General features: G+C 41.1%; 1 protein-coding gene across 1 annotated transcript; it reads right to left on the bottom strand.

Annotated features, from left to right (window-relative positions):
• Window positions 1–33,356: 33,356 nt before the first annotated feature.
• Window positions 33,357–59,834, bottom strand: DPT (dermatopontin). The gene is made up of 4 exons (XM_051781082.1): window positions 59,494–59,834; window positions 49,113–49,238; window positions 39,436–39,543; window positions 33,357–34,509 (listed from the first exon to the last, which is right to left on the bottom strand). Exons 1-4 carry the CDS (start codon window positions 59,790–59,792, stop codon window positions 34,443–34,445), a joined length of 600 nt encoding a protein of 199 aa, XP_051637042.1. The 5' UTR covers window positions 59,793–59,834; the 3' UTR covers window positions 33,357–34,442.
• Between the last annotated feature and the right edge of the window lie 12,255 nt (window positions 59,835–72,089).

The following is a 72,089-nucleotide window of genomic DNA, read 5'->3' as shown; positions in this document are numbered from 1 at the left end:
TAGGAGCTGTATTTCACTTAATTTCTATCAGCAGAGTGACTGCAGGTAGCTTCCTATGGCCTGGCTGTGTGGCAGTTGCTAAGGTGATGTCTAAAAGGTCAGCTCCCAGAGCCTGTGTAGCCCTGTCAGTGCATTGACTTGCCTCAGCAGCAGGGCCCAGGCACAGCCTGGTGTGGAGCCCCTCTGCCTAGCATTGGGGCACCTTCGGAGCAGAGGTACCCAGGGAGATCTGGCTGGGCTGCACCCACCTAGACAGTAATGCAGCTCAGCTTTTGCCTGAACCTTAAACCTTTGTTGTTTCTCTGAATCACATGACACTAAAGCTGTGGTGAAAACCAGATTTGCACAGGTCTGTTGCCAAATTCCCAGTGAGACTAATAAGGCCAGGATTTCAGCCTGGCAAGCTATTCAGCAATGCTCTCCTCACAGCCAAGATTAGCCAAGATATGCAAAACCCTTTGTGATTTCCCCCTTCATGTTACTAGTTCACCTGCTAACTAGCTACAGAGTACCAGTTGCCCTTTTTCTGTCTCTCAGGTACTTGTTTCTGTTGCCAAAACATCTCCCTCCCTGGCAGGCAACATGAGGGAGGATGGCACCCCTCTCTCCTTCCCCAGATGGTCACTGCTGTCTCCTTCTCAGCCACCAACTGCTGAATGTGAAGAGATTCATGACACGAGTGTTGACATAGTGAGAGGCTGAGAAATTCCCTGGCTTGTAGTACTGTCCTCAGCCCGACCTTCCTCTTCATCTGTATTTTCATTTGCCACTCAGGGTGGAGGAGAGCAGCCGTGAGTCATCCTGGGGGCTGATGATTCATATTTTCAGTCAGAGCAGTCAGCATGCTGAGGGTTTCTCAAGGCTCTGCCCAATCTTTCATGCCCAGAAGCTCACACAGAGTTTGCATATGGGTTTTCCTCACTATGATTTCTAGCCCCCGTGGTTTTTCTCTCTATTTCATTGTTTCCTCCCTTGCCAGTAGCTTTTTCCTCCCCCCATGACCTACCTCTGAGCTTTCCAGTTCCAGACGGCATCTGTCTGGTCCATATGTGCTAGCATTTTCCTCTAGCATCTTGTGTGCTTTAGCTGCTTGGAGAGAGCCCACTAGTATTTACTGTCTGTGTGAGATGCTGCTTTGTCATGCCTTGGAAAGCCTGCGTCAGTGTTCTTTAGGTTATGCTAAGAAATACCACATTCTTTTAAATGCTCAGTTGCTAACCTGTATGTGTTGATGTATGTCATCTCTTGCAGCTGGTATCAGCATAGAATCGTAGAATGGTTTGGGTTGAAAGGGACCTTTAAAGATTATGTCGTTTTAACCTCTCTTCCATGGGCAAGGACACCTTGCAGTAGACCAGGTTGCTCAAAGCCCCATCCAGCCTGGCCTTGAACACTGCCAGGGATGGGCATCCACAACTTCTCTGGGCAACTTGTTCCAGTGTCTCACTACTTTCACAGTGAAGAATTTCTTCCTTATATCTAATCTATATGCTCTTGTAATACGTCCCTTTCTAGCTCTCTTGCTTCAGGTACAGAAAGGCCAGGCTGAACAACCTCAAGTCTCTCAGCCTGTTTTCATAGGAGAAGTGATTCAGCCTTCTGATGATCTTCCTGGTCCTCCTCTGGACCTGCTCCGGCAGGTTCTCATCCTTTTTATGTTAGGGGACCCAGAGCTGGGCACAGTACTCCATGTGGGGTCTCACCAGAGCAGAGGGGCAGAATTACCCCCCTTGACCTGCTGGCCATGCTGCTTTTGATGCATCCAAGGATACTTTTGGCTTTCTGGACTGTGAGTTCACGTTGATGGGTCATGTTGAGCTTCTCATCTGCCAAAACCCCCAGGTCTTTCTCCTCAGAGCTGCTATAGATTCGTTCTCCAACCAACCTGTATTTGTGTTTGGGATTGCCCTGAACCAGGTGTGGGACCTTGCACTTGACCTTGTTGAACTTCATGAGGTTTGTACAGGCCCAGCTCTCAAGCCTGTCAAGGTCCCTCTGGATGACATCCCTTCCCTCCAGCATGTTGAACACACCACACAGGTTGGTGTTGTTGGTAAACTTGCTGTGGGTGCACTCAGTCCCTCTGTCCATGTTGCCAACAAAGATGTTGAACAGCACCAACCCCAATATCAACCCCCGGAGGAACACCACTCATTACTGCTCTCCACGTGGACATGGAGCCATTGACCACAACTGTTTGAGTGTGACCATCCAGCCAAATCCTTAGCCACCACGTAGTCTGTGCCTCTCCAGTTTAGAGACAAGGATGTTGTGTGGGACAGTGTCCTGTGCTTTGTACAAGTCCAGGTAGATGACACAGTTCTCTTCCTTCATCCACCACTGCTGTAACCCTGCTGTAGAAGGCCACCAAATTTGTCAGGCACTATTTCCCCTCAGCGAAACTATGTTGGCTGTCACCAATCATCTCTGTATTTTCCATGTACCTTAGCACAGTTTCTGGGAGGATCTGCTCCATGATCTTAACCATGGGTTAAACGGGCTACTTTCCAACTGTGCATCTGTGGTTCTTAAAATACCCATCAGTCCCAAGTTGATGTTTGCATATCATCCATATCATCCATGGTGACTGGCTGAAGCAGCTGCCAGGCCCAAGCATTACTTGCCATCTCTTCTTCTTTGAGGTTCACCTTCACATCAGACTGCAGTATCTAGAAGCTGCACACGTGGGATCCTGGGGAACAAGGGCAAGCTAGGAGGTTGTCCACACGTGAGGGAAGTCTGCTCCAAAAGGGGATGATGAGACACAACCTTGAGATGGTTCGTGAGAAGCTGCAGGAAAAATTTGACTTGATGTGTAAGCCAGTGGGGATATTAGAAAGAGATCTGAATGAGAAGGGCATATGAGAGGTGAAATATGCTGGGAAAACTGGAGAAGAGGACAGCATTGAAGGCAAGCAAAAAAGTAATTGAAGTAACCCTTCCCAGCTCCTTTGAACTGAGTAATACTCTGACATTCAAAAGCACCAAAAGATAAACACACAAAAAAAGAATTTATTTTTATCATACAATGTCTGACTGATGTGTTGGCAATGTTTTGTTGTCGCTCTGCATGGCTTTTAATTAAGGTTACCTAGAAACAGTAAGGGACAAAAGTGTTTGACCATGATTGATTTCCAACTATGGGAGAGTTTGTAGAAAAAACAAAAAATATCATGGCAAAGAATGGAAAGCCAAATTATGTTGTCCTCAGTCTTTTTAGTTTCTCTTTACTTGTAGGCTTTTTAAGTAACAGAAAAATAGAAAGGGATTTTGCAAGCAAGTTACAGTTTAGTTCCATCATATGTTTTCTCTGATTTCTTTTCTCAACTTGAAAAGAAAAAGGGAGAAAGGAGAGAAATTAAAAATAATTTATTTAGGGCTCTTAATTAAGAACCCTAAACAAAAGTAAGTTAAACTTTTAATCTTACTACAAATTTTCTTCACAATACTAATTTTTTAAGAAAGCCAAAGTTTTTGTGTTTGTTGGAGAAGAAAACCTAACCAAAAATTGAAATTACAAACTACTCTGTACTTGACAGAATGGACAGTTGGCTCATGCTCTCTGGATATGTCTTTGCTTCAGTAGATTCAAAGATGCAGTATATGTAAAGAAAACTAGTAACTATACCATTTACCAAACTGTAGTGCATCTCACATTTTGTGTGCTAGGTTAAAAACCTTGTATTTCATCTGAACCAGGTCACGCATGGATAATAAATAGATGAGCTGCAAGAGGCTTTCAAGGACGTGAAGCTGCTCTCTCCCCTTTGTCTAATTATGAAGTCTAAAAGAGTATCAGTCTAGGAAGTGCATATACATAGAATTTCTCAGATCAAAGTCACCCCAGAACAAAAGATTTGCTGGAATAAACTAGCTTCCAAAAAACTCTGAGTAGTTGCAGTCTTAGTGGAGCCAAGGCCCCTGGAAGCTGCCAGCCGTGTTGTGTCTTTTGGCACCTCTGCAACATATATAAATAGCTGGGGACCTTTCTACAGCCAGGAACAAGTGAGATGAAAAAAGGCTCTGTTTCTAAATTTGAAAAGAAAGCTGTAAACAACAGGCATGCTGTTTTTAAGTATGCCAGGGGACTTCAGGAGTCTGGCCTTTGGTCCTCTCTCAAGGCAAGGTCAACTTCCCCTCTGTTTTGTTTTGTAAACGCAGACAGTGCATGACTACGGTTTGGGACTGCTCTTTCCTGAGGACCAAATTTCAAACAGGGAAGACAAAACTTATCCTGGTGTGATTGGAGGCCCCACACTCAAACCTTTGCTTTGATAAGGCTTTGCTTCTGGGTTGTCCAGAGTGGTTGCCTACAATACTGCTGTGCAGTTCCTGTACTTAGTCCAGCCTTTGAAGATGTCAGGCAGGGTTATTTTCAGGGGAAATCAGAGCAATAAAGACCTTGGGCCGTGAGACATAGTGCTAAATTAAGTAAATGACAATTCACTACAATTCAACTACAATTCAACTACAGTTCATATCCTACTCCTGTCCAGGACCACCCTGTATTTGGCATCTGGCCATGTGAATTTGTAACGTGGCTTAGACGTCTTTGCTGTTCCTTAGTCCTATTCAAATGCCAGCCATATTTCAAACATCTATTAACTCTGCACACTCCACACAGTGAGCTAGAGATTCTGTTGATGGTACAGTTTTAACCACTTCTGATCAGGCGAGAGCAACATGGTCTACTCAGAGAAGCAAAGTTGTATGTTAAGCTGTCATTTCCCAAGTTTCCATCATCTAAAGAGTCAGGGTCTCATTCTAAATGTTTTCATTTATTCTTCCCTGAAAATTCTGCTACATTATTTTGCAGAAGTGTTTGTGTAATTTCATAGAATCATAGAACAATTTAGGTTGAAAAAGACCCAAAGTTCCATATCTACATGTTTGTGTATCTGAAGAGAAACATAATACAACAACAACTGAGGACTTTTCCAACCACAGTGTTAGGTCAACGGCATTTTAGTTCTTTTAGAAAAAAGGATTGTATAGTACACTAGGAGCACAACTGAAGGCAGTGGCTACCTAGGTGGTATTGTGCATCAGTGAAAGCTGGAGCTGAGTCGGCAGCTGTACTTGCTGCATTTCACACCTCAGCAGCTCATAACTACTAGAATAACTTTTCAATTATTCCTCCCTGCAGATGAGGTTATGAACTCCAGAAAAAACATAAACCAATGCCTAATCTCCAAAATTGTTCAAGGTGCTTCAGTTTATTAAGTCTTTTGGCTGCTTCTTGCAGGCTTTTCTGGGTCACTGAAATGACCCTTCAAAGTTTTCAGCACTTTACAGGGGAGGCCTGGCTACAGGCATTTTTCTTAGCTTGTTTTCATAATATGTTTCAAATACTATTCTTTAGAGTAATTGTTTCACCAGTTTTCTTCTTCCATCTTTGTAAAGCTACAAGGAACAATTTTTATATACCATTTTACTTTTGTTTCTTTTGGGGTCTAGGCTTGACATAGGAGAGAAAGGTTAGTTCTGTGTATGAGCAAAACATTTGCTGTGACACCTTCTGTTGTGCTATTTGAAAGGATGCTCCTTCCCCTATTTGGCCAGTTACTTTTACCCAGCTGCTTTTTCCAGAATCTACAGCCCATTTATCTCAAATGGTCCAGGACTATTCAAACATTTGTGCAAAGCATGTTTTCCTCAGAGAACTTTTTGTGGTTTAACCACAGCTGGCAACTAAGGACCACAGAACCACTCACTCACTCCCCCCCAGTGGGATGAGGGAGAGGATCTGAAGACCAAAAGTGAGGAAATTCGCGGGTTGAGATAAAAACAGTTTAATAGGTAAAGTAAAAGCAACGTGTGCAAGGAAATCAAAATGTGGAATTCATTTGTTCTTTCATTCACCAATTCCCATGGGCAAACATGTGTTCATTCACCCCCAGGAAAGCAAGAGTGTAATGTGTAACGTGTGTCCCCTTGCTTCTTCTTTCCCCAGCTTTATGTCCTGAGCATGATGCCATATGGTCTGGAATATCCCTTTGATAAGTTGGGGTTGGCTGTCCTGACTGTGTCCCCTCCCAATTTCTTGTGAACCCCCAACCCACTTGCCAGTGGGGCAACATGAGGGGCAGAAAAGGCCTTGGTTTTGTGTAAGCGCTGCTCAAAACATCCCTGTGATATCAACATTTCCAGCACAAATCCAAACCCCAGCTTCGTACTAGCTGCTGTGAGGAAAATTAACTCTATCCCAGCCAAACCCAGCACAGATCTCCAGTCTGTTACAGGTCTTGCCTTTTCTTATTTTTCCACAGTGTTCTTGGGAGTGTCATGACACTGTTCGTTGATTGCATCTGTCACCACAATAAACTTAACTTTATAAGTAGAATGTAATAATGTTTAATAACATACAGCAGAGTCTGGACACTACAAATGAGATCAATTTCTCTGTCTCCCATGGGAGCACTGTTCTTCCTGTTTTGTAGGCAGAATAGGACCTTGAAGAATGTCCCAAGAAAACCATAGCAAAATCCGGTTTGTTTTCTGAATCCTTTTTTGTTATCCTAATCAGAGGACCATCCTGCCTTGCTGACATTCCTCTGGTGCCATGAATTACGATGTGCTTAATTACCAAGTAGTGGTGTTCTTCCATGCAAAAATGTTTTGTTCCTAAATCTTCATCACAGCTTCAAGACACATGAAATAACTGTGTGGATGAAAGAGCTGTTACTTTGGAACAGCTGTTCGAATGCGCATAAACACTGTGCTGAAATGGCTCAGGCTATTTTGCATATGATTTACATTCGTAAGAGGCCTTAATAACTGTTTCTAGTATGAAATGTCAGCTCATGCTTACAGCAAACACTGATAGAAGTTGCAGTAGTGCCAGAATGCTGTTCTGCTCGCTTAAATGCTGAGAGTGGAGATGACTGGGGGAAAGCTGGCTCAGGAATATGTAATGTGGGACACTTCTCACCTGTTTCCTAATGATATTTATCCATTTTATTCCCAAGGTTCCTACTTCTAATAGCTTTCTAATGTCCTTTGTGCTGGGCATTAGGATGGCTTCAATTGGATTCCTGGTGAAGAGTTTCTGCATAGATGATGCTATGGGTTTTTTTTTTTTATTATCATAACAAGGGAAGTATCAGGGCAGCGGGGAGACAAAGCTGTTCCCTGAGTGCAGAGCTAGGCTAAAAGCTCATTGTGGTGTGATGGAAGCATATTTGGGGTGTGGAAAAAGAGAGGGCTGCAGTCTCTATGACACTGCTGTTCCTCTTAAAGAAAAATACTTTATTTTTCATCTCGCATGATGAGTTCCTAAGTGGCTAGCAGGAAAATGCGGAGATACATCAAAATAGCTGCATTTTGGATATTCAATATAAATGCAGGCAACTGTATGTGATGATGAGAAAGGCAAATATGTGCCTCAGCACGCATCCAGGGGAAGGTTTTATCCATGATCTTAAGAGGTTATGTTCTGAGATAAAATGTCTAAAAGTGTAGAATGCTACTGGACTGTGTCTGGGGCTCCTTTTCCCACCTTAAAACTGGTGTTAGCATCTGAAATTGAAGGCTATTCCAGTTAAGAAACTGAGAGTTTGTAGGGCTGAAGAGTGGTAAAATGTAGGGGATAATGAGTGGGAAACAGTATTTTATGTGCTTGTCAGGTCATGACATGGCTGTGTACAGATTGATACACTAGTAACTTCACCTTCTCAGCAGCCTAATTACAGAACCTGCCTCTTTTAAGTGAAGGATGTCATTTTTCTAAACACAATTAGATCCTTTAGGATGCATGGAGACACCTCATGTTATTTGCAAAAGAGTCCACATATCCTACTTAAGGTCAATAAGTGAAATAATTTTCATTTCCTTATTTGCATTGTGGATTAATTTTTTTAAAAAAGCTAATGCTGAGAGGTAAGATATGTCACAATTTATGCTTATTTCCTAACTAATTTGTACCTGTGGTCACAATAATTACAAAACGTTTTCACCATTTTGGGACCCATCGCGTGCATGTCACAGGATTATTTTGAAATTGACTATATATTTTTTTAAGGAATTTATAAAGATTATTTTCTCCCTACTTTCCAGTTCTCACATAAAAGGCATAAGCAATTTTTTGTAATAGTGTAATTTTAATAGGTATTGTAATAGTGATATGTAAAGCATTAATCAGTCTGAATCTGGAATGACTTACCTCATGGGGCTTACTATGATTTCCTTTCTAAAGAATTATCCTTCTGTTCCAGAGAAATTTGTTTTCTCAGTGATTGCTTAATCATGCTTGTTACTGTAAGAGTTAGGTTAGACAAAGCACAGAAACGAAGTCTCAGCTTTAATAGAGGTGACCAACCAGACAAACCAAGTACATGCTGCAGAATGCTCAGATTGAAATACATATATATAACAAAATTGTTAACCAAACAGTTGGTTTTCTTTTCTTCTTGTTACTTATTTAGTTTTTTTTCCTCTTCTTCCTTCTCCTCCTCTATATTTCCTCTTCCTTCTTTTTGTCTTCTTCCTCCCTGCTTTCTTTTCCTCTCTGTAGGCCTGCTTGATCACAGGTGGAGAACTACATTTTTAGACCCCAATTCAGTGGAGAGTTTAAACACAAAACTTAAATCTTTTGCTAGGTCAGTGGTAGGTTTTAACCTCCCATTAGATATGCAATTTAGTGAAAGGATTTGCAAAGAATATGACTTGCATTGACACTGGAGGAAGAACCATCGCTTTTTGTAGGCAACCATTAGAATTTCAGGATGTCTTCTATGTAAGCACAGTATGAAATGCATTCTGTTACTGAAAGCAAAGAAGAAATCTGGTAAAAATCTCTGCTGACAATCTATAGCAGAGGATCAAAGAAGTAAGAACTAGCATTGATGTAAAAATTGTACAGATTAGTGGGCACTTAATGAAGGGGAAAATAAATTCCTTAGGGTACTGAAAATATACTCTTTTTAGTTGTTAATCTGGAGGCTAGTTTGGTTTGACTAACAAAGAGAACAAAATCTTTCTGAGTTTTATAGCTGTGGTCCCATTTTTTCAGCATAATTTAAAACAAAATATGGTATTGCCACACTTGTTTAAAGGCTGTTCTTGAATTCCACATTTTGTTCTGAGCTGATGATCTGAGGGCTTTTCATTTTCCTGCCTCCAGCCAAGGTTTCCTATATTGCCAACCTGATTTATACTGAGACACGTATATTTGAGTTCTAGTTCCAGTGTAAGGTTGAGTTGAAATGCTTATTGCTGTCCCTCTCTGGCAATGGTGAGGTGTCTAATTATGAATGCAAAACTATAAATCCTATTTGCTAGAAGGAATACAATTGTGAAGGTGTCCCTTAAATTTTCAGGTTAGGTTTAGATGCAAAGCCATCTCATATTGACCTATGCAACATCCACCGAGTCTCCATCCTGAGTGGATTTACTCATAGTAACAGTTAGGCCATAAGAGTCTTAAGGGAATGATATAAATGAAAAGCACAGAATAGGGATGTGAAAAGTTGTGGTGGTGTGCAGCACTTGATCACTGACAGCTGTGTACAGCTGTAACTCAAAAAGCAGCAAACAAGCTGCTGCCACAAGAAAATTCCAAGCTTACAAGTAGAATTTTGTTTTTCTTATTGGATATGTTTGGATGTTACTTTGAACTATGTATTACCCTATAGAATTAGCTCTCTCATCTGATCTTAAAAACAGTGTTCAGACTTAATAATTTAAAAGAGAAACAATGGAAATTTTCCAGGAAAGCGAGCAGGCAATTCAGTTTCCTTGCAGGACACAGGGCAGTAGGTTCTGCAGCTGATTCATCAACCTGCCTGCAGTGGGGAGACAAACCTCTGCAACTCTTCTTGTACTGGAGCTGTGCCTTGTGTCATTTTGCCATGCTTCAGCCACAGAACTGGTTCCAAAAGCACTACAAGGCAGTCAAGTTAGCAACCACTCTGGGAGTGCATTCCTGCTACAAAACCCTGGAAACTGTCCTTTCTAAGTTGCTAGAAGCACTAATAAAATCAGTAGCTCTTGACAAGCCAACAGGCTTGAAAGGCTGTCCTGCTGGTGGTATCCCCAGTGTCCATCCAATTACCATTCAGTAGTGAAGAAGAGTGGGAATATGTGGTTAAGTGTGAGTCAGGCACCAGTACAAGCCTGGGATGAGGCAAATGAGGCCGAGAACAGGATTTGTATTATGATTAATGCTACTGAATAGTGCTGGATAATGCTCATTCTTTATGTGAAGTCACTGTGGGTGATGGCTTGCAAATGCAAATGCTCCCTGTCTAACTGGCAGAAAGATACCGGTTAAGCCAGCTTCATTCCAGATAGGGCACAGCAGTACCTGCATGTGTTACTGCTCCTTCAGCTTTCAGAGGAGAATCATGGAGAAGCTGGGGGACACACACAGAAATCTGAGTGAAGGCAGAGAATGGTAGGCAGCAGGTGGTGAGCTCTCTGTGTAAAGGCTGCAGGCTTCCCCTTCGTGCCACAGGGATGGTCCTCGCTGCTCTGCCCAGCTTCTGCTCTGGTGGAGAACAGAGCTGGCACAGCCCACTGTTTTTCTAGAGGAAGCCACCTACGAATAGATGGGGACAACAGCTAACCTGGGAACATGAGCTTGCTGAGAAGCTTGGAAGCCTATGGCACACAAACAGTGCTCCTGTGCTTATTCCATAAAAACTTCCTGAATTTATATTTTGTTGAGAATCATTTAAAATGGATCATAAGGAGGGGTATGAAAGGTCTGAACAGTAAAGAAGGTGCAAAATGACATACAGTGGAATTACTTTCATTAAGTGCTGCAAGACTTCATTGTTTTACTCCACATTTCTGATGCAAGTCATTTACAGCAGCAAGTTTTAACATTAGTTTCTCAGTAGAAAATCAATCTTGAAGTCAGATGATAGTGATAAGTCAGCAGGCTGTAAAAACATTTGGAGCTTTCTTCCAGTCTTGCTGCAAATTTCCACTTAAAGAGGTCTTTTATGCTGTAGTGCATATGCTTTTATACTTTTCCTGACTGCTGTTTGTGTAGCCTCACAGTACTGCAAGAGGAATATCCTAGAAATAGCAGTCCACAGTAGTTGCAGTGGTTGACTTCCACCTTACAGCACTCTGTCAGTACCTTGTTAACAGCTGTTTTTTTGTACAATCCCCTCTAAAATTTCAATATATAATTTTCCCAAATTGATAACTACAGAAGACTTTTTTGCCACACTTCTAGCTTTCCATGGCTGGGGCTTTCATAGCTGATTGAGTGTTGTACCCAAAGTATATATTTCACTTCTTTTTTTCCATTGGCACTCTTTTATTTGAGGCAGAATGGGTACCAAAGTATGAAGTGAGAGACATGGTTGCTTTTCATTTTGGTGTCATTATGCAGGGAGGTGCAATTATGAAACTGAACTGCCTGCCTACTCTTTGTTTATTACCCATGATAGGATAAATCCAACCATTGTTAAAAGGTCCCAGATATGAATGTCTTCCCTTCCCAGGCCTAACACAACCTTTACTTACCTACATTTGCTAGGTAGTAAGCTAATTTTCTGACTGACTTCTTCAGCAGGTTTTGGCTGAGTGGCGAAGGGGTGTGAAGGAGCCATTCTTCTATGGCAAGTGAACATAGTGCTACTGTGGTGTGCAGGCTAGTTTGTAGGATGCATTCTGAGTCCTGTGTGCATTGTAGTTGTGACAAACATAAATATTTACAGATTGACCTTCCTTCTAACTCTCCAAATAGACTTCTTCATGAGAGAGAGAACTGAATATATATGCTTCTCATGCAATCAGCAGGATACGAACTGGATTTTAACCCTGTGGTGATAGTCAGTCAGATTCAGAGGTTTATGGACAGCCATGACATGACCCTCGTCTAAAAGCAGAGGGAACTCTGACTGTGTGTCACATAATGCAGGACTGCAGACTGCACTGAGCGGTGCTGGTAGAAAGGCTTAATTTTCTGCTAAATGTGTGCTTGAGTTTGCAGAGCCAGCATTTGGGAAATGGAGGGAATATAATTTTGTTTTTAGAGACTTTGTGTTTCATCTGGAGTTAATGAAAGGCAATAAATATTGAATGAGAAAGTACCATATTTACTGAATTTCTTCTCAGGGACAGAAATAATAGTTTCTGAATTGATTAGAAATGTTGTTTGTTTATTCTCATCATTTATATTGTTATTGCCTAACTGGAAGAGGGGTGTTACTACAGTTTCAATATATAAATAATAGGCAGGTGTGGCTGTGCAGTGTTCAATAATTCAGTTAGGCTTCCCCTTAAGCTAGATGATGAGCACAAATAATCTGGAAAGGTTTTTCTTGGGCAAGTCACCCTTGGTCTTCTGAGCTTCCTGAGCAGCACCCTTACAATACTGAATTCTGCCCTCTGAGAGGAATTAGATTTAAATAATCAGCTGGTTTCTACAGTCACCAAGCATCACATTAGATTGTACCAGTCTGTGAAGCTGAACCAGATTTAGATTGCTTATGTGGACCTGAAGTGTTATCAATCATATTAAAACTATGGTGAATCACTCATTGCCACAGTTAGATTAACTCCCTGTTCTCTCCTCATCAAGCATTCTCCCTCAGTTTAATTTTAGTTTGTATATAATAGTAGCTGTTACTAATTTTTGTGTAATTTATTTTTCATATAATCTTTGTTTCGTTTCTTCATCTCTACTATAGCTGCCTTTTTGTCATAATAAAATGATCAAGCAGGTTGACATTTTTACAGTAAAATAGACAAAGGGAAAAAATTGAGCGCACAGGTACCATCAAAATTATAGTCCAAGGGTAATTTTGCTAACAGCAGTTTCCAGTTTCATGAGATCAATTTTAATGGAAAATCATTCTGACCTATCATTTTATACAAAGATTTATTATGACTAGGGAACAAACTGAGTGACTATTCCCTTGTGTATCCACACACCTACATATTTCTATAATTTATTTCTTTTTCCTTTTTTAACCTATAATAATGTGAGAAAAGTCCAAGTGAGAATTATGGCTTGGCAGAAATTTAGATTAGTTTATGTTGAAAGGATTTAATGTTGTTATGGTGTAAAAACAGCTCTTTGCTCCTGTGTCAGAAAGGGCCATATAAATCATCTTTTGCCCAATTACTCCCCTAATTTTCTTCCTTGATGAAAAGATGTGACTGATTGTCATAAGCTATTTACGTTTAATTCCAATGTGATGAGAAAATGTAGTAGGATGCATGGGCACGTGACAAAGTTCAGTGGCTGACTAAGCCATTAGCCATTTTTAATGACCTGCTTGGCCTGTAATGGTGCCTGAGGTAGGAATAATTGCTTTTCCCAACAGCAGAAGGCTAGGGACTGCTTCCCCTGACAAGACCTCATAGAACAAGTGTGCTGGTTTAGAGGTAAACCAGCAGGGGAAATGAACTCAACTCAAAAGAGAGATTATAAATCAGAATAACAATTTAATAAAATAATACAATAAGTACAATTATACAGACAAACAATTGGTTTTAACCCACAAAACCCAAATATATAACCCAGCACCCTGGGGCATGAACAGAGTGGTGTTCGTTGGGCCCCCTGAGTCCAAAGGAAAAGGAGAGGGGAAAACCTGTTGGTGAGAGTGCTGTTGCAGTCCGGTCAAGAGTGGTGATTGCAGTCTGGTTGAGAGCGGTGGTCTGCAGTCTTCCTCTGGATCCCACGAGTGGTTAAAAAGGTCCCAAGACTCCAAGATTATATATCTTCCAGTTCAGGCAGGAATGCTCAGTACCTCCCTCAGGGTGGGGTGGGGGGTCCTTAATGGGTGTGAGGACAAGAGCAACCCCTGTCTTGCAGGCCTCTTAGCACCTAGTTTATAGCCTAAGGAATCAGGCTCTATGTGCAGATAGTGTAAATGGTTCACTGATAACAGTTTCTGGGAAATGGCATGGAAGGCTATAGAATACACAGTTTTGGTTACACCCATCCAGTGATGAACTGGTCTCAGCTGTCCTAACTAGGACGACAAGGTATTTTGAAAATCCATATGATTTTGAGAGGCCATGTGACTGAGATACAACTTTTCCAGACAGTGATTAGGCTGAAGCTTTATAGGAAAGTGTTTTTTCACACACTAGGTTGCTGGGTTGGCTCACAAAATGTGGTGGTTTCAGAATATGGGAGTTCAGCATGCAAAAATAAGAAAATAACAGAAAGTTACACGTTCTCTATCTTCATTATCCACACCTGTAACTAAGATAGAAGAAGACAGGATCTTAGTGATACTGCCAGGTGAGTTACCTAATACTGTCTAGGAGATCCGTACTGATGATAAATCTGTACAAATGCCCTCTCTGTGGGCTACTTTTGCAATTGAAGTAAAAATGCTGCAAGGTTCAGAAAAGAAGGCAACAAATCCAAAGTAGCTCATCATTTCTAAGAACCTTGTGTTTACTCTTCTCTTTTTATTTTGAAGGAAAATGTTTTTGGTGACAGCATGTGGATTGTGTGTGTTTACATTCCGACACATATTCTTTAAAAGACTGCCTTGATACCATGGTAATGGTCCCCTGTCTTTAAAACCTGAATCTGCAGTTAATCCATTATGGTTATAGCTTCATTAAGAGTTATCAGAAACTTTTACCTTGTAAGGTGTCAGCTTTGTTTAATAAAGCTACTTTGATTTGAAATAAGTAGGTAAACTACTCTGTAAGTGATTAGATTAAGAAAGGGATACATGATAAGAAGAAAATGATTCTTCCTGTTGCAAGCCTTGTGATCTGCTCTGGCAGTTGATAACTAAACCAGATGGCTGTAATGTCATTGTCAACCTGTCTGGTGATCTCTGAGGTCAGGTTCTGTTGTGTGCAAGATTTTGTCTTTCAGTGCTAATGAAACCAGGGAAAATGTTTATGGTTTTCACCTGTATGGTGGATTTCTTTTAAATTAATGTCATCTTGCTTTTTTATTTTATTCAGTCCTGTGAAAATTAGGGTGAACTGATTTATTCCTTCCAAAAACCTCATGGACTGGGAATGTGTGATAAAGTGAAGCAGATAAGTTTATAGGAGTTTACATTGAGTTTGCATATTATTTCCTACACACTTATAAGTGCTATTCTTGAAGGCTTTCAAGAAACAAGTATCAATGTTAAATGTTATATTTGGGAGATAAATAATCCTTGCAATTGAATATGATGCCACCAAATGTGATAAACTAAACTGTATACTGGTTGTTTCTAAATGGACTGTGGTCACCCTTTGCAGCCCCAAGAGGAATTGATCGTGGATTGGACTAGGCACAGGTAAATAAATGAAAGACAAGAGTGTTGAAAAGGTAGTTCCTGTGTTGGAGAGCTTGTAACATTTGCATATGAACAAATGCAGAAAGGTAGAGACTCTTGTACAGACATATAGGTTTGTTAAGTTCTTTGGAATGAGAGCTGTTCTTTCCCACAGCTTGACATTTGTTGCTAGATGGGCTTATATCTTATGCTCTGAAGTTGCAGCAAGCTTTCAAATCACCCGTGTGCTGCCTTTCCCTAAATCCCAGACTTCCTGTAAACTAGTTTGGAGTGAGCAGCCGTTTGACTGGTGTATCATTTGTCTTTGAAAAGTGCAAGAGAGACCATCCATTGAAACAGCTGCAAGATATCATGTCACACAGCTTCTCTTAGAGATCCCCCCCCCAGACAATCCAATACCTGCCCTCCCCTTTCTGCCTCTCCTTTTCTGGGAAATAATATACTAGATCAGTTAGATCCAATATCTCATGAGGAAATGGAGCACATTACAAATTGATGAGATTTCATTTTGTATAAACTCGCCTTCACTGAAGACAAGGAATAAATTTGTAATTGCAGGCCAGAGCTTTATAATTGATTGGGGGATATCAGAGGTTTTTTGAAATATTTTTTTCTTATCTCAATAAAGATTTATAACAAGGGACATTAGCTTTCATTTTAGTCTATATTTGTGCTGTTCCTGAATGTTTGAATACAACACCAGTGCCGTCATGTGAATTAATGGACAATTATGCTTGAAAGACCTATAGCTGGGAGGTAAGTATCCCTGGGGGGATCAATGAATGGCCTGCTGGCTTTACTGTCAACCTTATTCAGATGCTTTGCCTTTTCTGAAAATTGGACTTTATGTTCTGATAATGTATGAGCAAGAAGAACGTGAAAATCATTCTCAGGAAGGTGCTATGAGAAGTAGGGGTGGTGTTCACTTCCTGCTGTCTTCACAGTCTTTTCGAAACAAGTCCAGCGTGCAAATAGAGGAAACATTCCTTAGGGCAGAGAGAACAGGATTCCTGTTGCAGTCATGGCACTAACTCAGTATGATCCTGGATAAATCCTTTCCCCTCACTTATATTCCTTTTCAGGAACCATTGAATAGTATTTGCTTCTGTTGTCGTGAGCTGTTAGTGACTGCAAAATGCTTTGAGGTCTGTAGGCGTATGGCATCAGATTTATAATACAAAGTACTCTATAAAATACTGGGCAAGTTTGAATGGGATAGATGAAAAGAGCTGATTACAAAGCTCTTTGAAATCTGTGTTAAAAGTTTTCACAGATTTCTGTGGGCTCTAAATCAGAGAACCACCGTGGAGGGAGGAGTGGGAAAGAAAATCTTACACAAGGTCATCGTCTACTTGTTTTTTATCAAGGAACCAAGCTGGTGCATTTGTGCTTGACTGCCCTTTATATGTTTACTCAGAAAAAAGGAAGGTGAGGGAAACTTTATTCGAATCCCATTGATGTGGATCTAGTTTTGGAATGGAACATGGAAACTCTCTGCATCATCGCTGTCTGAATTTCTCTGTCTGCAAATGATGATCCGCTGATGAACGCAGTCATAAAATGGAAAGAACACTCTATGCTACACCCCTGCTCAGCAAATCCTCTCACAAATAGACCCTCCAGCTACTCAGAGTCACGTTGCCTGGATTATTTCAAGGGTCAGTGCCCGGGTGAGGAATGTGACATCTTGGGCCGTTTATGTAACCATCTAATCGTGTAACAGGTGAGCAGGGAGTTCATGTACAGTGTAAACAAATCCCTTTGCCATTTTCCCCTGCGTTGTCTGACTGATTCTAATGAAGAAAACATGCAAAGCCGAAGCCAGGGAATCAAGGCTTGGAGCCTACTTGGAGCTTCAAGAGGAAGTGTTTCAGTGAGGTCACTTTCCAGCGTGTTTCAGGTGGTGACTAAAATATTTCCCCTGCCTCCTCTGTCTCATTTGTTAGTTCACTTCTGCACCACCTTGGCTGGGTGCTGAAGAACTTGTGATCCGAGGAGAGAGGGTGGTTGACTCCACATCTTGTGGCATGGTGCCAGCTTTGATCTGTGTGCCAATCCTTATTTGGTTCCTGTTAAAGTTATGAAGTCTTAGTTTCTTGTCTGTGAGCACTGTAAGCGATGTATTATAGAAGAGGTTATGTTCCTTTGGTGCTTCCTGAAGGAGTAGCTGGCTACCTTCCTTGTCTCTGCTACAGACTTCTCCTTACCTGAGAGCCAGTTAAGCACTGACTGCAGACAGAAGAAATGTGCCCCTGACTGCACTTAGTCCCTAATGAGTGTGCACATCAGTTGATAATCAACAGCTTTTCTACCTCAGTGAATCTCTGTAAAAGAAGAGCTTGTGCATCTGCTTCCCATCATCAAAAAAAGAACATTTATAATGGGCACCTCTTAATACAAGACCAACAATTTACTCGGCTAGTGCACACCATAGATTCTGGCAGGTGTTGTTCATCTTTTGCAGGTTTCTCTACTTTTAAGTGCAGCATACTGTTTATTTTATAAGCCCAGCGTGATCTTTAAAAAAGAAAGACATTTTCCCAGGTTTACTGGGGCTCTACTATAGTTATCATCAATAAAATTATTGAATAAGTAGTTTCTTGAGGGAAATGCTCTGTATAGGGAGAGGCATTTCTTGAGGCTAGATGAATATGTTTTAGCCAAATTTCATAAGCTGTTTCAGTTTTTTTATATGTACTTTCTCTGGCAAGCACACAGTTAAAGGCAGTGTTGTGCATATTTTATGCTATATAGTAAATATTTTATTAGCATTATTATTCAGGTCAGAGGGAAAGAACTGAAAATTAATAGCTTAGGTTAAGCTGATGTCAGAAGGCATATAATTTGTAGAGCTAATGTATTTGCCATATTTCCTAGTTGGTGACCAAGTTGTCTCATATCTGCACAGCATTTCACCACTCTTCTGGACTATTTCCATCTGTGCATGTAATATTTATCATTATTGTATCCATTAAATCAGCATCCTTTAACAGATCTTCGTGTTTCTTGGGTTCTCCCTGTGCAATGAGTATCTCATGCCTTGTCTATCTGGGTGTTACTTTTATATTAGAGGAAGACAAAGGAGAAAAGAAGCAGCACTGCTCTGATGCTGAGTCACAGCAGGAGATCTTGCTCTGTGTGTGTGTCTGTGAGTGCATCCTTCCCAGTAAAGCAAGAACTCATCTCATGCTCCATGCATCATACATCAGAATCATAGCAACTCCCTTAAATTATCAGCTTCATATTCTGTGTCTGTGCAAACATGGATTTAAACCTGGGGAGTTGGTGTATCAAGCTGGGATATTCTTTATTATCCAGGAGAGGATCAGGAGAAGGAGAGGGTTAGAAGCAAGTAGATGTGCAGAAGGAGTTTTTCCCAGCTAGTCACAAGCAGGCAATACTCCTGGAGGCCACACAAGGTCCAAGGCAGAGGGAGAGAGGCAAAAGTCTTTTGGACATCCTTAGGAGGTCCAAAGGTGGGTCTTCTTTATGCAACACCTACTGAAAATGTCCATGGAAGTACCAAAATCTCAGATGGAGGCATACTCCACTGAGAATCAGTGGCAAACAAAGAATTGTGAGTTTTCTCTTGTTCAGTCCCGTTTGAAACACTCCAAGTACAGATCTTCAGCACTCAAACATCAAAGATGTTTGCAGAAACTGTCCATATGTTTTATTTCTAAGCAACTGAGACTTTATTTTTTTTCTTCCTTTAGTCTTTACCTAACACGTATTTACTGGAAACACAGTGGTGAGAGAGTGGAAATACCAGAATTCACAATGAAGGGGAATGATGCTGTACTAAACCTGACTCACAGTAAATCCACTAAGCCCTGTGGAAAGCCTTAGTTATGGCTTTGAGACCTTAGCTTTGGTGTTGAAAAATATGCCCAGAATAGCTCAAAAATGAGACAATTTCTGCCTTACTGAGGATTTTCCATTGAGAATTCCTGTGCCTGGTCTGCCAGTGTCTGATGTGCTTAGCCTACTGTAAGAAGACTGCCTGAATCATCGCTCTGTGCTGTGCTTTTCATTCGCTCAGTTCTGGACACAGTCCAGTGTCCCTGATGTCCCTCCATTGATTTCAGCTTGCACTGGATTAAGTCCAGCAGGCGCCTAAGCATATTCATTTCATTGTTGTTTGTGGTTATGTTTTGGAGATTGTAAGGGTATTGACTGTTATAAATATCTTTATAGTTTGGCCTTATAAAAAAGCAGAGCCTTTACTATGTTCTCATGCCTTTATTATTGTCATTATCAAGTTACCCCTTTTAAATCACTCACTGGAAAAGCCTGCCTTACAAAAACATAGCAGCCTCCTCCTTAGAAGAATATGATTTAATGCCGAGTCATTAGCTGTGGAGCATTTTGACTTCATTTGTGAGAATTTACCTAATCCACTAGCCAATGCCAGTTGCAGCAGGTGGGTCTTAGGTCACAGTACTCCACATTCTGAAGTTTCTTTAAGTTCTGTGAAAAGCTGTGCTAACTAGAACAGTGACTATGCCCATATGTCACTACCTATCTATGGAGGCAAGTTTTGAGAACACTGAGCTAAAAAGGGTTCACATTTTCTTGGCTACTGCATCAAGCAGCTTTATGTCAACATCTTCAAGTTACATCTAGCCTTGACCTTCAGTGTCTGACTTGGGACTTTCCAGACCGATATTCTTTAAATGAACAGTGTCAAGAGCTTGGAACCCAGACTGGCCTCTTTTGTAGAGACTCCTGGGCTATGACAGGAGATGGACATACAATTGCACTGTGTGTTAAAAGAACCAGTTCCATAAAGAAGCCTAAGTACCCACTAAGGTGCTGTGACATGTCCCTTCAAACCCTATCCAGCAGCTGTGTCAGTCAGACATGCTTAGTTTCTGTATGTGTATGAACCTTCCATGAAAGTCCAGAATAATTTATGCTGCTGGACAAGAACTCATCTCTTCTGTTGCTGTTGACTCCAACCTTAAAACCCAACAAGGTTCTCAAGCATCTTTCACTTGCAGGACCCAATGTTATAGGCATTCCTAGGGCTAGTGATCTTGTTCAGACTGTGCACAAAACAGCAGGGGTTAAGATTAAGAACCATCTTAAGATCCCTCCACTGCCTGATTTAGAGTAAGAATTTGCCTTCTGATTTTCCACTTGCTGGAAACCATTAGGTCACCTTGGCTTCTGGACTGCATTGCTTGTTTTGCTGAAACCCCTCTCCTCTGCATGAAAAACTTAATATTTGTTAAAGCACATTGCTTTTTACTGCTGAAAATGTGAATTATCAAGCTACTCTGTCTTTGGGATCTCAGTGCTGTTGTGGGTTTGCCCAAGAAGTTACTTTCTTCTGAGGTAAGTATAGGCAATAGGCAAAACAGACCTAGGTCTTGGAGAAGGTGATTAGCCTCTCCCAATATCATAGCCATGGAAATCCCCCTGTGTTGAGCAGGGCAAACCCATGTACACACACGTGAACATGAGGTTCACTACTGACTCCTGAGAGCCTTCACCACCTGGGAGATCTTTCGTTTTTTATAGGAAGAGCAACATAGTTTGAGGGACTGTGTGAGAGCGTGTAAGAAACAGTTTTTCATCTACCACATCAGCACTTGTAAGAAACAATAATTGAGCAACTGCATACCATGGCATCTTTCCCTGATGGAGTGACTTGGTTTTTCTGTTTTGAGTAAAACCAGTCTTTGCCTGTTTAGGTCCTGCATATGCCACGTTCAGCTGCTCTTACTCCCTACAATGAGAGGTGTGAGGTAAGACAGAACAGAAGAGCAAAGGAAAATAACAGTGATTTATTATGGTGGTTTTGAGTTAGAAAAATCTATTCTTACACCCTGTGAAGAGTACATGAAATCTCTTGGTTTAATAATAACACAGCAATTCAGCTGAATTACAGCTTGTATTCTTCCTGAACAAAAAGTGTATGTCTCATTTTCTAACATAAAACTGCTAAAATTGTTCAGGGGTGATATGTCTAGCAGCTCCCTAGATCAGTGTCTAATCCCAATCTCATTTTGATCCTTTAAGAACACTTTCCCTCCTTGCTGCTGTGGAGGTGTCCTTTGTACCACGTATGTTGCATGCAGCACTTTTATAGTCGGTATTCCATGGATGAGAAGTGCGGCCTTAGTAACTTAGCAGCAGAGTATCTCCACAGCTCTGTCCTGGAAGACCCTAGCCTTTCTAGAAAATAGGTAACTGGATTGACTGGATAAGATGGCACTGGCCTAGACTGCTGGTGCACCTCATCTATTCAGCAAGAGTTTCCAGAAGGGTGTAGACAGCCGAGTCCTTTTCACAACTGGTTCATTGATACCATCTGCATGTGGTATCTGACCTAGCAGCAAGAGTCAAGGTAGGTGACATGGTGGTTTCTGGCCACATGAGTTGTTACATGCTGCCACTCTCAGAAGACATATTCATCTTTGATAGGCTAGAAATGATCTCCTGAACAGGGAACTTAGTGCAGTCGTTGTGATGATTGTGCTGACTGGGAGGCTGCCATGCTGCTGGGTTAGCTCTGGAGGGGCCTGTGGGGCAGCAGAGCTCTGAGGAACTGGGCAGGATGCCCTTGGCATTAGTACTCCAGGCAAGCACAAAATGTTAGTGTGGAGCCAGCATTATCACACTGCAATTCATCTGATCTGTCATATGTAGAATTATCTCCCAGCCTTGTCCTCATCACAATATCTTAAAGCCTCACTCTTGTCATTGCATTTATTTGTGCATGGTGCCAGTGATGATTACTGTCCCTGATTTATGGAAAGAGAAACGACATGCAGAGAGACACAGGGTATGTTTCATACATCCAAGCTACGCATGAAGCAAAGCACAGTCTTAGTGTTAACTGAGCTATTTCAGAATCAGGCAAGCTGTGTTAGCTGAAGTATGTGCTTGGATTAATTAGCAGCCTGGGCACAATGAAATTATTGCTTTGAACATGTGTGCTAGCATCTCTATGTGTGGTTTTAGGAATATCATCCCACTTAAAGTTTACAGAGTGATCTTTAGCCTTGTCCTGCAATGTGGCCTGGAAGCATAACCCAAGTGACCCTACTTTGTTCACATGGAGAATGGATGGCCAAGCAGGAGCCTCTCAAGTTCCTGGCTAACACTTTAACCACTGGACATTCTTTCCATAGAGACTATTCACAGTGGGACTGTTCACGATGACTTATAAGAGGGTTTTTCTTGGGACTAATCACATCCCAGTCCTGCTGTGGATGCTTATTCCCCTGGATTCCCTTATTTTCTAAAGGTTTCTTTCTTACACTCATTCTTTCCCCTCCTTCTTTTTGCTGTGAAACAGTCTTTGGCATGACTCAGACATTTTTTTGCCTTGCACAGCATTCAAGATGCAAATTGCAGCTTGAACAGCTTGTTGGAGCATGATGCTCTGAACAGAATAATGGATTTGTTCCCTGAATTGAAGGAGTTAGCAGGAATCTGTGAAGCCTGGTAGATGACAAAGGTGTTTCTCCACTGTACTTTCAACTGAAAGCTCCCTAAGAAACAGGTGGTTGTAATTGTTTTTGTTGGAATTATCTTCTGGTTTGTTGTCATGTGACCATACAAGCACCCTTCAGTTTTTAAGATTTCAGACAATTAACTGCTTCACTAGCAAAGCCCCATGATGAATATTCCCTCTTAATTTGTTTTTAATTGGAGTGTTCATACATCATCAGTGTAACATTTAAAGAAAACATCAGCTCTCTTCCTACTGTGAGGTTGACTGCACATGGGTTTAGGGCACATATTTCGTCTGTTCTTCTGCCTGTGAGGGCTTATGTTACTTTAGACATGTGCCTGGCTCTGGCATTCTAACATATTGCTGAATGGAGGACCATGTGCATTGTACCAAGCTGATGAGGCAGATGTCAGCTCCTTATCCTTTCCCATCCCTTATCAATCTCAATTTCTAGCAGTTTTTTGATTGCTCGTGCAGAAATCAGGAAACTACAGTATCTCTTTACAGGTGAAGATTGAAGAACACTGGGGTTTTGTGCATTGTACGCTGCACAGAGCACCATCTAGCAACATCTCTCAACACTGAAGGAAATGCTAACCAAACTATCTGGGATACAGAAATCACAGAATCACAGAATATGCTGAGTTGGAAGGGACCCACAAGGAGCCCATTGAATCCAACTCTTAGCCCTGCGCAGGACCATTCCCAGGACTCACACCATGTGCCCAAGAGTATTGCCCAAACACTTCTTGATGTATCCAATCAAAACAGAAGGGGCTAATTTACCTTCTTCCTCTAGAAGACTGTCAAACAGCATTAGGCTTTGTAATCAGGAAGATCTAGGTCTCAGCAGATAGGAAGACCCAATAGTAGAAAATAGTCTGTTTTCTGATGACAACTATCTCTGAAGCACTAGCCATTTTTTGTACTTTTAATTAACTCAACAGGAGAAGCATGATGAAGTTTTTACTACTGTGCTCTGGCCAATTGGAATTAAATTGGTCTAACAAGTTCATTTCAAGATGCTCCAGTGTGTCAGCACTGCGCTGCAGTCTGCTCTCTGTTATGGCTAAGATCCTTGGTGACAAAGGGAGACAAAGGAAAATTCAGAACTAACATGGGAATTTAGGCATGTCTTCTGTGGCTCATCTTTTCACCCAGGGTGTTTGGCTTTGTGAAAACACTTATATCTTGATTTTCTTTAGTTGTGCTCATCCCACACTGCATCGTCACCCTCTTTGTTTATTTAGTATGGTCCTCCAAGCAACAGATTGAAGGCTGAGGGAATTTTTTAATCGAGCAGGCAAGAGAATAATACATATCAGTCACTTTCTCTTTCTTTCTTTTTGCTTGATCAAAACAGTAAATTTATTAATGTATTCATGCTGTAAACTTTCAGCTCACAAAAGTGTAACAACAGCTCATTATCTTCTCAGGTATTCATACAACACACTATGGAAATATGTTATTAACTTTATTGAATATGTATATAAAATTCAAGAGTGTTATGATACAGGTGAATGTATCAGACTCTGCAGAACCAGAAGTGTTTAAATGTAACCCACATAACGAGATCAACAGGTACAACAAATGGAGAACAAGTGCACGCATACTGTTTAAGTAATTTGATATCATTCTATGAAAAGGTCACCCACCCAGCAGGTGAAGAGGTGGTAGGTGTAAATTTTATGGACTTTAATAAGGCTTTTGATACTGCTCTTCATAACATCCTTTTGGGCGTGTTGTCCAGCTGTGGGATGAATGGGTTTACAGTGTGCTGGGTGACAAACTGGCTGAAGGGCCGAGCTCAAAGTGTTCTGTAGAGAATGGAGCTACGTCTGTCTGGGAACAGTCACTAGCAGTATTCCTCAGTTTCCCAGGGTTCAATCCCAGGGTTAGCTCTGTTCAATATATTTATCAATGATCTGGATACTGGAGTTGGACGTACAGTCAGCAAGTTCACTGAAAGTACCAAACTGGGAGGTGCTGTTGACTCCCTTGAGGGACAAGGGACCTTGCAGAGGGATCTAGATAACTGGGGGCATTGGGCTTTGATTAATGGGATGAAATTTGAGAAGCTGAAGTGCTGAATTCTGCACCTGGGACAGAGTAACACCAGGAACACGTATAAATTAGGAGAGGAGTGGCTGGAGGGGATCCAGGAGTGCTGTTTGGCAACAGGCTCAGTACGAGTCAGTGGTGTGCCCTGGCAGAACAGAGGGAAAACCTCATCCTGGGGTACATTAAAGTCCAGTAGTCAAAGGAGGTGATTAATCTAATGTACTCAGTGTTGAAGCAGCCTCACCCTAAGTATTGTGTGCAGTTCTGGGCCCCAAAATTTAAGAAGGATGCGAAGGTCCTTGAATGCATCCAGAGGAGGCCAGCAAAGCTGGTGAAAGGGCTGGAAGTCATGTCCTGTGGGGAGCGGTTATGGACTTCAAACTTGTCTAGTTTGGAGAAAAGGAGGTTGAGGAGAAACCTCACCGTTCTCTACAGCTTCCTGAGGAGGGTAAATGGAGAGAGGGAGGTGCTCATCCCTTCTTCCTGGGATCCAGTGATAGGATGGATGGGAAAGGTTCAAAGCTACACCAGGGGAGGTTCAGACTGGACATTAGAAAGCCTTTTTTTACTGAGAAGGTGGGGTCAAGCACTGGAAAAGGCTTCCTAGAGAGGTGGTTGATGCCCCAAACCTGCTAGTGTTTAAGAGACATTTGAACAATGCCCTTACTAATATGCTTTAAGTTTTGGTCAGCCCAGAAGTGGTCAGGAAGTTGGATTAGATAATTATTGTAGCTCTCTTCCAGCTGAAAATATCCTATCCTATCCTATCCTATCATGCTCCATCCCTGAATAGACTCAGCTAAGTCTGAGAAATCTCAACCAGCCTATTGGGTGTAGATGGCTGCTAGCATAAGGAAGATATGACAGAAGTAGTCAACCCAAATATCAAGTTAGAGAGGAATTCTTGGTATCAGAGATAGGCTTTCTTCAAAGGCACCAGAATAGTGTTTCCTAACATGTCAAGGTTATTTTGTTTTTAAAAACACATGGATTGTGTTTAAATGTCTGAAAGTCCATATGGTGTCAATGATTTCACTATTGATGTTACTGTTTTCTTGTTAATAATGTTTAGTCTTTATAGGTGTTACTATAGTGTGAGGGGAAGGAGGCCAAAAAGGACATCTCAGGGAACTTGACAGGAGCCTGGTCAAACTAGTTCCACTGTATTTGGGCAGAGAACAGAAGCTGGATGGAGATGCTGGCAGTGAGATATGCAGGCCCCGGGCAAGCACTGCGACCATGTGCTCAGTTCACACCAAGCTGGAGATGTAACAATATTGCTGAGGAATCTAGTCCCTTTGTACTAACCAGAGGACCAGGAGACTGGTTCAGTTTAACAGAGGAAAGTAATGATCTGAAGTCATGGCATACATTTCTTGCTAGTAGTCCTGTGACTGTGCTTTATGTGTATGAAGTGGGTGCAGAGCACCAAAGGTCTCTCAGTCACCATTTCAGATTAATGCCATGGTGATCCATGTATTTAGTGTACCTGTCAAACAGTACTTTATTACTCAAAGACCTTTTCCTCTTGTCTACTTTGAAAAATAACACAGAAAGTAACTGCAAATGGTAGCTCAGGTTTTTGGCCAATGTTTGCTGTGCTGCAATGTTAAGTGCAAAGTCTGTGATGTATTCTGTAGTTCCCATCTGCAGCTAAGGCAGATGTCAGAGGCATCTGGAAAGCAGGTAGTGTTGAACCAGCAAAGGAGCAAACCGCAGGTTTTTATGCTGAAAGGTTCAGATTTAGCATTTCTAGGTGGTAAATAAGGATGTTTGTATCAATCTTGTCTCATCTAGTTCCCTCTCTGAACTGTAGTTAAATAAGTTGGAGCAGGCGACTTTTTCCAATCCAGTGCAGCACATTTAGCAACTGAAATCCTTGGGGAAAAAAATCTGTTCTTGGTGCTACAGTTTAGTGTGCCAGCTGTAACAAGTGCAAACCTGTTACAATTTAATAACTATTTCATTGCTGATCTTGAATTATTTTTATAGCCACAAATTAGTTTCTTGAAGAGTAGTGGTGGCAGCGAGAGTTATTTATGCCCGTTGTTGCTTGCCTCAGCAGTACAGATGTTGTTGAATAAGCCACAGACACTCAGCAATGCTCCTAGACCCCAAGGAGGTCCATCCAGGAGAAGTCAGAAATATGTGACAGAAAAGTGCTCTGTTATATGGGTAAGTTTCTTCAAGGCCACCTCAAATTTTCCATCAAAATTTCAGAGTGACAGATTCACTCTGAACACATAAAATAAAGATAAATAAAGGAAGAAGGGAACTTTCTATGTGAGATCATAGTCAGAGTTTACTTATTTGTTATAGCAGGATCCCCTGCCTGCTGCTAACTTAGGACTGAGAAAGATTTGTGAGGTCTCTGCATGTGAGATGGCTCTGTTTCCTCACGTAAGTAATAATGTAAATCCTATATAAAATTGGTATAGTTGCTTCTACCATTGTCAGTGGGCTTTGGACAAAGTGTTTGGGCAGTGGGGATATGTATCTAAAATTACAGCATGTTATGCTGTTTCAAGCTGTTGTCTTTTATTATATTTATGGTGCTACATATAGTTAGTTTGTATGTGACTTGACAGGCCAGGCAGGCAGAGAAGGTCTTTCAGTAGTGTGGTGGGTTGACCTTGACAGGATGCCAGCTGCCCACCCAGCTGCTTTATCGCTTCCCTTCCCAAAGGGACAGGGGAGAGAGTAAGTTGGGAAAAAAAAGAAAACAACTCGTGGGTTGAGATAAGACAGTTTATTTAAAGCAAAATGTAAAGCGAAGCTTGTGTGCGCAGAAGCGAAAGATAGCAGGGTTTATTCTCTACTTCCCAGGAGCAGCGGTGGTCGGGCACTCCTGGGAAGCAGGGCTTCAGCACACATGATGTTTCTCAGCAGACAATGAATGCCCCCCTCCTGCTCTGTGCCTTAGCTTTTATATCTGAGCTGATGTCATATGGTCTGGAATATCCCTTTGGTCAGTTTGGGTCAGCTGGCCTACTTGGGTCCCCTCCCAGGATCTTGCCCTCAACTAAGGAAGGAATGTTACAGTGTTGGTGCTGTGCTCAGCAGTAGCCAAAACACCAGTGTGTTATCAATACCCTTCTAGCTGCCAGTGCAAAGCACAGCACTATGAGGGCTACTGTGGGGAAATGAACTCCAGCTCAGCCTGACCCAATACAAGCAGCTGTAAGAATAACATGAAGACAGGACAGAGAGAGACTGAAAGCATGCAAACAGACAGCTTCAGTGCATAGTCACATGAAATTAGAGGAAGAGAAGCTGGACCAAGAGAATAACAGAGGAGAAGCTCCCTGCTTACCGGCCTCCCAGGTTATAGTACCCTCACTTGGGACTACCAAGGTGAGGCTCACAAAAGGTCGTCTTAGATGCCTTATGAGGTCATGTTCCCTGCCTCCCTGAGAAAATAGAAATAAGGGTTGAGGAGATTAAAAACCTGTGAGCTTACCTGGGTGGAAAGAAGTGGATGGGAATCACATTCACCTCTGGTCGTTTTCAGAGGAAAACAAAAGCACTTAATCTTGGATAACTAGTATAATTATGTCAGTATTTTTGCTAATAAATATATCCAAGTCAAAGACTGTTCACTTTAGCATGGGACTGAGCCCAAGCCAGAATCCTGAGTGACTTAAAATTTTAAAGTAGCTTAAGTAATGTGTTTATGTTAGCTGAAGCAAAAAGTTCTATGCAACCTCACACAACCATGGAAAACTAGAATTTCAGTTCAGAGGCCACATGTTGTAGCCAAAGGCCCATTTTCTTTAGTTTATTGAGAATTTATTTGCTTTTGTTCTTTCCTTGCCTCTTTCTTAATCTGTGATCACACCTCCTCCTTCTATTTACACTTCACTGGCTTATTCCATCGGTTCTCATCTCTCTGTTTTCTTTGGTCAAGGGTTAAGAGTTCCAAACACAGATTAAAAGAATTATATCAACATTATCAGTTGGTTCTGCTTCACTTGGCAACGCCTCTGCTTTTTGAGGATGGTAGTTGATATAACTGTGCTGGCTTTTTTCTTTGCAAAGTTATTTGGGGAGCTTTCTCCAAATTCTTTGATGGTATTAAATTATCCTAGTCATCTCATCTCCTAAGATAGAGGAGCATGCATTTATTTTAAGAAATTACATAATGGCATATTCTTCAGGTGGCTTCATATCTCTCTTTCACTGTTTTCACTTTGGTTCTTGTCCTTCCCCTCAGTTTTCTCTCAGATAGAGCCATCTCTTCTGCACCTGTGTCTTTTGTGTTCTCCATAATTTGGGATGATCTCTTTGGGGTCAGGTTCTGCACTGTGGTGATTTGTCTGGTTCAGGCAAGGCCTGGAGAATTTGATCCAGCATGTAAGCTAAAACTCACATTCTACAAAAATATAGCTGTGACTTTTTTTATACTGAGATTTATCCTGTTGATGAGGCTTTAGCGCTAAGCTTAGCAAAACTCCTCTTTATTCTTCTTGAATGATTTAAAGATAACCTAAGGCAAAGGGAGTCCTGATCTTCATGAGGTTGAGTCAGTTAGATTTTTCAAGTAGGATAGAATAGAATAGACTATTTCAATCAGAAGTGACCTGCGGTGACCATCCAGTACAACAACCTGACCAATTCAGAGCTTTTATGTCTCAAGAAAGTATGAACAGAATATGTGCTGCCTTGGCCATCTGTGTGTATATTGGCACACTCTTTGATTTATTCCTTGTAACTCAAGGTGCAGTTTTTGCAGTATTATTTGTAGAGATGTGTCAGCTGAGATCCTGAAAAGTATTTAGATGTGTGACTCTTGCTTAAGGCTGAACTGCATTGACTTTGCCCAAAGTTCACAAGCTGGATAAGAATGAAATCAATGCTGTTCAGGTATGGAGGTCAGAAAGACAAAGACAAACCTGTTGGCTCCGACCCAGAGGAACTCATGTAAGTTTTTCATTTTCAATATGTGGGCAGCTCTGTGCCTTTTCTAAACTTCTCAATGCATAGGTCCCAATTACTATTCCAGGCATCAACTTCACACATGCCAGTACCTTGAAATAGTGAGGAATAAAGTAGCAGTTCTCTGTGTAAGTACTCTGTCTTTAAAAGTAAATCTAAGCACAAGCAATGTTTTATATTTGCTAACATGTTATTAGCAGAACTCCTCCTGCCCACGGTTCACGCCAACAGCTCTGGCACGAAGTGCCATTACCAGTGATGTTCATACTCTCTGATTGCAAACGGTACAGTAGCCTTAAAGATGCAGGTCAGTACAGTAACATGTTGCTGATGAGATAAACATGGACTTGAAATAAAATCTAAAAACAGAAAAAGATTTGATAGCTGTGAGTCAAGGGTCAAGTCTAAGTAAGTTTTCCTAAGGGCCAACTGGTCTTCTGCCAGATCTCCTGGGTCTCATGCAGACCAGTTTCTCTTCAGCTATGTTGGCATCACTCTGCTTGGATAATGCCATGACTGTCTGTCAGGTTTATCTCATATTACAAAATCCTTAACACTAAACTGGAAGAGGTTGAAAGGTCTCTCTTGATCTTACAGGGAAAAAGCCTTATTTCAACATGGTTATGGGTTTGCTATTTCTTCTTTTCATCAGTGCTGTGTTCCGAAGTCATATTTATCATGAACCTCCTAGTATTTGATATAAAACATAAAAAAAAGTTCTGATGTCCCAGCTCTCGTTGTCAAGTGATTAAACATGAATCTCAGCCTTCACAGAAAAACCACATTTCTAGGCTCAGCATTGTTGAGAAGTAGTTGGAAAATACTGTTTGAAGCACTTGAAAATTACTGAAAGTGAAAAATGTTGGAAGTGCTTATATATTCTGCAAACCAAGAAACCAGAATATATTAAAAAATAGAGTTCACTTTTTTTTTTTTTAATTAACAGAAGTCCCATGGGTTTTAAGTTAGTCTTGAGATTTAGGAGGAAGAACAGTCAAGTCCTCCTCTATGACTGTTTTCCCCAATTACTTACACTTTTCTGTTATTCAAACCACTCTTCAAGTCAAGTCGATCGGATGGAGGATTTGGGTTTGGCTTAGCACCTACCTTTGCCGAGTTTCAAGTTAAAGGAGACCCACAAAGGGAGTTGCTGTTGGTATTTCTCCTCCCCTGCCAGGCTACCCCACTTCACACATTTTAATTAGATTTAGAAAAACCTCAAAATGTTCTCCTTGTTTTTTGAATTTCCCTTTGTTAATGTGAAGATTACCCTGCCCTAGTTTATCTAAAAAATTGCCGACAGCGTGCCATCAGCAACCCTTGTAGCATGGCTGGGGCAACGCTCAGCATTAATGAAGCAATGTTTTTCTCTCAGATGTTTGAATTCAATCCATACTGTTGTTATTTGTTAAATAAATAGGACTTTATTTCCTGATATCTTATTTTTTAAAAAATAAGGGCTTATTTAAAATGTTAGGCTTTGTGTTGGCTCTCAGATCAGGGATGACTTTTACTCAGTATAGTATAAGTGTAGGTGGGGTGCTTCTGTGTCACAGAACACATGAGAATAAAGAACTGCTGTGGGCTCCCTGTACTGGGCATCTGTGCTCAGTTGCACTTGGTCTGACTGGGCACAACTCTGTTCATTTCCCTGCACTGCCATCTGGTTTGTGTTTGCACGAGGGAAAGGTGGTTCATGTTCAGTAGGGTGTCCTGAGCAGGTTGAAAGGCTTTCTTATCCAAAATGGCTATTAGGAAAGTTAAAGCTATCTTGATCAGGTTTTGAAGCTGGCAAACTTTTGCAAGGCAGGCTCATCCTCACCTTACTCTGTCTTGAGGAATTTGGGCTGGAACCTTATCGACTTTGGAGCAATGTCTTCCCACACACAAAGGTTACCTGAACATTAAAAGCAGATGCTGCAACTTAGATTAAATCTTAGACAAAAACTAAGTTCAGTTCCTACTTTTGCTAACTAGTTGTCCTAGGACTTCACAGGAACCACTCTTTCACTTCCTTGGTTCTGCTTTTTGGGTTTTTTTGCACATCCCATTTCTGCCCTCCCCCAGGATACATTCTGTTTCCCACCCATGCCTTTCCTCATCTCAGAATTACTTAACTTTCTGAAGAGGAGTTCTGTGAAGTGTATCCTACACAGATGCACTGGTAGGGTGGAGCTGGGAATAGAGCATGGGCAGAAACAAGGGTTTGGGACAGGGATGAGAGAGAAAGGTGGCATTAGCCAGCAGTGTGCCGAGGTAGCCAAGAAGGCAAACGACATCCTGGTCTGTATCAGAAGTAGTGTGGCCAGCAGTACTAGTGAAGTGATTTTCCTTCTGTACTCAACACTGGGAAAGCTGCACCTTGAGTCCTGTGTGTAGTTTTGGGCCCCTCAGAAGAAGAAAGATGTTGAGGTGGTGGAACAAGTTCAGAGAAAGACAACAGAGCTGGTGAAGGGTCTGGAGCACAAGTCTTATTAGGAGCAGCTAGAGGAGCAGGGGTTGTTTAGCCTGGAGGAGAAAGAGGAGGCTCAGTGTGGGGGGAGACCTCATCACTCTACAACTATCTGAAAGGAGATTGTAGCCAGATGGGGATTGGCCTCTTTTTCCAGGCAACCAATGATAGGACAAAAGGCAATAGCCTCAAGCTGCACCAGGGAGGTTCAGGCTGGACATCAGGAAGAATTTTTTCACTGAAAGGGTGGTTAAGCATTGGAATGGGCTGCCCAGAGAGGTGGTGGAGTCATTGTCCCTGGGGGTGTTCAAGAAATGATTCGACATGGCACTTAGTGCTATGGTTTAGATGCCATGATGGTGCTCGGTCAAAGGCTGGACTCAGATCTCGGAGGTCTTTTCCAGCCTTAATGATTCTATGATTCTATGATATGGGACAACATGACACTGCAGCTCCAGGATAAGAGACCAGAATTACTCCTTTCTGTGGCACTGAGGGTCTAAATCAGCTTAAGATGATATTGCACTGTCCCCTCAAAGGCCTTCATGAGCCTGTGGTGTGCACAGAGAATGGAGAGCAGCCTAAGTTATCAAGATACAGTTCTGTGGGAGATAGGTGTCCACCTAGAGCAGGTGTTCTCAGAGATGATCCTTCTATGCGTAATTTTAGTGTCCAGCCTTTTCCATCAACTTCTTGGCCTGTGTGCCTTCTCTTCTGGTGTTCTCTTCTGTAGCTCCTTTGGCTTCTTTTGCCTGTCTGCCAGTGTTAGCTAACAAGCTTCTCCAGCTTCCCTAAGCCTCTTGAATTCTCTTTCTCACTGTTACTTCTGTGTCTCAGCAACTTACTCTCACAGAAATTCCCTCATCACCTTTATGGTCTCTGAGAATGAGAGAGGGTTTCTTTGTGTGCAAATTAATAAACTGGTGTAAGTAAAATCAATGAAGAGCAAGGCTACAGCAATGCAAAAACTATTATTCATTTATTGGACAAGTTTTAGTGCTCACGCTTGAGGGTATGGTGGTAACTATGTTAAAAATGCTTGGAACACGGAAACTAACTGGCTGACACCACTGTTTCCCATGAAGCTTTGCAACCTTAAATTGGTACATGTGGTCATCACGGCCCTTGAGCCAGCACAACCAAAGCCACTGCTAAGTTTACCATTGGCTTCATCAGCTAAGAAACTGAGTCCTAAATTCTGGATTGTTCAGGAGCGAAAAGCCTACCTCAGATGTTCCTGAAAGAGATCAATAGTCTTGTTGGATTACAGCTGCACAAGGGTGGTGCAGTCTTGAAGCATGGTCATCTTATACTTTACAGGGAATAGGATCTGCAAGTTGAAGGAACTGAGGTCATCTAAGTCATTAGCTTTATTTGTCTATTCTAAACCAAGAATGTATTGCCAAGGGTGGATGGATGTTGTACAGGCACCCATAGTGGAAACCCAGTCAACCTGAAAAGCAGACTCCTGATGAGCATGATATCCATATTTACTGAGGGTGTGAGTGGTCTGACCTACTCCTGGGTTTGCCCAGAGTAGAGCTCCTAGCTGTTTATGTTATTAGAGGCTTTTAAGATGATATGAAAGAGACTCTCAGTACAGCTGGGTTAGGCTTCTCTTTTTATTGATGGATCTACTCTCATTTTTATCAGATATTGATGTCTTCCAGTGTTGTAAATACCTGGAATTTCCCTGTGTAGGCAGACCTTTGTTGCAATGGAGTTACACTGAGGTCTGTAACAGGTAACACCAGATGCAGTTACATCAGAGACCTCCTGGTGCCGTTTCAGCACACTTCCAGCTACTAGATGCTGGGAAGCTGGTAGGGATGACTGGGTTGATTCCAAGTACAAAGCAGGAAACAGGAAAGTCTAGTGTATGTTGGGAAGCTTATATTATGTTTCCAACTCATTCAGAGTCACTGTGCTGGGAAGCAATTTATATGGAGTTGCTATGTGAAAGAAAGTTGTATGTGTTCAGAATGGCTATATGTATATATAGGAAAGGTAACTGCATATGCCATAGAATTGTGTATCATTAACATGTATGTCTTAAGCAATTTTTATTGGGGTATACAACTGTCAGTGCAGCTTTAAAACATCCTCCGAACTTGCTGTTGCAAGCACATGGGCTGGCAATTTATTTATTAGCTCCAGAGGGAAAGAATTATATCTTCAGCAGACAGCTGATGAGTCTTGGTACTTTTTTTGTAGCCTAATTGCCCTTCTTCTGTAATGACTAACTCTCATCCCACCCTGTCCGTCCTCAAGCTTTCCAAGCGGGGTACATTCCTTCTTTTTAAACGTTTTGAAATGGGCAATCATAGTCTGTCATCCTGCAGACAATAAATTTCCACTGACGATCCCTGCATGAAAGAGAGAAAAGAGATCAGTGAGTCAGAACTGCAGAGGATGCTATACAAGTAAGAATAACTTTATACCAGGTATTGTGGCAACAAAAACATCTGTCTGCCATTAGCTGACTTTTGTCTGAGTGCTTTGTGTTTTCACGGGCTGGTAGTACATTAAATATGTCTGATATTCTTTCATGCTCCCTTACAGGGCAAGAAAATCGGTTCTCTGAATAATTACACCTCTGAGTATTCCTCAGAAAACAATGATTCTTGATGGTGATCAGTCCTAAATTGATTTTAAATTAGAGACCAAGAGGAAAAGGATGGTTCTGTCAAAAGTTGTTGTCATGTGATATATTGCTTAGGAATGTGTAAAAACTAAAATACTTGCGTGATTCTCAAGCCATTTCTAAGTGAGGAGTTATTCATCCAGCAAATTTAACTTCTTTCTTTTTTATATATCTTTCACTACTAGGTCTTCTAGCTAGTGTCCTGTATTACAGATTTGAAGGAATCAATAGTGAGAGAAATTAAATTCATTTCTCATCCTTGATCTCCACAAGTCTCCTGTGAGGAAGAGTAAGCTTTATAAGTGTAAGGAGAGTTCATGGTCTTCTCAATTTGTGAGTGGTGGATGCCTGTATTCTCTCTCAGGAGAATGATATGAAACATACTAACAATTTTTAGTAGGAAATCTTACTGAAGCAACAGGATTCAACAGTGGAGACCTGTGATTTAGTGTCCAATAGCTGCAACATTGGCTATTTCCACCTTAAACAATAAGCTGCAAATTTCCACCTTAGTTTATTCTGCATTAAATTTTCCTTTGACAAAAAGGTATGAGTTCAGAGAGGAACAGTTCCCTCCCTGTTGTGGAGGGAATGTTGAATTTAGGCTGCTTGTTACTGGCTAACATGAATTTAGATAAAAAGTTCAGTCCTTGCAGATGGCAGCTGCCATTCAAATTGGTAATGGGTAGTACTCCAAGAGGTTTCTGGAAGTTTGGATTCTGCTAATAGTGATCTCCTAAACCCAAGGCATGGGACAGGTGATGCTGCTGTCGTGATTCAGTAGGAGCCTGCTTTTTGAGACACCTGCACAGTACTGGTTTTTGAGAGAGGGAACTGGTGCCAAATCTGCTGCCTCTCAGAAATGTGCTGAGACACCTGAGCCCAGATTTTGGTATTAACTGTGCTTATGTGGTTTCATTGACTGGCCGACTCTATCCTGGAATGAGATTAACTCGACTCTTAAACTCTTCGTAGGTATAAATTGTCCCATTTCAGCTTTCGTTAACTGGGATTTTTTAATTGGAAATATACTATGCTACTTCACCAGTTTATGCTGAATGTCATTTGGAACTGGGTCTGTCTCATGCTTCTTAGCAAGTCTGATTTTATATAATGTTTGAATTTGGTTTTCTTTAGATCTTTCCCACATGTTTTGTAATTGTAATTTCCTCATAAAACTGTTACCAAAGGTTAATGAAATGCAAGATTCATTTTTAGGTTTATTTTAATTCCTCATTTAGACTATGTGCATGCTCTTCAAAGACGGTTATTACTCTTTTGCTCACTAAGCTGCCAAGAGAGATAAAAAAATAAAGAGGACTCATATGTGGATTAACAGGATTATACTGGTCAAAATTAAGGTCTGCTAAACTAGCACCCGTTGTCAGAGAGACTTTAGTTTTAAAATCTTAGGTCAAGTAATTTTTCTAAATTAGAATATTGTAAAATTAAAAGTCAAGTTCTTTAAAATAAATGTATTTTAGTCACCTGAGTTAATAACATGCTTTAAAATATTGGAACAGAATTATTTCTGAAGTTTTCATTTAAGCTTGTACTTGCAGACACTTTAGCATAAATGCACATGGTTGATACATTTAATGGCTTGTTACCTTTTTTTTCCTCATTAATTGTGTTTAAAGTTAAGCATATACATGTCCAGCTTTTCAGGATACAGATAATTACTTTGTACTATTGCTGCTGTGTTCTTAATTCAATAGTTATCATCCTGTTTCAATTTGTAGATCCCTTACAAATTTACCAGTGGGGGTATGGATCCCGTCAGGAATTTCCCAATATGGCATACTCTAGAATATATCTGAACTTGCCTTTGCAGATCCTTAACACCACTTTGTAGGTGTCATCCCCCTCAGCTGCTAATTCCATGCATTTTCCTTGGCTTGAGGAATCAATATTGAACTGTCACTTTTGCATTCCAGATCTCTTGTGCTGTCAGATTTAAATTTTTGATGTATAGGGAAAATATCTTTTATCTCCAAATATTGTTGAATAATCTGTTTCCAATCCAGTTAAAAAATTCTGTGAATTCCTATTCATATTGAGTTTCACAAAGACCTCTTTATTCATATGAAACTTATTAGGGACCTTATGTACCCTATAATTTAGCTCAGCTGAGCTTGGTAGATGTCCAGCTTGTCCAGGCATTTCAGATGCACTTACTGCTGGAGTATCTGGGTCTCGATTTATCTTTCAGTGATGATGTCTGAGCAGTTGAGAAGTAACTGACTATTCAGATCACCCAAATAAATGGAGCAGAGAGCAGTTTTGGAAAAGAAATGAGCTTATGACAGTCTGCATGTGCTATTTTTATACTACGTAGCAGAGGACAAGCTGTGGCACCTACCAAGCACGCCTGGTAATCCCCACCTCCCTGTCCAAGCTACTCACTTGCAGGTTGGGCTGCAGTGAACAGTGAATGTTCCAGTGGTGTTCTCTGGGCTTGAGAGGCTGATCCAAACTTGCCACAGCGACACAACAACATTCCACGAGGAAGCCATACCATCATCAGTTAGCACATTTCAGGGTTCAGGCTGAAGCTATTTTGTTGTTTGTTTCTTTGGGTTTAATTTTGGAAGGTATTTTGCCAAGGGTTTACTATGTGGGCAGTTTCAGTTGTTTACAGCCTGCCTCACATGCCCCATGTCCTTCTCTGAAACTTGACTGTATCACTCTGTCGAACAAAAGATACTCTCTTTTCCTGCAAATGTTCCCTTACTTATGTCCTTAGGTCATCCCGTCTGCATCAGTGTTATCACCACACTCCCCAGTGGGTTCCCAGGGATACTTCAGGTCTCTGCTAATTTTTCCCAGCTGTTTCTGTCTTGCTTTATAGACAGTTGTTTTTTTTCCTTTTGACCCATTTAAAATGAGACTGGAAAATGTAAACATTAACCACTTCTGAAGTCTGTTCTCCACACACGAGCAGGTAAAACCCCTGATGATCAACAACAACTTGTTCATTCATTCCTGATACACAGGCATGGAAACTCACCGAGAACAATTACAGAAAAGGAGGTGGGAATACCACCATTCTAAACTTTCTGCATCCTTTGCCACAAACATCACATGCTGTCTCAAATATCTGTGTATCAACAATGACCTCAGTGATGCAGTGTCTTAGCGAGCAGGAAGGGAGGATGTGATTTCTGCAAGTTTATTCAAAAAGTCTAAAAATACCTAGCTGTTTGAAGTGATTGGGAAAGCTTAAACTGCAACACCTTCAGAGGCTTTCTTTTGTGCTCAAGAACATCATGAACTAAATAGTATGGACACAAGTTTAATATGCTTGAAAGTGAAAAGCAATAACAAAATGTTTACACAGACATGCTGCACATCTGCATGCTCCTGGCAGGCTGAGACTTGAAATAGCTTTTTCTTCTGTTCTACCTCAACCAGCTGCAAAGAACCATTTAGGATTACAAACTTTGCTGACTCTTGTGAGCATGCCACTCAGGAGGAGTGTTACAGCATGAATTTGAATTCTGAACTGGGATAGCAGGAGTTTTTTTTCACGTCATACGCTCAGCAACACAAGTTGGCTTTAGTCATTCTGGAAGCTGAGGGCCAGAGAATTCACTGGCACAGTAAAGTTTTCTAGTGTGAGATAAAACATTTTCTCTGTAGTTTTCACCTGCTAATACTGCGTGTAGCCAGTCTTGGCAGACCAGTGCAGCACACGTTGTCTTGCTGTCTGTGCCATGTTTGATAACAAATGCTGTAATATACTGGACTCAGGTGTCTGATAAATGACACCAGCAAAAAAATAGCTCACAATTGATGTATTAGAGGTTAGTTCAAAAGAATCAAGATGCCTCTCCCACAGTCAGGTTCAGTGACTGCTTACACTATCCATAAGCCTGCTCTGTAGTCCAGGGTAGATGGCACTGTCCAAATTCTAAAGCTTTGCAGTTTGGCACAGTAAAGAGAGAGAGACACTTCTATTTAACTGAGCAGAAAAACTATGCGTTTTTTATCTGACTGCAACTTCAGTAGCCATAGGACCTCTCCCAAGAGCATTAGTAAATGTCAAGAATTGACCAGGACTGATCAGAAAAAAGTAGCTAACTCATTTTCTGGAGAGGGATCAATGTGCGCTGCATTACCTTAATTCCTGGTGTGGCCTCAAATCTGTTAGAATTGTGTTCAAATGGATTGGGCAGTTTGCAGCATTCATATTGCAGTTTGTGTGGTCTTATCTTTGCTGACAGATTCCCTGCTTCTTTTCAAAGAAAAGTGGACCAAAAGAAGTCCCTTGTCCCCTGAAGGGACAGGGTGTTCAGGCTGTGTTTTTACCGACCTCAATGAAATCTACTCCAAACAGAGGTAGGTGAGAAACAATACTGAAGGTCTGTTACACTTTGTGGAGCTTAGATTCACCCAAACCTCCCATTGCTATATTTTTCACTACTCAGATGGACATGACAAATGATCCCCTCGAGCATGAAGATACCTTGTTCCCAATACACCACCCTGGACAATGAATCTTATGATTGTGAACTTTGGTCCTCAGAAGTAACTAGCCTGATGCTGAGTACCACAGCAAATGATGTGTAGCCATGCATTGTTGGGGGCAAATGGAAAAGAAAGACTTCTAAAAAAAATTTTCTAATAAAACAAGTGAAAAGCAAACCTGTCCACCGCAGAGAAAGTTGTGGTTGCCCCACGGATGTAATAGTCATAAGTGTACATCATCATGTCCATATCTTCCCCGTAGTGTCCTGGATATTCTGTTGTTAACCTTTATATTAGGGAAAAAGAAGATAATATAATTTACTATCTTAGAGAAGAATCCTGTTGACTGAATACAACTCAGTTAGTAGATTTTTCCTGCTTTTTAAAAAATTCTTGTTTCTTAACAGCACCACAAGATGCAGTCTCACCTATGAGACTGCCTTTCTCTTCTATACAACCAATTCATGTAGCTATTTGAATAAATTTCAATAACTTTAGAACGGTGAAGAGCACATTGTATACATCTGCAGATCTGGGATAAAAGCAGCCTGAACAAGAAGGTAAAGCTTGTCTACTACTTATATCTTTATTGCAGGGTTTTGCTCCAGCCTCTTGTGAGTCTGTTTGGTTTGTTGTTGCAGAGTGCAGTAAATGTTGCCAAGCCAAACAGCTACAAGCATTTATCCATTTATGAATTATATTAAACGAATGTGGCAATTAATCCATTCCTTTTTGCTGTTTCCATTTTCTGCCTAATTTATAGCATAAAAGTATGGACCTGGACAATATTTGCGCAGTGTATTTCATCTAAGAACCTCAACATGCTTCTGCAATTATTAATCAAATTATGATTACTGCTTTCCTGGGAAATAGGGAAGTAATACTGTACTTCATTTTACAGATAATGAACAGATTCAGGAACAGGCTGGGATCACAACCAGTACTTTCTGTCAACATTATGTTGCAGGTCAGGAGTGGAAACCTGGCACTCAGTCTTTCCTTGTATTACACCATTTTACATAGGAGTTGCCTGTGGTGTTGTGTCAGCTTCACTCTGAAATAGCAAAGGGAAGAATCAGGTTCCTTGTAAGGGAGATGCTGTCCCCATGGAAATAAACAGCTCAATTTCTATTGAGATTAGCAGGATGAAGGTACCTTTACAGAAATTCTGACAACTGTTTTCCTGACTGAATCCAGCCCAGCAGCAGTACTTGAATGATGCTTGAAGGTGATTCCAGCACATCCCACCAGCACCCATGTACATGTTTACATTTGGTTAAATCAATGGACTTTAAACACAGGCTTAAATATTTTACTCACTAGGAATATAGTTATTGGGATGGTTTTGAATTTTTATAAGGAGGTGCTTTGGGATATTTGGAGCCCAAACCAGTAACTGTTGGAGTACTCAGAAGCTGAAAGTTTACCTGAAAACTGAGCTGCTTTCCAGGTCATTTTCAGCTTTTGAATATGAAAGAAAAGCATCATTCAGTTGGAACATCATTCCTAACAAATCATTATTTCTTGACAGATGAAAAACAAACCCGAGTGTGAAACTCAAGTATGGCCTTATAAGAACCCTAAGTCTCACTTCTTTGAGCATGTCTCATGCTTGTGTCCCCTGTCCTTTGACCATGGCAATTGTCAAACACATTCTGAGTTATAATACAAGGACACCCACCCCAAAGTGTGTTTCAGAAGCAGAAGATCAGGTCTAGTCACAGCATCTGTTGTCAGAGCTTTGACTGAGGACAGATGGATTTGCAAAGCCCTCTCAGTGCTGTGCCATTGGCAAGAAATATCAGCAGAATTTCAGAGTTCATGCAGACAGCTGCTTTGGACTAGGAGAAATAGAAGAAACCATGTCCATTGGTCCCTCAGCCAGAGTACAGTCCCCATTTTTAGTTTACTAATTTGGTGCCTGATAGCACATCTTCAAAAATATCTGAGTCCTAGAAGGTTTTAAAATGTTGTATCAAGACAAGCTATGGACCATGATTTAATTTTGCCTTCTCCCATCAACTCCAGATTTTGAGGCTTTTTTGGGCTATTATTATGAGAAAACACTAAGACGTGTGTTTATACATGTTCCACCAGTTGTGTTTCAAAACATCTGTTTGGCACTCAGCAAGGAAAATGTTCTGTGAACTTGACCAGCAGTGTGTGCTGGGCAGACGAGACCGTGCACAACACAATGTTAAAAAGCTGCTTCATGCCCTACTCAGAAACAACTGAGAGTAGTTTCTTTGAACTTGTTTCATGAGTTTCTCAGTTGAACAGTGAATCTGATGACAAGCTTCTGAATTGCTGTGAAGGGTCTCACAACTTTGGCAGAAGCATGCAGTGTTATACTGAAGTGCTATGAGAGTGTTCATTTAGCTTCCCTCTCTTTTCTTTCTGACTGCTGTCACCTCCCTCTCCCTCTCCACTAACTTCTCCACATTACCATTGAGTCTCTTAAGGCTCCTCCGCTAAGAAATGTTCAAAAAGCAAATATATGCAAATATTGCAAATAAATGACTTGGGGACTTGAGCTGCTCTGAAGTGTGTCTTGTTACATAGACGGATGCCTACTGACTCCTTTTGTTCTGGAGAGAAAAATTATAAATAGCGCTACGGCAGCAGTGTTCAAGTTCACTTGAGTCTGTGTGGTCTAATTCAGTTCTCTTTGATGTTTGCTGCACTCATTTGTGAAACTGTTCCCCTAAACCAATGTATCTCAAGGTCAGCTGTCTTGCACTGTAGCCTTTAGAAGGAAATGCAGTTGACTGTCCATGTAGCAGGGTTCTGTGGTGTGACCCAGCCCTTTAATATTATCTCCATTTTTTGAATCCGGGGGGTAATTCACACAAAATATGTGGACTGAGAAATGCTCTAGTGTTTAATGCAAACATTATTATCGAATGCTCAGCTGAAAACATTGTGTGTTTTACTCACTAATGCATATAAAATGCATATCAACTTGTGAACCACCTACCAGGGCCTTACAGACATGTAATTTAGTTACAAACATGGTAGCATTTGTAAGCCAGATGTGGCAATGTATAGTTTGTACCTGAGAGGAGTCATGAAACCAGGGAGAGACACTTTTTGCCCTGATTAGTGAGGGCCTGCTCATGAGGGTTTAGATTTCTAAGGAGCCCAAGCCCAAGGGCAAGACTTGTTTGGGAAGAGCCATCCACAGTAACTTGCACAGTGCCCTGTAAGCACTTAATGGCACTGAACTCATAGCAAAGAAAACTTGACTAGGGGAGCAGTGAGAAGCTTAGGAATTGCCAAGTGTCCAGACAGAATTACTGCTGCTCTTTGGGGTGATACAAGTTCTCTAAGACCAAGCTGGGGTGCTTGTGGTGCCTGAGCAGGTATATCACAAAAGGTCCTAAAGAGAGACTTGCAAAGCAGCTGTGAGAAAAAGTGTGATCTTAGACCTAGGCACTGAGTAATTTGGTGCCAAACATATGCCAAGGGGCGTTTGTAGCCCCTGTGTAGGGGCTATCACGGTGCTTTTAGTGGAATTGTCTGTTAAACCCAGATATGCACATAGCTTTTAAGTCTGGGGAATGACTTGTAGGAGAGAAAAGAGTACTGTGAGACCTTTAACAAGTGGTAGTATTTTCAGTCTGTATGATCTATTTGCAAAAAAATAGGGCTCATGAAATTGCTTTTCAAATCCACTTAAGGATAGTATCTGGTGTTTGGTGTTTGATAGTTGGACACGAGACTTAAAGCACTAGTGGCGTTGTCCAGAGAGGATAAAGCAGGTAATTCTATGTTAAAAACATGGGAACAAAGTCTTGTGAAAAGGGATGTAAGTAGTTTGGCCTGTGTGGGGAGTGCAGGGATTGCTGACAGAAAAAGGTATTTTCATAATTTTTTTTTAGCTAGTATAGATTTGATGTGGAATGGTTTATTTTTTGAGTGGGTTGCATCACCCCTCCCATCCCCATGTTTTTCTAATGTACTTCATTCTAATCCTATAAATCTTGGTCGGGGTAGGAAATGTATTGAAAAAAGGCATAAAATCTTCAGGGTTACTGTTGTTTTTATTCTAGCCTGAAAATCGCCGTGTTGTTTATTTTCCATGGTGAAGAATTGCTATGGTAGAGATTAATAGAAAACAGAGTTACTCATTTAGCACTGAGAAAAATGTTTTGTGCTAATTTACAATGATCCATGGCACTCTATTAACAATGGACTTCAGAAATAGTTATCATGAGTCTATTTTTTGCCAACAAGAAGATCAAGTCACAGCAGTCACCTTATTAGTATGTACAGCCTGCTCATTTAAGAAGTAAATGGGAACTGTGGGTATGCCTTGCCTTCAGATATCAAGCAGACAAAAGAAACGAGTCTTTTAAAATATCAGAGACAGTGGTAGAGCTCAGAGTTTCTTTCTCCAGCTGTTGAATATACTTATTCCCTGCTAGTAAGTACATTTTTTTGAAATGCCTACACTTTTCACTTCTTATGCAACTACAGTGCTAACAAGATGAATGGCTCCTCTTTAACCTTTATTTTCCTCTTTGCTGTTGAACTGTTCCTCTGACAATGCCACAGCCAAAAGAAGCAACTGTCACATTTCAAGAGGAAAAAGAGCTTTAACGTTAACTTTCTGAGCTTTGAGGACAAGGAGTGTCTCCTGAATGGCCTTACTGTTTCAGATGTTATTTACAAGCACTTCATGAATGTGGCTCTCCTAAAGGTGAATTTTTTTTTCAAGAACCATGAGCCTGCAAGTTACATTCAGTGAACATGGGAATTATAAACCTCTTTAATCAATTCATTTCTTCCTCCAGCTGGAAGACAGAAGTCATCTGCCTTCAAAAAAGCAAATAATGCTGAAAAGCCAAAGAAGGTCTTAGTAAGCTGGCTACAGACATTCCTGCAAATTCTCCCAGCATAGGTTGCTGGGATGCCAGAGAACTAGGGTTGTCCTGGAGCTCCTCTAGAGATGACCAGTTTTCTTGTGTGGCATTGTGATGTGTGTTTCAGGACTGAGTTCAAGCTTCGGGCTCTAAGATCATAGATTCACCTAGACACATCACTGCTCCCTTCTGCTTGTACTTTGTTGTACTGAAAATCACAAATTCTCACAGGGCTGAGGAGCCATGAGGCTGGCACAGTGGGCCCACAGTTCTTCTTCAAGGCCTACATGAGTTAGTGCAACACAGATACAAGCAACAGCAGAGAGCTCAGGGCAACCTATGCCTGTTCCTCAAGAAAGACATGCCTGAAATAACATTAGCTGGCTTTCTAATGTTAATCAAATGTGTTTCTCCTAAGATATCTGTTGAAGATGGCCCTGGAGGTCAAACTATAAGGTTGTATTTGATGAGTTATAGAAACAGAAAAACAAACCAACCAACCAACCCCAACTCCCAACCCCAAACTGTTAAATACCTTAAAAAAGGGAAAAAAAGAGGGGAAGGGAATTGGGTTGCCCAGAACTGCATGTTTCCACTGTATCTATTCTGAGTTCACCTCCTGGTTTGCATCTCTGCTATTGGTTATCTCTGAGAAACCTGCATAGGATCACATCAGTTTCAATATGTCTTGTGTGGCAGGTCGAGTCAAGAGAACAAATAAGTACTTTTAAACCCCATGACTCTTGGAAAATGTAATTGTTGCCTGGACAATGTCACCATGACAGAGAGCAGCCACAGCTCCAGACAGACCTTCTGGCATTTGGACTGCTGGTTGTTTGGAGAGGGGAAATAGTCATAAACAGTCTGTGCAGACTTGGGCCTGCTCAGTGACATGTGTTTGCTTTTGAGAGTATGGAGTCAAGCTTTCATTTCTTGGCAAAGAAAAAAGTCTGAACTCTAATGGGACCACTTAGTGACACTGTCTCTGCATCTGTGATGGATATGCTTCCTTTAGGGTGCAAATCAAGACACAGTTTATTTTATTGTGGTAGCAATCCCTAGCCAGGTAAAGTAATAGGAGCTTTTCTGTGTCCTGTGAGGAATGTTAATTATTTTCAGTATGTTAAAAATTTGCAGAATTCATGCCAAATCTTGTCATGATGAGGGAGGAAACAAAGTACTTGTAAAAAAATTTTACAAAGCAAGTGCAAAACTATGAGACTGGAAAAGATTAGTACATTTATTTATTATATGAGCTTACTGTACAGGTAAACTAGAAAAATTAATTGTGAGATGAGCTGTGAAACAGAACTGTTGGGTTCTAAGAGTAAGGATATAGATTCTACCAAGTAAAATCCTTATGCATGTATTTGACTTTAACTGTGCTCTTAGGCAAAATGTTTAAGTGTGGGTTTCAGTCAGCATGCTGGTGTCATAAATTAGTATTCCAATAAGCATTAGCAGGTCTCAAGAAACACAGGAATGTTCCAGCTGTAAAAACCAGGTCAAATTCTAACAAACCATTTGCATAGCTCATACACATAAGGAAAACCTGCCTTTATTCATTGTAGGGAAGGCCAACTCACTTGGGGAGGAATGTACTCCTGAAATTGAGGAGCCAAGAGAAACCACACATAAGGATCAGCTGCTGCTTTTATATTTGCCAGAGAGCCCTCTGTGGAGAAAACTGGAAGAGGACGGGATCAAATACCCAAGGTAAGAGCTAATTTGAAACAAAGAAATTTTTTACACCTCAGTATTGTCAGTTTTCATAAAAATGCCTTTCTGCCCATATTTAAGGATTCATACTTAAGGATTCATTGCACATTAAAATTTAAGGCTGCTGAGAAATTCTGCAGCTCTGATTGTCTTTGAATATGGATTTTCCATGGTCATATATGATCCACAAGGCTCTACCATCTTTCCATATTTTCTTGATACTACTTTTCCACATAGTCATATACCGGTTGCATGCAAATAAGCTGCTTCAACCAAGAAATAGGAGTCAGTAGCATGTTAATAAACATTCCTCCACAGTTAGTTTATTGACAGCTAGTTTCTGGAACAGAAAAAATGCCATTGTAGGTTGGGGCAGAAACTACAATAAATAATGATACTATCTACTCACACATTTTTGTTATGTCTTATATGCATATACATTTTGAGGTCTTACCCATGGCCCAGAAGTGCTTTGCAGATTGTTTGGAAAACATTCTCTCTGTCAAATGCATCTTAAACAGAAGTGTGGAGTGTGAACAATATCTTGTGACAATAACTTGGAAATGCCCATGGAAGTGAGTGAGATCTCCTGGGCTCAGGGAATGGGAATTTTAGTTGCTGTACACTGAAGTTTAACAATTCAGCCCAGTCACATCTGTAGTAGTATAAGTGGGCCTAAAGGATGGGGTTTCACACTACCCCATTGCAGTTCATGTTGCTCATATATAAGCCTAACAAGTAGTACTCACCCAGAGTATTAGTGCACTGTCTTGGCAGGGTGAAGGAAATAAAACAGGAAAGAAACAATTCCCAGAAAACAATAAAAAAGAGACAACTGTTTTGGAGGGTAGAGTTTATCTGCATGATGTGGATCCTCCAAGCAAAAAAATCCTCCTGTGTGGGACCCCAGGATAACTCTGGTGGAAAGGGACCTCAACAAGTCTCTGCTACAATCCTCTGCTCAAAGCAGGCTCAACCACAAGGTCAGACCAGGCTTCTCAGGCCTTTATTCAGTTCAGTCTTAAAAAATTCCAAGGAGCCTCAGCGAGCAACCTGCTCTACTATCTCACTGTCTTCATTGAGGAAAAGATTTCCTTTGTATCCCAGTGAACAGCTGTCCTGTCCTCAAGAGTGTCAGCTGCTCACTCCAGTTTGGAATCTTATGCAAACTTGGTGAGCATGTGCTCTGTTTCCTTGTCAAGGTCATTGACAGAGATGTTAAGCAGGACAGGTCCCAGGGCAGACCATTAGTTACAGTTCTCTGCTCCTAATGGGCACCCAGGCAGGGTATCCCCCTTTAACCACTACCCTCCCAGCCTGTTAAACCCATCTAGTTGTATGTCCATCCAGATTGTAACATCCTAATTTGGATAAATGCATGTGGAAAGAGCTTATATCCACCTTGCTAACTCTAAAGGCAGAATGAAAGCGTGAAAGAAATTGTAAGAAATATATTGTAAGGAGACACTTCAAGAGAGTAAGGTCAAACAAGACTCTCAAGTAGGAGAAACTGTATGAGAGACTCTCCAGGCCAAGGGTGGATATAGGAGTGTCAAGATAGACCAGTAGCTTGAACAGAGTGAAGTAGGCTCCTGGTGAGTGACTGAGTCTGGTACTACATGGTACAAGATGGTTTTATAATGAACCCATAAGCACAAACTATGCACCAGAAGCTTTTCACAAGCCAGGTGACAGGTCTTTCCAGAAGTTCTACAGTTCTTCTGTTCCAGAAGAATTGTGAGCATGTGGGATTTCTACCCTGCTTAGAGGGAGAAACACTTCACCTGCCTTTGAAATGTTGCCTTTTCTGCATGGAACTGCAGCTGAATTGCATAAGGCATTCTTTTCCAAGCATAAAAATGGAGTGTTGTCACTGTTGGAAACAAAAGGGCAGTATAGGAATTCATGTGCAGCTGGGATGGAAACTAAAAACTTCAGCAACCCCAAACATTTACATTAGGATTTGCCTTACACTGAATGTCAATTTGCAAGGCAGAGGCAAAGCTGTTCCCTGTTGTCAAGACAACGTCTAAGGGAAGCAGAACTGCCAACAAAAGAAGTCAGAGAAGATTTCTCTTGTCTCTCTGAAAATACATGCAATATTAGAGGAGTAAGATAAATTGGAAGAACTGCTTAAAAGTCAGAGTGAGTTTCCCTCAGAGGGAAGAACCTGGGCAGGTATGTAAATAAGCCCCCCAGTAGAGAACATTCGTAGGCAGTGTCAGCTGGAAAGAAGACAGAAGAATGTTCAAAAGAATGTTCAAAGACTTTGTTACAGAGTTTCTATAATTTGAAGTCTTTAAAAATAATAATAATAATAAAAACATTTCTTTTCTTTCTGGCTGCAAGTAGACCAAAGGATGAAAAACAAGGCACTGCTGTTGTGTTTGGCCAGTAGCCAGCCAGCCAAGTAAGACCAAGGGGCATCTAAACAGTCTGTATGGATCTCAATGGGAAGTTACTTCAAAGTTGAGGTCTGGAAACCAAGATTCAAGCACATATTTCACCCCCCCTTTTTTTTTTTGTTTTCTTTTCCCCTTAAATGCAGGCAGATTATTCTTTGTATCATTAAGAATAGCTGAATTTAACCTGACTGTAACCCTGGAGCATGAAATTATGAGTTCTGTTAGACAGAATGGACAGGAGCAGTATGAGCTTTCTCTACAGTCTGCTACTGTCTTCAGTCTTAATTTAGAGAAACCACACCTGCGGATAGACCAAAGATTAGGATTTGTAGCTCATTTTTTCCACAGCCTCTGTGAAGTTGCCAGCACCAGTTGTCATATTGTGTTGAGGTGAGACCACTTTTTTTTTTTTTAAGGTTTATGGTCAGTAGTTTGACTTTGGTCTTCAAACAGCCTTGAGAGAGGAAGCAAGTTGTATGCACTACAGATATTTTTTCTGAGGTAACAGGTCTAAGTTCACTCCTGTAAGTCATCGTGGCACAAATGTATAGTGCAGAGATGCTCTTACTACTGTAAATGTGCTGTATTTATAATGGGAAAATGCCATTTGACTTTGGAGACTTCTGTCATGGTTTCCAGTATAGCCAGGTACTGTGTTGTGCTGTTCATTGTAACTGTGCCCTCCTTCTCTTCCCTTAGCCATAGATCCTTACAATCCTGTAGCAGACTGGAAATAACATGCTTAGCCCCGTAAAAATCCATTTACTTTTCTCAGACAAGGTTTTTGACAGGCCAAGGAGCCAGAGACATTTCTAGGGATTGTTGGGGGAAAGAGGTTGACAGGTTTGGTTTCTGCTTGAACTCACCAGCATGAATATGGGCATCTCCGGCTATAGCGGCAGCAGTAAAATTGCCATTCACGGTCCAGCACAGATGGAAAATACTGGCTCTGGAAACCAGCCACCAGCCCATTGTTTGAGCAGGTTTGATACCTAATAACAAGGGGAAAGAAGAGAACACATAGGGAAAACATATTAGATTCCTGGAAATTTTCAAGCATTTCTGAAAACAGCATTAAAAAATTTGATATAGTGTGGAAGCTAAGGGTTCAGCTTTGTGCTGAGAAGCACTATTTGCACTTGCTGAGTCTTGAGTAACCATTTTGTTTAAGAAAGCAACAGTAGTTAACTAACATCTAAACATTTATGTTGCACTTAAAACTATTTAAACTGGTTTAAAGTATTTAATCATTCTAGTATGCTAACCAGGCAAGAAGGTTGTTCTAGTGTTAATATTCTCAACTGTTTACAAATCATGAGACTGACTTCAAAATAGTCCATTAATATTTTTGTCTTTGACTGTTGGTATTTGAGGAATTGGGCTTTACTTAAACAATCACTTCAACTGCTTATCTATTAAAAAAAAAGGACTCTCAGAAACTATTTCATAAGAGAAGTTAATTTATTTTTTATTTATTTGTTTCACAACTACCTGTCTCCAGGAGAAGGGACTCTTAAATAAAAATGTTTAGGCTTGTGACGAAATCATGATTTGATAGCAATCACATAAGGAAAACTGAAACTCAGATTTTACAAAATTCTAAGACTCACATAAATTTTATGACTGGATTCATGCTTTCTGTGTACTCGGGAATTCTGTCATACATGTGAATGCCTTCAAGTAGAATAGACATAGATCTCAAAGCTTCTCTGTCTGCAGACCCTTCAAGCACCTGCACGCTGTTACCCAAAGTAGTTCAAGTGATAATCCATTTGAATAGTTTGCTTCTTGGACGTTAAAGACCAGGAGAACATGAAAATAGACAGGTCATTAATTTAGCTATTGAGTGTTCATTCTCTCGAGCACCTTCCTAGCCTCATTGTTTCCCTATTGGGAAAATTACAGGAATTTAGTGCCTTCCATTTCCTTTCCTTTCTTTTCCCTTCATCAAGGAAAACTGGCAGCCTAGACCTGCACCTGCAGCAAACCTTGTGTGCGATACCATAAAATAGATTACAATTATATATCCAAAAGACACTTTCAGAGATAACTGTAGGATTAACAAATACCAAAACTTTCCCCTAGTTTCATTCAATGACTTTGTAGTTTATTCTAAAGACCTGAAGTTCCCAGAAGAGAAAACACATCATCTGGGAGGGTTTGGTGTTTGAAAAGTCATTCTCTTGTGCATACAGGTGTCAATGCCCACAAAGAAACATGAGGCTCAAGTGTTTGTATGCAAAAGCTGAAAATCTGATCAATTTTGACCAGAGCAGGGACGAATTCCTCTGCCTAACTTTTGGCCTCCACCTTTGAACCCAGGGGTCTCTTCCCTATATTCCTTCCACTGTGTTCTGTTGTTCAGACAAGAGTATTTACATTTGTTTGTATCCCTGCATCTCCCACATGTCTAGGACCACACGTACTTGCTGTGCTTTGTGAGACTTTTTCAAGGACCTCGAGAGTTAAGTAGTGATGGGGACTCTGAGTTGCTATGGTATCATACCAAGTAAGGCAGTTTGGCTCTCACTCAGAGAATTTCAGCAGGCCTTTGATAGGAAGTTGCTCTGATTTTTGGCACATAGGCCATAGGAACATATGGCTAAGACTCTGTGTAAACATATTGGATAGTTGCAGATGATTGGTGTTATTCTGGTGGAAGAATGGTTGAGACGCAGAAATACAGGAATCAGTTGTACCTGTTGCAAGATGAGCATTAAACTGTGTAAAATAGAACCAAAATTGTGCCTCTTCATCTTCTTCTGCCTCCCCATCCCTTCCCAGTTGCATGCATTTGCATGGCTCAAGTCCTTGTGCCCCTGGGAGATTTTCTAGCTCTTTTGCATAGGTGCAATAAGGAGAGCATTTTGTTTCTCCATATCCTTTGCATTTCCTCTCAGAGGCTCAGCACTGCCCTGCAGTTTGCTCATTCCCACCAATCAGCACCTGATATTCCTGCTCATACTTGTCTTTATGGAATGTTCTTCCTTCTTTTCCTACCTACTCACATTCAGCCTGGGAAGTTCTGCCCTCTTTCCCACTGTCTTTGCCCTACAATAGTTTTTATTTTCTTGACACCTCTACTAATACAGTCCAATTTTGATGGAAAGATTAATTTTGAGAGAGATGTCACTGATGGACCCTTCTCTCTACAGGGAATTGAAACACAAAGCTAGCTAGAATAACACTCATACGTAGGTATTTGGGCATCTGACTTTAGGAAGGTTTGGTTATTTTTGATCCTGATTCTGTATTGTCAAGATAAGTTTTATTAAAAAAATATAATTGGAGTTGCTTTAAAAATTAGTTTCTTAGATGGAAGGTATAGCTGGACATAAGTAATGTCTTAGAATTACATATAAAATAAAATATAATTATATTTTATTTTGAAATAATAAATAATAAAATTTGAAATGCATATTTAAGTTCATGTCCACTTCTCTCTGCTTCTGTCTCACCCACAAAGATGTGCAATCTGTTATTCAAGCCCAATATTGGGTTCAGTGAAAGAAAGATAATAGTGATGTTGAAGTACTTTTCTTCATCTTTATGGTAACATAATTTTTTCTTTGATCTTTTTAATTTTCAAGTAAAATCCAAATACTTCTTCAAAATTGAAGAGATAGTCTCAGAAACTGAAGTGCTTATTTGTGAGCTCATATAAAATATTTTCTTCTCTTCCTTTTACCAGTTGGCCTCTTTGCTACAAGCATTAAGTAATTCTTCAGGGGAAACAAACAACCCCTCCCCACACACCTTTTTAGTCAGATGCTCTGTGCACCAATCTGAAAACAACACTTAATATGTGAGAATTTTTTCCTTCTCTGTTGAATTCACTGCTCTTGTCACAGCAAATCCTGCAAGCAAGTAGGGTGAATAAAAACTAGTGATTCAGGAACTTTGATTTATGGCCAAGTCAAAAAAAGCCTTTCTCACTAGACCCATTCTGTAGCACTTTTGTTATAAAGGATAGTTCAGTATTCAGAGTTAATGTCACTGGATTCTCCTCACTCATGAAATCTCTGATATTGCTAAGAAGAGAGGAAGAAACCTCTTAGAAGGTGAATGCAGAAGAACATGAGAAATCAGCTGGGACTCTGTGGGACTAAACTTAGTTGTTTTCTTTTTCTAGTTGGCTCAAGTTGCAATGCACTAAGAGTTGCCTTTTGGATCTGGTACTGGGAGAAGAGGAGGTGAGCTGGTGAGGGAGTGGGAAAATTGGTGGTGGCGAGGGTCAAGTGCTCTTGAATGGGAAGTTGCCCTTCCCTTGTCTGCAGCTGTTGGAAATGACTGCAATGTTTCACAGAAAGTAAGTAAACTATATAGCCTTATTCTGGCAGGAGTTCTGTGTAGTAAAGGGATATGGTATCTGAGACTTTCCTGGCCTACTGCAATTGCTGTGTAAAGCCTCTCCTCTGCCAAATCTTCTTCTGAACCGGTTAATGAGTGTTTTACAGCTGAGTTCTGTCATAGCAAGCAACCAAAGTGTGCATCCATGTTACCGATTTAATTCAGGTCAGGACTGCTCTCGTTGTTCACCGGTGTTTATCTGTGAGATCAAATTAGAGCTGGTTTGAAATAAACCTGCTCAAAATGCATATGTGGATTTTGGGTCCGTGCATGACCTGTTTCACTCTACAGATGCACTTAGATTGTGCCACATTATTTGCAAACATTGATACAGCCTTAGCCACCAAGTTTGTACCCAACTGACTGAACAGTTGCCTGCCAGACTGAAGACAACTATTGCTTGCAATAGTATAATTGTTTTGAGCAATGGCACCAGTTATGGTGACACTTCAGAATTATGCCTACTTCTTATTATTGCTCTCTGCTAGACAAAGCCCAGAGTGCTGTGCCTGCCAATGCTGATGCTGTGTGGTAAACCTCTCTCTAAGGCCCCCTATTCCTTGAAACATAAGCAGTAATTTATCCAAAGAGGAAGTCTGTTCACTATAAACCTGCTCAGAGAAGCCCAAGTCAAGGTGCAGTAAGTGGTGCTGCTAGAGCCTATACTGAATTCCTGTTGCACTGCTCATGATAGTGCTTGGAATAGAGCTCCCTGAAGCTCTCTGAGCCTGACACACAGCTCAGTAGGCACTGGGTCATGCTGCATTGAGGGCAATTTGTTCCTTACAATAAGGTACCCTGAGAGCATCATTCCATGCCCCTGTGGAGGGGAGGCCCTATACTTCTCTCCTGAGTTATTTTTATGGAGTATAATTTGGTTAATTGCATGATGGGAGACTTATATAAGAGGCTGAGAGAAGTCTTAGGACACCTGAAACTCTGGCACTCAGACGGAGGGAATGATTTTCATGACTTTTACATGTTTGATTAGGCCATGTCAGTCTCCACTAGCCACTTCTATTAGGTGTCTTCACTATCTGTTGTGGGATGGTGAGACATGTCTTGACTTCCACTTTCCAAAGACAACCTCTATAGCATCCTCAGCAATCTTTTTCTTTTGTTTAGGGGTCAGTCATGATTTATTTTCTTCTCCCTGACTTAAGGGAAGGCAAGACCCTGTTCACCCTGACGATTTCTTTTTGACTGTGACTGATGAGGCGCCCTTATCTACAGAAACACTCCTCTTCTCCTCAGATGCTCCCACTGGACTCAGTCCATTGCAGCTGTGCTAAAAGCTTGTAGCACTAGTCCTTTAACATAAACCTAGAACTCTGAAGAAAATTAACTTGTTTGTGTAGATAGCACAAATGGGAGCATTTTGAAAGGGCAGCTGGATTAGTGGGTTTGGGTAATACAACCTCAGATTTGAAACTTGGGATTGGTCAGATCGAGAACAGAAGCAGTTCCTCGCAGATATAGTGAGTTGTGCTGCCAGTGCCTGAACAGGAGGCTCCTACAGACACTTCCTTTGTTCATTAGTCTGTCTTTGCACCTAGTTTGTGGGCACAGGGGGGTGAGAATGGGAGTGGAGACAGAGAATCTAGATATCTGTTTTTTCCAAGTCTCATCTAAACACTTTCTCAGAAGTCTAAACAAGGAAAAGATGCAATAAACATGGATTAAACAGCACTTGGCTGGAAAAGTTTCTGCTCCGTGCTTTACAGCTAACTGAGGATATGGCATGGTTTCATCTCTATTATATGGTGTAAAACAAACATTTTTTCCTGGAAGGAAGAGTTGCTTTTCTTCATTTACAAGCTTTTGTTTGTTTGTTTGTGTGATCCCTGTCTTTTGGCCTGATAATTTTTGGGCAAGAAAAATAGTTTTTCCCTAAGTACCCTGTTCAGAGACTGGTCTATACAGGCAAATCTGTAGTATTCAGCAAAGCAGTGAAGAGCAGTCTCACCTGCCATCACTCAGACCTTAGGTGGTGAAATATTTATAAAAGGTCACGCTTCCTCCAGTACAACTGGACCTAAGAACATAAACATTGTGCTCCCTGAAAGATGGATTCTTTGAGATGTTGCAGAATATAAATGTTGCTGCAGAATCAAGGCATGCATTGCCCTACTCCAGACGTGAGTACCAAATTATCCAGGAACTGGTTCTGCTCCCAGTTGTTCTCTCTCTATTGAATAGCATCTTGGTTAGCAGATAGCCTCTGAAGGACTAAGGTGTTGGGACAGATTCAACAAAGCTTTTGTGCATGTACTTAACTTTAAATGTGTTCACTGATTAATGAAGGTGAGAATGTATCCCTGGTCACCTGATTCAATTGATTGCCAAAGTTTTCCCTATGAATCTTGTAACATGTTCACAAGCTCCTCATGAGCATTCAGTAAAACACAAAAACACGTAATCTCTTCAGAAGTGTATGTGCATATATGATTAACTTCAGGGATGCATTTATTGAGTGAAACACCATAGATATATTCTGAAATGCCACTAGGTAATTCTAGGTAACTGTCAGAGGAGATTGTTCTTCATGAGCCTGCTTGTGGAGAGAGATGGGGTGTCCCAGAGAGCAGTTTTTAGAGCACCTGTTTCTCTCCATTGACCCTGGAAGGAGGCAAAGGTCATAAACTAGGCATTGTGATTAGATGTCTAATGTGAATCTATGTCATAGTCCTCCTTCTGTTAAATAGGTTTTTTAATATCTGAAATATTCAAAGTCTTACCGTTTAATTCTCTATGTTCATATAATACCTAGTGTTAGTGAGGGAAGCAAACTTACCAGGAAGCTCTGTCAGTGGTTCCCTCTTGCCTCCCAACTCTCCTATCCCTATGCTCCACATATCCATTTCTGCCATTTCTCCCCAAGGACTAAAGGCAAAAGAAAATAATCTTTCTTCTCCGTTTTATATTCCCACTTCATTTTCTCTCTTAAGCTTTTCTTGGTTTGTTGTCTTTTCTAAATAAACCTCTCTTGGGTTTGGCTCTGTTGTGCAGCTGCACCATAGTCAGGAATGGTGATTTGTGAAATGCCATAAACAGAATTTGTCAAAGCTAATTTTTTTGGTGTTTCTGCCAGACTAGAGTTTCTGAGATATGGCTGAGAAACTGGAGGGAATTCAGAGAAGAGCTGTAGACATGATCAGTACTTGCTTAGGAGTGTTGGAATATAAAATTTCCAGAGAAGAACTAGAAGAATGGAGATGTGTTCAGCCTGAAAGTAAAAGCATGGGAGAAGGTGTGTGGGTGAGGGAAAGGCATAGCTGCTACCTATTATAAAGTTAAAGAGACTTTACAAAAGGATGCAGTGAGCTTTTTCACATTACTCAGTGAAGGTAAAGCAAGGAATAAAAAACCTTGATTACAGCAGAGCAGCAGCTTTTGGTACCATCTCCCATGGCAAACTCCTGGAAAAGCTGGACAGGTGCACTCTTGGCTGGGTTAAGAACTGGCTGGATGGCCAGTGGTGGTGAGTGGTGCTCCATCCAGTTAGTGGCCAGTCACTAGTGGTGTCCTTCATGGATCGGTGTTGGGCCCAGTCCTGTTTAATATCTGTATTGATGATCTGGATGAGGGGATCAAGTCTACATTAGCAAATTTGCAGATGACATCAAGTTAGGTTGGAGTGTTGATTTGCTGGAGGGGAGGAAGGCTCTGCAGAGGAATCTGGACAGGCTGGACTGATGGGCCAAGACCAAGTCCATGAGGTTCAATAAGGCCAAGTGCCAGGTCCTACATTTTGACCACAACAACCCCATGCAGGGCTACAGGCTGGGGACAGAGTGGCTGGAAAGCAGCTCAGTGGAAAAGAATCCAGGAGTCCTAGTTGATAGTGGCTGGATGTGAGCCAGCAGTGTGCCCAGGTGGCCAAGAAGGCCAATGGCATCTGGGCTTGTATCAGAAATAGTGTGGCCAGCAGGACCAGGGAAGTGATTCTTTCCCTGTACTTTGCACTGGTGAGGCCACACCTCAATTCAGGAAAGAGACTGAGGTGCTGGAGTGTGTCCAAAGAAGGGCAACAAAACTGGTGATAGGACTGGAGCATAAGTCCTATGAGAAGTGGCTGAGGGAGCTGGGCTTGTTTAGCCTGGAGAAAAGGAGGCTTGGGGAGACCTTATCACTCTTATAGCTGAAAGGAGGTTGTAGCCCTGTGGGGGTCAGTCTCTTCTCCCAGGCAACCATTGACAGGACAAGAGGACACAGTTTTAAGTTGCACCAGGGGAGGTTTAGGTTGGACATTAGGAAGAAACTCTTCACAGAAAGGGTGGTCAGACATTGGAATGGACTGCCCAGGGAAATGGTGGAGTCATTGTCCCTGGAGGTGTTTAAGAAAAGACTGGACATGGCACTTAGTGCCACGGTCTAGTTGACATGGTGATGTTTGGTCATCGGTTGGACTCAGTGATCGCGAAGGTTTTTTCCAACCTAATTGATTCTATGATTCACTGAAATTTTAGCAAAAACTTGTCAGATTTGTAGTTATTGGTGGCACAAGCCATTGAATATCCCTGGATGTGATATGCAAGGTGAAACAAAATACTGTGTGAAATAGAGCTGAAGAAAGAATATTACAGTCCATCCTACAAGGATGGGAAATGAACTATCAAGTCCAGCAGAGTGCTGTGTCAGCTGACATGAGAGTGATATATTGCTCACCAACAGATTGGGTTGTTGGGAGTTCAACAGGGAAGAGAGCTGGCCAAAAAGGAACTAATGGTACAGATGGTGACTCACATTTGTGGTCCCACTTGATTACTGAGTGAATCTCTTTAAAACTGGGGATGGCTCCAAATAGCATTGAGCTGGGCATGACAGAGAGAGAGAAGAGAGGCAGCTACGAGAAGTAAGAATGCCAAGAGAATAAGTAGGATTTTCAAAGGTCCCACAGGCTACATCTGTGCCATCACATTCATCTGAGGTTTGAGTCTGGACTTGGACACTCCAGGCTGGCTGCCTGCTGGCCAATACTCTCACTGCAGTCTGGGATGAGACTGCTGAGTTCTTGGGCAGCAGCAGTGTTGGCATGATGAAGGATGTTCTGGCTTAGAGCAAACCTCTCTCCATGAAGCACTGTAGATACAACTAGCTCAGCCCTGGGTGCAGAAAACTAAAAACTGGAGAACCCAACCAGACACAGCTTTATGGAAGATTCAGGGAAATAGCCCAAGTGACTAGGAGCACAAGTCCATCTTTGCAAAGGGGTATATGTTCCCTAATCACTTTGGTGATCTCCCCTACCCCCAAAATAGAAGAAAGAAAGTAGATCTATGCAGAGTAGACATGTAGATGTAAGGATGTTGGACTGGGAAGGTGAGCTGAGGAAGATGTGCTGAAATAACTCCAAGAGCTAGGAAAGAGAGAGAGAAACAGAGTTAAACACATTGAAGAGGGGTTGGAAAAGAAATACATTTGAAAAAAAGATAGGATTTGTTATAGGAAAAAGTGTAGGCAAGAAACAGAACAGTGTGGAAGGATTTTTTTTAAGAGGTGAAGGAAATGAGATTCAGATAATACACTGTGGATGCAGTCATGCTAAGCATACAGAGCATGGTGAGGAATGGTTAGACAGCAGAATAAAATGCTCTGTATAGACTTATGTGGTATCCTGTTTGCGAGAAGTGAACTTGAACAATTGCTGCCAGGGATTTTTAGAAAGAGAGTAATAATTTTATTTTGAACAAAACAAAGGTCTAATTCAAAATTATTATGAAATAAGTAGAAATTCCATCAATGTAAAAAAAATGAAGTGTCACCCAGGATTATCACACTGTCTTCTTTCTCCCTGTTTTGCAGTCCTCCCCCTTTCTTTTCCGTTCATATTCCAAAATTAAGTATAGGGTCAGTCTTTTTTTTTTTCCCTTAGCAATTGCATCAGCCATAGGCATGTATCACATGGTAAATGAAAGATTATGAATAATTCAGAACAAAATTTTGAATCATTTAAAAAGCAGAAACTTCACATCTCATTGCTGACCTATTCCTACATAACCAAATCTACAGAAAATCACGTTGCAATTTCTACAACAAAACCATTTCAAGCATTTGAAAATATTCCTGCATGCATTTCATTCTATTCAAAGACTATTTCAATCTCAGAGTTTTCCAAAACTCTGTTTCACATTTCATGAAAAAATAATCAGGAGATAATTAAATACTGGGCATATGCTGTCCGCACATGAATACTATACATATTTTCAAAAATTTTTGTGATGTTTGCCTCCAACATTGATGGAAAACATAACATGTCATTAACCAGTTAAACTGACTGTATTAGGGAACTAACATGATCTCCTGCTATCATCATGCACATACATGTATGCCACCATTATCACTTGTTAGTGTGAATTTTTGGCTCCTGTAACAACAGCACAACTAGTAAAAAGCCTTTGTCTAAGCCTAAGCCAAAAAGCTTAGCAATAAAAACAAGAAGGAAAAAGCCAGTGCAATATAGAGATTATTTTTCCTGGTGATAAGAGCATGACGATGGAATGAGGAGTTTTAGAATTTGTTCCCCAGTTTAATCACTGATTCAGTGTGACTTTTCAAGAGGGACTTTATCCTCTCCTCACTGAGGGTTCCTGACTGATTTTCCTTATCTTTGAAACAATAGCAAGACTGACCCACTTTACAGCTGATGTTTTGAGTGACCAAAGGACATGGAGTTTGTAAAGCACACAGCAAGAAATCGCTACAGAGAAGACAAATGTGATGCTGATCACCTTCCATGCATCATGATTAATGAGTCTGAGGCAGTCGTTCATGGCAGTGAAGCTGCTGGTTATCATGGCGTTAATATGCATTTACATTGCTCTGGCAGTATTAGAACCCGCATTCCACAGGGGTTATCAGGGCAGTGCCCTCCAGGGATGGTTGGGGGTATCCTACCATTCGGTTCCTGCCCTGTTGATCTCTTCCCACCAGCACTCTGTCGGCTCACCGAGGCTCTGGGATGCTGGCATGCAGGCATAGTTCCACAGTCTGTCAGAGCCTTCCTTCTTGCTGAAAACACTTCTGACGGCCACGATCACCTGCCCATGTGGGCACTGGAAGTTAAAACCCTGCCGGTACACATTGACCCATTCATCATTATCTCCATAATTATAGGGACCATAGTAATAGTCACTGTACTGGCCCCATGCCACAGTCACCAGAGGCAGGAACACACAGAGAAGGACAAGGTCCATCCTGAAGATGTTCCTGGCTTAGAAATGCCCCGCTGGTTTGTTGGGCTGGCCCTTTTATATTGCATCTAACATTTGGCTTCCAGATGTTATATTTCCAGATCCAAGTGCAATGTGTCATTGCTTAGCAAACCTCCTCTGAGTTACAGCCACGTCCAATTAATTTTAAGGTGGAATTCTGCAAGTACAGTGAGTCTGCAGTGCCTAAGATCAGGGTCTTCCCACTGCCACAAACCATCTGTGATCCTTTACTGCAGAGCTACTGTATAGAGCAAGCTACACATCATAGTACAACTGTCACAGACATCCCACTTTTATCCTCAAGACAGCAGTTAAGTTTGAAAACTACTTTATTTGAAATTAAAGCTCTATTTGAAGTTGCTGTTTTCCATCATTAGTAACATGTGACAAAATGTGATCGTGTGTGTGTGTGACCACCCTCTTTTCCCTAGATGTGTGTGACATGATTCTGCCAGTGCCTAGAAAGAAGGGAATTGGGCAAGGTGAGGGAATTCACCACAGCTGTTGTAAAAACTCCTTTAGAAATTTTGATTTGGTTTGGTTGGAAGGAAGGTGGAGCCCAAATGACTGAGACTCTGTCTTGGCATGTAAACAGCCCACCCTGAGAAGTAGGGCATTGGCTCCTTCTATGCAGAACTGATTTTGCTATAACTGTATGTGAGCTCCATGAAACTGTGGACCTGGCAGATGATTTAATTTGAGAATAAAGCACATAAGCAAGTTACAATGAGATAACCTTCATGTGTGACCAGAGCCCACTGAAATCTTCAACACGACCCTTTAAGCTACCTTGATTTTATCATGGGATAGAAACATGCTGAGGAACTGCTGTGTTGCAAATTCAGAATCTGACTTGCCATTTGGAAAGTGTATATACGCAACATCCTTGGGCTATTTCTTTATCAGGAACCTACTCTATTCAGGAGAGTGAAATGGTGTGCTTTACTTAACTGTGTACTTGACCCATAGAAAACTCTGGGACTTGAGCATGCTTTAATAACTAAGACAGTCCAAAGTCAAAGGATCTAGAGACTATTTCTTGCTGCAAGTTTCTCCTCCACTGTTTTTACTACGTCTCTTCCCCATTTGCCCCATGCACAAAAAAAGAAAATCTGAGCTTTTATTCTGTTGCTGGTACTGACAGAAAGACCTGTGATGGGTGACAGTGGACTTGCTCTTCTCTAGGCATCTCCAAACTCATTGTGCCTGGTCATGGCCTTGCAGGAGCATAAGCATCCCAGGAGCCAGGTGCCTTTACTTATAAACCTCGGATTTCAAAAGCTGCCTCATCTCATCAGCCAGGTCCTTTTGTGCATTTAGCTAATGGCTTTTCTTGTATCTGAGCCTTGTTTGACAAAACTATAGGTGGTGGTCGGCTCTTTTCCAGAAAAACAGTGCAGCGATATCTCAGTTGTCTGTGTTCACAGCCAGTGCAGATCCACATGCACCTGGCAGATGAGAGTTGCTGATACAGCTCAGTGCCTCATCTCCAGCTGTAGCAGCCCCAGATGCCTGGGAAAGGGGGCTATGGAAACAACAGAAAAGACACCTTTCCTTGGAGCTGCCTTCCTCTAGATCTTAGGTATTAGTAGGGGACACAGGTAGTAAAAGTCTAAAGAGAGTGGAAATTTAAGATTAAAAACCCTGTAGCTAAATGATGGGCACTAGAGTGCATGAGCTGCATAATCTCACATGAGTTTTTCAGCTAACTCAGTAGAGTGTTTTTTTCCCTCTTACTTCCTTAGAAATGTGGTCACATCTGGGAGCACTACACACTGTTGTATATGCCTGAGAGGCATTCTGGAAGAAGTTTTAACAGGAAGAACCACATTATCATATAGAAATGATCCTCACCTCACATAACCCTTTATAAGCACCATGCCTTGGAAGAAAGTTCTTACATAACCCACAAAATTATGGGCAGGAGTGGGGAGGAGGGCTCTATGGAGAATAGACTCACTTTTATTTTGCCTACCTTTGACATGCCTGGGAAGCTTTGAGGAGTCTGTTGTCATTTCTTACATAGAGTCTACCCTACCTGATCCCAGTTAGCGAATAGGGTGGCACTTCCATCCTGCACTGTAACCAAGAAGTGGCTTGGCTGGGGGAAGAAGCTGTGCAGGGAAGGTAGTGAGCACGGTAGATGTGAAACAACTCCTTGTAGAGTCTAGACATGTCCTGACCAGGGACTGACTGAAAATCTACAGTTCTGCGTTTCTGGATCCGGTGCTTTCTGGGAACATTTAATATTAAATTTCATGTTTCTCTCTGAACTGAAGAAAACCAGAAGAGAGCAGAATTTCTTACAGGACAGACATGATGGGTTTTAGTCACCTTGAAGATAAGTAGTACTTCTGAGTGGGAGGAACTGTGATTTGAAAATTCCTGTAGGGGTTAAAAAAAGAGAATAGTGTGCATATGTGAATTTTGTTTCTCAGTAATAATTCATTTCTCTCTGCTGTTTCACAGCTTCTTGGTCATGGAGCAAAGACTACCAGTGACGTTTTCCTAACATTTCACACCGTTGCTCCTACCCAGATAATTCCACTGATGTTGCCAGTGCTGAGAGTGGCAATTTTAGCTACATTTCCATTGACTCACTGGCATGTTAACCACTGTGCCTTATTCTGTTCTGCCAGTGAATCAAGTACAACAGTTCAAAACCCAGTGACTAGAAAAGCTGCAAACTAGTCTGCAGCTTGGTGACTTTGGTTGGCTTCAGCTACAGTTTGCACTATGAGAAAACACTGATGTTTAAAAATCAGTTCCTGTCTGAAATTACTTGCCCTTTAATTTGACTTTAAAAACAGCAGATCCATGCCTTGCACATCTAATCTTTGGAAAGGCAGAAAGTGTCAGAGAAGCAGCAAATATGAGGGGCTAAGTCCAATCTTTCATCAGAAGTGGAATCTATATTAACTGATAATTTTATTCCCCACCAGTTTTTAGAAATGCTGCATTTAATACACACAAACAAGTATTTATTTTCTGTCTTGCCCAGTGGTGGCAGAAGAAAGTGATTATTCTTGGTACCTCTCCTCCCTGGCCTAACTTTGGATTTAGCTTGACTTTGAGCACAGTTTGGACTAGAGGCGTTAAGAGGAATGTCCTTTCCAACCTGAATTATTCTGTGTTTCTCTCCTGCTGAATTTGCTGTAGATGTAGCACTACTTAGTGCTGCAGGTGTTATTACTGCTTTGGAGCCATTAGGAGAAATGCTGCACTATTCTCTTACCATGCCATGTTACAACTATGAAATGGAGAGAAATTGCAGGGCTTTGAACTAAAATCATAGATGCAGTAGTACTTATTGAATGAGTAACAGTAGCCAGCTTAATGAGTTTTATTTTAGTACCCAAGCTCTACACTAAAATAAGAGCAAGAACAGCAAAGTTTTATTTATTATTTGGCAAACACTGAGACACTAGATCTGCAATGAGAAAAGCAAGGGTTCAGACTTGGTCAGTGACAGGTAAAACTAGATCTGTGTCTACAAAACTGAGTTTCATGAAAGTAGTGTCATGTGGTTTTATCAGAGTATCTGTGCTACTCAGGTTCCTGTGTCTGCAAGGTCTGATTCATGGGCAGCCAGTTTTTTCCCCACTATGAGGGTAGAAGTGGCATATGAAGGTGTTACCTCACAGCACTTCATCCTTTAGATGCACAGGAGCGATTCCATCCCATATTACTCAGGACTATAGCTAGAAATGAAGCTTTGCATTTTCTGCTGAGGTGAAGGAGGCTGAGTGTGTATATCCTGAGCCCTGAAGTCCCCTATATGCAAAATAGGTGTGACAGGAGCAGTGACAGTAGCAGCAGCAATATACATCTGCTTCCAAGCTAATGCAGCCACATTGTGGCATTTCACTGAGAGAAGAAAGTGTTTTTCATGTCAGCTCATAGCTACATTGAGGTTGCACACTGTGAACACATTTTCCATATTTTATTGCATACTGTCTCAGTGTGATGTTGGCAGTTCTGATAAAGCAGAGTGGCTTGGATGAGTCAGGGAGGCTGCATGATCTGGGAGCTGTAAATTGAATTCAATTACTGATTACTTTTCCCTGTCATCTTTGCAGCATGACTTATATATATATATATAAAAGCTTCCTGCACTGTCAGTACTTACGAAAGTTTGAGGATTTGGGGTTCCTTTATTATGTTTTTGAAATGACATTACAGAAACCTTGGTATTATGGAGGACGAAGCTGCTAGAAGGCTATGCTTCATAAGGGATAAAGATATATCCTAGTCAAATTTTTATCTCAGAGATATTATCTCCTTTCAGAGTAATGTATGTGGTGAAGGCTGGAGTTCATTTTTTCTATCCCTATTTACTTGATGTTCTCGAAGCACTTTAAGTTCAACCACCCTTTTGAAAAATAGGAAAGGTTAAAAAAATTAGTTTCCACAGTAGGCCTAGTGTCCACCAGTACCTCAGGGCTAGAAACAGATTTTAAACTCCAGCATCTAGGCACCAGTTTAAAATCAGACTGCAGTCCTGGGAAAGCTCACCTTTCCCAACCCCTTTTTCTTGCTACTTCCCTACAGAGATGCTGGTTCAGCTTCTATTTTGTGTACTTCTTTCTTTGCAAAAGGCAAACTACTGCTTAAGATCCTGTGATACTGGAAGATATTGCAGAGCTGTTTTCTTCTTGGAAGTAGCTGTAGAAAATTCTGGTATGATACCGCATGGAATATTGCTTTGAAGAAAGAAAAGCACTATCTGCAGTGCTATTTTTCCAAGTTAACATAAGCCTTTGAATTACTTTTGTAATAGCTTCCTGCCTGGATGTGTAGTATTAAATTAAGGATTAAGTAATAGAAGAAAACAGGAAAAGCAAAACTAAAGTCGTAAAGTCTCTGAGGAAGGGGTAAGAAAGCTGCACTTAAACATTAGTAAAGAAACAACTGAAACAAATTTTCCTGGTCTGGGAAGCTGTCTAGGTGCCATGATAACTGTTCTTCTTCTGCAACTCTAAAATCTATTATTTTGAAAACTCAGTTTCCAAGTAATCAGTGAACAACTGTTTCATACATTGATCATCATTGCTACATCAGATTACCCCCAAAGACTGCTCACAAGCAACAGTCTTAAACCTTTGTGAGAAACGTTTCCCTGCTCATGTAAAGCTTGGAGTGGGGAAAGTTGGAGAGTGGAAAATAGCTAAATTGTGCAAGGGAAGGCAGCCTTATCAACTTCAGGGTTTGTGCAGACATCCTAGAATGGCTACATAGAATTTCCTAGTGTTCCAAGGAGCCTATTGCCATCATTACTGACTTCCACAGATCTCTTCCCAGAAGTAATGTCAAATAGATTTACTAGGGGATATTTAACCAGTTCTGATATAGCCTTTCTTCAAACCTGGGCATACTCAGTAACTTGACTATTATGTACATATAGTAAGAAGTCATGCACAGTTTATGAACAGAAATTGATGCACCTTTTTGGTTTGTTTTTGTTGTTTTTTGTTTGTTTGTTTGTTTCTGTTTGTTTTTTTGTTTTGTTTTGTTGTGCAGATCCACTAAAAGTGAAGAACTTCCTGCATGGTTTAATCATAATTGAATTCAGGCTTTTGTCACAGCAGTGGTAGAACTGTTCCTCCCTGCTCTGCTCCTCAGGCTGGAAATTTGTGCTGTTATAGTAACTCTTACCATTTATGCTAATAAATTAATTCCCCAAAGTTGTTGCAGATTATAGAGCTGTCATGATTACCAGACTCTTTCAGGATCATTACAACAAGGAAAAGCCAATTTGATGAGTGTGTGCTATTACAGTTTCAAATGTCAGGACAGGGCATGGTATTTTTTCCAATTATATGTCACTGCTAAAAGCTATGTGTTTTTTCCTAGTGCTTTTTACTAAAAAGGTCTATTGTCATTGCAGTAGCTGTTATCAGTGTTTCTTTTAGCATATATGCTTGAAATCCATAACAAATCTCTAGCTACAGTCCCGTATTAAGTCTAGACAGGCAGGGTGCAGTGTCTGAAGGTGAAGCTGCCAAAAGAAATTAAAAAAACCTTGATGCTACAGGAAATTCAGGTGGCATTGATTCAGGAGAGAGGCAGATGCTTCAGGCTGAGTCAGTGCTGAATCTTGTCACAGATTTAGCAGACAGCATTTTACCAGGACCTTTTTATACATGAGCTGAGGAACTGAATCCCCCTTTTCATCGAAGGTTTCTTTTTTTTTTTTAATGTGTGTCTGTGGAGAGGATTTTTTTTTTTTTTAACATAATAGCTTTATATTTAGTTTTTGAGCTAAATTCAAGTTTGGCTATCTCTCTGCTTTTGTTGGTTCTATCTGATACAGCTGGAGAGCTTTCTTGAAAGAGCAGTCTTCACCAGATCAGCAGAGACAGAAATGTTCTAAAACTTTACATGAGTCCTTCAGAAAAAGACTTCTTCTCCAGTGGTCTCATTGGACATTTGAGTGAAATTTCTACTAAATATATAAGGAGTCTTTTATAGATCTATGATAAATTACCTTCTCCTTCTTCCATCTTCTTCTAAGTTTGACCTCAAAATTTGTAGCTTTATATGGTTCTTGAAGCATATAGAAAGTTTGTTGTGATAAAACAGGCAGGAAAAATGTTACGTTTAAATGCAGAAGTTATGAAAAAGAATCAAAGTATTCTTAAGATACTCTCCATAGTCTGCAAAGAGATACAAAAGAGCCACCAGTCCTATTTTTTTTTTATTTTTGAAGTCTAACACAAAGCTTGTTTTCACGTAAGGGTCGGTTAACTTTTATTTCAGTTTAATCCATGGGAAACCTTTTAGATGCGGCCACAGCAGACAGCTGTAGCATTTTTAAAATCCATGGACTACTGACCTGGGGCTTAATACGGGCCACCCTTTTCCGTGGGGGTGACTGTAGCTGTCCAATTGAACAGTGTTAAGAGATCAGTCAGCTGTGGTCCTAGCCATGGAAACCAGCTGTTGTGGATGGGGAGCAGGTTTCTCCTTCAGAGGATTTTGGTATCATTAGAAAGTTCTCACATGGCTTTCTCTAGCATAGACTGTGACCTACAGTTCATAGCATCACTGTGAAATACTGGAGGGGAAAATCTGAACTAATCACTCATTATAACTCTGCACAGACCCACGGGGTGAGTCTGAGGTCAGGGTTGAATTGATCTTTGATGTGAGAATGGCAGTAGCTGTAATTCACTTGCTGGTCATGGGAATGGGCTGAGCCAAAGCCAGTTTTCTATGAGCTAGATAAGGGAAAAAAGGGCTGAGAATGTGACTTAGAAGCGTCTCAGTTTTACATTCAAAAGAGCCTATCTCTGCTTGACCTTTCAGCCTCATGCAAAGTGAATGCTGAGTAGGAACACTTATAGCTCATGGTTTTGTACTTTCTTTGTGTAGTTTTCTTTGTGTCAAAATAAACTCTTAAGAGTTCATAATGATTTTACTTTAACAGTCACTAAAGACAGATGCTATCTGGCAGCCAATATTATGTGGGAACTGAAATGAGATGCTTACTTGGTCCCTTTTGGCCATGTGCTTTGTGAATTTTGATAGCTGGAGTGACAGCGTAGACATTGAAACCCAGCTCCTGGTGCCCTCCATCCATTTTGCATTCTAGTCATGAGAATGATTTCTCTGTACTGTTTTGCTTTTGTGGTGCTGCATATGGTATGGGAAAGAAGTGGGGAGAGAGGAAGACAAAATTTGGGGAAGGGGTTTCTGCATCCTGCTACTATAATTCATTGTGATCTGACTTTCTGGATTTTCAGCCCCGCTCAGCCATCCGTCGCTCCTCATGTGACTGTCACCTCATATTATTGTAATTAGCAACTGCCAGCCCCAGAGATTTGACATTGGAAGTGAAAAAGTCCCAGAAGCTCTCTGCCAATTTAAAATTAACCCTGTCATTACAGGACAGATTGTCCCTCTCCAGAAGTAGCTCCTGGGCATTTGCACTGAGACAATCCCATGCTCCTGCTATTGTAAACCAGCTGCCTTGTTCTGCTCTGCTTTGTTGTCCTTGTGTCCTCCCAGTTCCCAGCTTGCTTCACCCTCCTGCCTCCCTGCAAACCACCCCTCTTTGATACCTATGAGAACTGAAGCTGCTGATGAGAGTGCTCAAGCCGGCAGTCCCGGGTCTGTGGGTGGATGATAAATGTGGTTTTCTGTGCCTGTGCCAATTGAGGTCTGTCTGCTCAGCCTCAGAAAAGACCCTGCTGTTCCGTGCACATTTCTCTTTTTCCCCTCTGCCTTGGACTTCTCCTCTCCCTGTGCCAGCATTGCAGACTACAGAACCACTGGGCTCCCTGCCTATTTATGTGACCATTGGTTCATGCTGCTGTACAAGAGCCTGTCTTTGTTGCTGTGGATACCTCAGCCAGGTGGATGAAAGCTAGGTCAAACCTGCCTCTCACGCTACAAATTTCTCACCTTTGTAAAGGGCTTATAGACTTTCTCCAAATGTGACTGGCAACTGCTGCTGTCAGGGCCCTCTTTACATGGTATTTACGAATTTTGCTTCATTGTCTTGTAAGCAGGGGCTGGCTGGAGGTCATCCGTGTTGTTACTCTGTATAGCTAATTAGGTGCAGCTCCAGCTCCCCTGCTGTACAGAGGTGACCGCACTGACAGCTCAAAGAAGGGTTGCCTTCCCCCGGGAAATATTTCGGGTTGCAGACAAAATAATGGAATATGGAAAGTGCAACAATATCAGGCACCCAATCTCCAAAGTCATTCCATCTGCTCAGAGTAATAGAGCACAGTCAAGTAACAAAGGTCTTGGTGGTCCTGCATTTCAACTGAGCGATGAACTATTTCAGTGAGTATGACAGGAAGATTTGACACTGCCCTGGTTCAGATGCCATTCTGATAAAATTTGCATATAACCAAAAATATATTTGTTTAACCTATTCTGCACCATCCTGTCAAGATACAGCTTTTTTACTCCGAACTTCACAAAAACTGGTACCCCTAGTCCTTTAGGATAAGGCCATACTCCTTTGCATTAGTTCCACACTTCTGTAATTAGTTCTGATTCACGATGTGCTTCTCCCCCGCCCACCTTGTTCTTGCAAGCAGTTACAAATTGTTACAAAATGTCTATTTCTTAGTTTAACTTGTCTATGAGTCGGGGACAGATCAGCATCTCCTCATCAGCTCCTCATTGCCCCAAGAAGCGCAACTGAGAGTCCCTGAAACATGATTTCGGTATCTGGTCTTTACTTACTTAAGCCATGAAGTAAGTTCCTGAGCCTGCTCTCAGCTTTCAAGCACGCATATTTGCCTTTGCACCACACAGCTTATCGTGCCTTATACCTCCACATGGCAGGCCACATTTCTGTGAGCACTCTTGTATTTCTTTGGTGTGCCTCACATGGCACTAGATACCAGCAGTAACTGTGTTCACCAAGGAGGAAAATGCCTACATAACCAGTACTGCTTTAAGCTTTCTAATAACAGCAAATTGTGATGGCTTGTCAACTACATCCACAGAATAATGCATCCTTTCCTTTTCTTTGTGTTATACTCTGGGTTATTTTATTGCATTGAGAGGTCAGACAGCTTTATTAGGGCAGCAGGCTCCCTGTGTCTCTTCTCAGCTTTAGCCACTGTTCATTGTCAAAAAACACTCTGAGTCTGTGGAAGAGTAGCCTTGAGAGTGCATAACCTTGGTGTTATTACATGATTTATATGCATAAATGAAGAGAAAATAGTTGCCAGTAAATATAAAGATAGACACGGAAAGAATGAAAAACAGTCAGCAGAACTCTAGAAAATCTCTGGAAACAAAGTTATGTGTTTGGGTTTTTCATGAGGTGAGGCATTACAAAAGCAGGCATGACAGGCACTAGGAATAGTTTATACTTGTATTTTTTGACTGCCTTCAAGGGAATATGACAAGATTAAGAGAAATTTCTGCTCATTACTTAAATGCCTGGCTAAATTTTATGTCCATGCAGTGCAATTCAAAATGTCAGCACTCATTGGCTCAGGAGCTCATAGTTTAAGCTAACTAGAAATGCATGTGGATAAGTCTTGCACTATGAGGTTGAGCTGTCTCTGTAGCCATAACCAATGACTCTTTCTGGTGAAGCATGGAAGAGCTTGTCTTCAGTAGTCATCAAACATTTTGCTCCGGCTGAAGGAAATAAAGGCCAGAAGCTGCTGTTCTGTTATCCATCGGCAACAACACCTCATCTTCCTTATGCTGCCATGGGCACAGCATAGTTCCAGTTGGAAGGCACCTCTGGAGGTTTGTGGATCAACCTCTTGTTCAAATCAGGGTTGGCTGAAAATCTGACCAAATTGCTTCCAGCTTTTTCCAGTCTTGAAAACCTCCGAGGACAGAGAATGTACAGCCTATCATCTCTCCACCTGCAAATAGAAAGTATAAGTTATGTAACCCTAAAGTAGTACCTTTGTGACCAGAAGAACTTGGTAACAGAAGCAAAGCTGCTGTTACTCTGCTACTTGAGCACTCCTCTGCTCTGTTGTTGTCTTTATCACTACATCCTTCAAAGCGTGAGATTGAAAACGGTATATTTTTCACTTTAGGAGGCATGTCCTGCCTCTGTGACCTTAGAATACTTAGCAACATGGTTGCACATGCATACTACACGTGCAGTGAAAGTCAAACTGTGTCTCAGCCTATATTAGGCACATTTGCCAGCTCTCACCTGGTTATTTTTATGAAGGATGCAAAACCCAGCAGCTAAGAAGTGTACATCAGTGTTCTTTATGTTAGCAACGGGTCAGACCAGTTGCCTGGAAAACTATTACTATCCCTAGCCCAGTAGTGCTGCAACTCTCCAGATGCCCTGGGAACCTTGCTCCCAATAAAAGAACGGTGCTAATTGCTTGAAACCTTTTTTATATCTTCCTTCCAACAATATTTTTGTTGGAAGCTTCAGGATATCAATACTTCGGCTGGTTCAGTAAATCCGGGAGTCCTGGTTAATCAATCCTGACACACTAGGTTAGTCATAGCTCGACCTGGCTCTATCACTTGACTGTTTGGTCTCCTTAAACTGATATGTTGACTCTCCATATTCCTGTTTGGCCTTCTGCTCGTTTTTGGTATTTCTGGCCTGATGCTGTAAACTCACTTGTTAAGTTACTGTCTCATTATGGATTTGATAATTGATGCCTTGCAACCCCAAGTAAATGCCCGTGTTCTCCAACTATTAATTATTGTTGCTTGCTTCTTGCTCTCTGTCTTTTCATGGGAAGACTCAAGAACATCTGTCTTGTGCTACTGTGGAAGAAGATGGGGAAAAAAGCTGCCAAATATTCAGCAGAAAACACAAAAATGTTTCTTAGCCAATAATTACAACTGTTATGCCCATGTCTCTCTTGATACATGACTTCCTGACATTAAAAGAATTTAACATTTACATCTGCTTTTATTTCTTTCAAGAGCTTTGTATCTTTTTCTCCCATTTTAAGTGTTGTTGTCCTCTTAAAATTGTTTTTAATATTGGCACTATGGGGGCTCCCTATTTATTATGTCAAGTTTACTCAAGTTTACAAGCATGTGGGTCGACAGCAAGAAACTTCCTGGCTTTTGTGACCTTTGGATCATGGTGAAAACAGTCTTTGCGAACCCATAACCCTGCAAACACAGATCTCAGAATCTTCCTGCACTGTTCAGAAGTGATGGAGAGTGATGAAGGAGAACATGATGCACAGTGCTGAGAATAAGCTGTGTAAGAAAAACAGAAACAGCAGGCTTCTCTCTCTTGTCCCTCTCTTGCTGCTACTGAGGATTTATGACGTTGTAACAGGCTTTGATGTGAGTTGAATATGAAAGCACTTCTCCCAGACTGTAGTACAATCAGCATTTTTGCTGCATTCGCTTCCTTGCTTTGCTTCAGTACTCCAGTGAGCTGACTGGCAAAACCCCAAGCTGCATGCTAAGATCCCTGCAGCACCGCAGGCAGAATAGTGCCCAAGATGCAGGAATAATGAAATAATGTACCTCGTAAGTGCCCTTCACTTAGTCAGAGATTCCCTGAGGAAAAGCAAAAAACCTGGAGAGGATGTTGCCAAAATTCCTTCTTTGCTGCAGAGATAATAATTTGCGTATAGTTACTGCTCAACGAATTGCCTGATACAGTCTTTGCCCTCCACAGCAGAGAACTGCTGACTGTCTTCATACACAACAGACAGATCCAGATTCCTATAAACATGAAGCTTGGATGATGGGATCACTTATTGTTTCATCAAGATGAAACCCAATTAGAAAAAGCAATTTCGCTGCATTATGTACATCTCTTACCAGCTTACTCTATCCATTATTGTCTCT

Source organism: Manacus candei, unplaced genomic scaffold (genome assembly GCF_025592945.1).
Source record: "Manacus candei isolate 608988 ecotype Guabito, Panama unplaced genomic scaffold, ASM2559294v1 h1tg000014l, whole genome shotgun sequence".
Taxonomy (NCBI): Eukaryota; Metazoa; Chordata; class Aves; order Passeriformes; family Pipridae; genus Manacus; species Manacus candei.
The sequence above is the reverse complement of the archived record's forward strand: the minus strand, read 5'-3'. Positions and strand labels throughout refer to the sequence as shown.

What these genes read in the sequence shown, in the direction of transcription:
- DPT (XM_051781082.1), bottom strand. Translation starts at nt 59,792, where the DNA reads ATGGACCTTGTCCTTCTCTGTGTGTTCCTGCCTCTGGTGACTGTGGCA. An exon ending in AGATGCCCATATTCATGCTG is followed by an intron (nt 39,544 to 49,112) that starts GTGAGTTCAAGC and finishes CCTAATATAAAG; the next exon opens with GTTAACAACAGAATATCCAG. An exon ending in ACTTTCTCTGCGGTGGACAG is followed by an intron (nt 34,510 to 39,435) that starts GTTTGCTTTTCA and finishes TCTTTCATGCAG; the next exon opens with GGATCGTCAGTGGAAATTTA.